General features: G+C 36.4%; 4 protein-coding genes and 2 non-coding genes across 6 annotated transcripts in view; 4 read left to right on the forward strand and 2 right to left on the reverse strand.

Annotated features, from left to right (window-relative positions):
- LOC103705420 (tubulin beta-7 chain) overlaps positions 1–3,866 on the forward strand; it is a 4,557-nt gene extending 691 nt beyond the window's left edge. Inside the window, exons 2-3 of the mRNA XM_008789128.5 lie at positions 2,391–2,660; positions 2,956–3,866. Coding sequence (XP_008787350.1) covers positions 2,391–2,660; positions 2,956–3,629 — 944 coding nt within the window. The 3' untranslated portion in view covers positions 3,630–3,866. The remainder of the gene's footprint in view (positions 1–2,390; positions 2,661–2,955) is intronic.
- Positions 3,867–7,900: 4,034 nt separating this feature from the next.
- TRNAD-GUC (transfer RNA aspartic acid (anticodon GUC)) lies at positions 7,901–7,972 on the forward strand. The gene has a single exon. It is a non-coding gene; the product is annotated as a tRNA-Asp (tRNA).
- A 7,430-nt stretch (positions 7,973–15,402) lies between these two features.
- On the forward strand, positions 15,403–16,937 carry LOC103705422 (uncharacterized). Its single transcript, XM_008789129.6, has one exon. The coding sequence runs from the start codon at positions 15,528–15,530 to the stop codon at positions 16,653–16,655; it is 1,128 nt and encodes a 375-aa protein (XP_008787351.4). The 5' UTR covers positions 15,403–15,527; the 3' UTR covers positions 16,656–16,937.
- Positions 16,938–22,139: 5,202 nt separating this feature from the next.
- On the forward strand, positions 22,140–26,369 carry LOC103705423 (dihydroceramide fatty acyl 2-hydroxylase FAH1-like). Its single transcript, XM_008789130.4, has 7 exons — positions 22,140–22,296; positions 23,441–23,510; positions 24,754–24,846; positions 24,921–25,117; positions 25,232–25,337; positions 25,678–25,824; positions 25,913–26,369. The coding sequence occupies exons 2-7, from the start codon at positions 23,460–23,462 to the stop codon at positions 26,030–26,032; spliced, it is 714 nt and encodes a 237-aa protein (XP_008787352.1). The 5' UTR covers positions 22,140–22,296; positions 23,441–23,459; the 3' UTR covers positions 26,033–26,369.
- Positions 26,370–28,134: 1,765 nt separating this feature from the next.
- Positions 28,135–28,207, reverse strand: TRNAR-CCG (transfer RNA arginine (anticodon CCG)). Its single transcript has one exon. It is a non-coding gene; the product is annotated as a tRNA-Arg (tRNA).
- A 4,220-nt stretch (positions 28,208–32,427) lies between these two features.
- Positions 32,428–56,520, reverse strand: LOC103705425 (thiosulfate/3-mercaptopyruvate sulfurtransferase 2-like). Its single transcript, XM_008789132.5, has 12 exons — positions 56,264–56,520; positions 55,557–55,745; positions 53,257–53,316; positions 48,390–48,452; positions 46,085–46,209; positions 43,210–43,372; positions 42,169–42,228; positions 38,949–39,007; positions 35,538–35,619; positions 33,719–33,782; positions 32,793–32,860; positions 32,428–32,703 (listed from the first exon to the last, which is right to left on the reverse strand). Exons 1-12 carry the CDS (start codon positions 56,366–56,368, stop codon positions 32,608–32,610), a joined length of 1,134 nt encoding a protein of 377 aa, XP_008787354.1. The 5' UTR covers positions 56,369–56,520; the 3' UTR covers positions 32,428–32,607.
- Positions 56,521–60,351: the final 3,831 nt, after the last annotated feature.

Consider the following 60,351-nt stretch of genomic DNA (forward strand, 5'->3'; position numbering starts at 1 on the left):
TAAAATAGAGAATGCTCGCATCATCTTGGACCTTTATACGTTTTCCTTCTTCTTTTTTTTTGTTCGCATTATGTCTGATCTGTGGTTAATTTGGTTTTACGATGTAATTTTCATATTTTAGGTCTATTTGGTGAGGATAAGGTTTAGGATTTTGTGCTATGTATGCTTACTTTATCCTGTTTTAGATCTCATATTTTGTTTTGATATGATATATGGAATCTTATATTGTCCGGTTCTTTTTTTTTTGGAAAAAACATCTCGATGATGTTGTTGTGTCAGGATTACTGGTTTTCAAATCAGGGTTTCCTTTTATATTTAAGATTAATTTATCTTTTTGAGTATCACGATTTGCAAGTTAGGCATTTATATTTTGTCGACATTGTGAGTTTTAAGTTCATTTCTGTAATTCTTTTCCTTTCCTCAATTTCGTTATTTTACTTGTCATCGCTAGTTTAGTGTATGATTGTAGCAGTTTTGCCTCTCCACTTTCTCACAACTAGATATTATTTCTGTCTAATTAAATTGATTGGTTTCTTTTTTCCTTCAATGTTAATTTTTCTTCTTTGTTGAACCTTATATATAACAACATCTTATTTTGAATGTTAAAGTGCCAATATGGATTATCTATACGCGGGCTTGCATTTATTGTGTTATGTTTTACTTTTCCCCCTTTCCGCTCAATGCTTAGCTTGTATATTCTATGGGGTATATGAATTATGTTTTGATATAGTGCTATCTAATCTTTTTTTAAAGCAACACAATGTTATTGCTTAGTTGGCAGAGGGGAAGATCTTTTTGGCTCTGTTTTGTTACCATAGACCTGTGATTGACTTCTGAGTGAAATTTATAGTTTGTGCATGCTTCATGGAGATGGAAGCTCACCAAGTGGGTATAAAGGAGATGGAAATTAAATTTTACATATACATTGTAGAGGTCTTTCTGTTCATTGGTTAGATGGAATGAGATTCTTGAACGAGATTGTTATCCTCCAGATTCTTTACATGACTTGTGATCTGTTGGTTTTGCAATGTGTTGGCATCTTGGTTGGCAAGTTTAAGTGATGAGTATGTAGGTAATCTTATATATAATCTTATTTATACAGTGTTTTGCATGGCTTTATCTTCCAGATGTCTGTCTGTTCCCAGATTTGCTATTTTGATTATTTTTCATGAAACTTAAGGGGTAAAATTTGTTAGTATTCTTGTACTGGTGTTGTCCTTTATGATCTTCTGGTGATATCTTACAGCTGCAAGTATTGGGGTAGAAATTGGTGCTTGATTGAATGTATGTTATTGGATTTGTATGGGTAGCATGATCTCCATGGATGGATACATTTGCAAGTTCCAAAAATATATGACGTCGTGGTGTCTATTTCCTTTGCTCTTTGCTAAGTGATTGTAATACCTGCACATGTCAGTGTCTTCAGATTATTAAAAAATGAGCATTTCAAGATGATGATGATGATGACGATGAAAGTGATGATAATCATATTAATACTTTATATTTATGGTCAAGTATTCAAAAACCTTGATTCCATGTGTTCTTCAATACAAGATGGCATGTACTACAGCATCTTATGGAGACATCTGTTTTTGCTGGTTTTATGTGGACTTTCCGTAGCTGATGTACATGTTCTGTCATCAGACAGTCCTGCAAGTATACAAACCTCTGAGATTCAAGGGAAATCCCCTTTGCTACTGCAGCTAGTCTGGTACTTCTTTGTTGTTCCATGTAGACTTTTGTTTGAGATCCTTGAAAAGGGTGTAACAGCTATAGCTTCAAATTATGATGAATGCCAATGTTTGGTTAGGTGGAAGGTTTTTATCATACGTTTAACCTATGTTTTACTTTGGGCTTGAGCATTTTCAGGAAGTTTGTATGTCCTTGTCAGGAGTTAAGAATTGATGGTAAGAAATCAGCATTGCAAAGTTAAGATAAGTTTAGATGGAATGACCTTCTGAACTATTTTAATGAAACTAAGCTCGTTTCAGCATAGTAAGGGATAATCAGAGAAAGCTTGGTAAGCCATGATTAGATTATATTTGACCAGATATGCATAAAACCTTATGAACTGATGACATATTTTCCTTTTCCCCTTTTTCACATATTCCTGCTTCTGGATGATTGAATTAAACTTTAGGTTGATTAGGTTATCATATTATGGAGGTGTTGCATGCATTCCAACATATATGTATTATTCTTCTTTTCCTCTGGAAAAGCAAGCAAGGCTTTTGACTCTTAGATAAGGAATGTTTTGGGCCTATATGATCTTCTTTTATTACTTCAAATTTTTGTCATACATATATTGCCATGTGTCTGATTGTTTCAAAAATTTAGACTGTTCACATTTTAGATGGTGTTGTTATTTACCTGTTTAATTGCCTTTACAGGATTCCAAGTATGCCATTCTTTGGGAGGAGGCACTGGATCTGGCATGGGCACCCTTCTTATCTCTAAAATCAGAGAGGAGTACCCAGATCGCATGATGTTGACATTCTCTGTTTTTCCGTCACCCAAGGTCTCCGACACAGTTGTGGAGCCATATAATGCTACCCTTTCTGTTCATCAGCTTGTCGAGAATGCTGATGAGTGTATGGTCCTTGACAATGAAGCTCTCTATGATATCTGCTTCCGCACTCTCAAGCTTGCCACTCCTACCTGTAAGTAGTCTTTTTTTTCTTCTTTTTAATGAGTGCACTAGGGTAACTTTGTTCTCGTTGTTTGAGGATTCGGGTTGTTAATTAGAACTGGAGAAAAGATTGCTGAATTAGGATTATGATTTATTTATTCTATGCTGTTCTGGATTGCCCCAGATTTCCTGCACCGGTAGACATTATTACCTTGAGATAGTTGGATGGGGCATACTGCTTACAATATACAATTTATTCTAGTTGTTTTTTGTTATTTGATGGTCTTTATGCCTTAAAATTCTTATTCTTTCACTCTTTGTCTCAGTTGGTGATCTTAATCATCTCATCTCTGCTACCATGAGTGGTGTCACCTGTTGCCTAAGGTTCCCAGGTCAGCTCAACTCTGACCTCCGAAAACTTGCTGTCAACTTGATCCCTTTCCCCCGCCTTCACTTCTTCATGGTGGGTTTTGCACCCTTGACCTCTAGAGGATCCCAACAGTACCGGGCCCTCACTGTTCCTGAGCTGACCCAGCAAATGTGGGACTCTAAGAACATGATGTGCGCTGCTGACCCCCGACATGGCCGCTATCTCACAGCTTCTGCCATGTTCCGTGGGAAGATGAGCACAAAAGAAGTGGATGAACAAATGATCAACGTCCAGAACAAGAATTCATCTTACTTTGTTGAGTGGATTCCAAACAATGTCAAATCCAGTGTTTGTGATATCCCACCAAAGGGGCTGAAGATGGCATCGACATTCATTGGAAACTCTACATCCATTCAGGAGATGTTCCGCCGGGTAAGTGAGCAGTTCACAGCTATGTTCAGGAGGAAAGCTTTCTTGCACTGGTACACTGGTGAGGGAATGGATGAGATGGAGTTCACGGAGGCTGAGAGCAATATGAATGATTTGGTGGCAGAGTACCAGCAGTACCAGGATGCAACAGCTGATGAAGAGTATGAGGAGGAGGAAGAGGAAGAGGAAGAGATGGCCTGAGTTTTATATCACTTGCTTCTGATACCTTTTTCAGCTCAGGTTGCGTTCGGAGGCTTTAATATGTATTGTGTTATGAAAATACTGTTTTCTGTCTGTGTGCATTGTATGTCTCTGCACGAATGTGTTGTTTGTGATTTCTGGGCCTACAGCTTTCCTTATCATTGCTTTCGTTATGTTTCTATTTTGCGAGATATTATGTTTCTGTACAATCTGTGCCATTTCATTTCTGGAGCTGTATCCTGATTTATTTGCGCATGCATGGATTGATGATTCTCTGACAATTACGTATAGAAACTTGTTATCATTTAGGATGATCTTTTAAGTTTTACAAAGTTAGTATATATGTCTGCATCGGATAAGTAGGTACTGGCTGTTACTGCACTAATTTTTGTGATTTTCTTCGTTGCCATCTTAATAGAGTGATTGTTGCATGCCTGGTCTGGAAGCAGCCCAGAAGTGTCCGTCACTGGGGAAATTTCAAATAATGCCATCCTACTTGGCTGCTGCCACGTTTCAATGTGAGCAATTTATGGTCTACTGCATGGAATAGTTTATGTTGTTTTCCATTTTCTTGTGGAAGCTATACTTCAGGCATTGTCAACAGAAAAAAAAAAAAAAAAAACACATTGGTTTTGAAGGTTTGGCCTCATATCAAATGTGGTTCTGAAGGTGGACGGTGCATAGATCAATACTAACACCTTTCTCTTGCCATCCCTTGTAGTCATAGACACAAGAGGTTTTTATTTCTTTCTGTTGTTCCGTAGTTAAGGGGAGGACTTGAGCGTTTTAGATGGTCTTCCCCCTTGTAAGAGATTTTGAAGGCAAGTGGTAGATCCAGCCCACTAAATCTAGCTCAAGTGCGGCTCAGCTTGATTTATAATTGAGCCAAGCTTGACCTGACTCCCTAAATCTCAAGTGCTCGAATTGACTCCCTAAATCTCAAGTGCTCGAGCTGTTGAGAACTAGTCTCAGGTCCCTTGGGGCTTTGTTGCGTGTGCATTGACTAACTTATACAACTACATCTTAATCTTACCAATCAATAGTTTTTTTTCTTTACGTAAACTATTATAGTATTGAATAAATCGGTAAATACTTTTTTATTTAATGATAATTAATATAATATATAACATATACTATGTATTTATTTATTTATATTAGGAAGTTTAGTGGAGTTGAGTTCCAATAAATCATGTCTGGTTCTAGTTTGAACCATTTACAGTTTTAAGTGAGGTAAATTTCAGCCAAATTTTGAGCCAAATATAAGTTGCTTAAAGATTGCTCACATGTTACAGGCCTAGATCTAGGTCCTGCATCAGTCATTATGTGATAGATTGTGCCATATATTGTTAGGGGATCAAGTTCTTCTCTTTTTCTTCAGAAAGGAATGTTCACAAGCTCATATTTTTTGAGTACGGAAGTTTTAAATGCCCTTACATTAGCTATTAACACCTCGAAGCGCCAGAAGAGGCTTCAGATTTGTACCTAGATGGTGGCATTAAAAAATTGTTAGTAAAACAAAATAATTATTTTGTTATTAACTTATTATAGGAGTTTCATTTTAAAAGAAAAAGATATTTACTATCTGGTAACTGTAACAACTTAGCATCTCATCCAAAAAAGCTAGTCAAAAAATATTATTTGGATTTCTTGGCCAAAAGGCTAGCTAATGTGGGATTAAGTACATACCGCATAGGTCTTCGTATAGTCTCCTTGTTTAATTGAGCTTTAGTATGTTCATGAGGCTAAAGATCCAGATTTATTTAAATCCAATCATAGATACCATAAATTCGGTTATAGACATTATGATTAGCTCGTGATCAACCTAAATAGGTTAGTGCTATAGTGTTTCCTAATCTACACAAGTTGTAGGCCAGAGTTAATTTTATATATTTGCAACAATCCAAGATCTCATCCAAAAAAAATTACACAAAAAGTGTTATTTAGGTTACATGGTCTGTATAAATATCCAAGATTTATATTTAGTACAAGGTTGATATGAGACTAAATATACTTCCAAATGTACTTTCATATTGGTTATCACAATAATAAAAAACATGATGAAAAAAAAGCCTAAGGCTAAGGCTACGGTTACACACATTTTTTTGTGGGATATTTGGAGAATAGCAAGGGATATACTTCTTTTTGTGCCTGACATATCTATCAGGAGATAAATAGAGCTATGGATTGGATGGTTTTCTACGTGATAGAGCACTCTAATGAAGTGCTATGGATCGAGTTAATGACAACTTCTATCACCTTTTATAATATTTTATTTCTGGATTTTGTGGGATGTATTTATACTAGATTAGTGTAAGTTATCCATTAAGGAAAAAAAAAGGCCTAAGAATTTTTGGATGTTTGCGTTGAAAACTACAGATATGATGCAAGAGGTAATTGTGTGTTGGAATCTTGGAAGGGTAAGATAACGTTACTTAGATGGAGTATGATGTACGGATATCCTTGAAATTATAAATAAAAAAAATCAACGCCACTGTTTCGCACTTTGGCCGATTGACAACTCTAGCTGGTTACATCCTTGGTTTGAAATTATTTGCATTTCAATATATTGCAATTGCAACCTATCTTTCAACAACTAAACTGGCCATTGGATGAGATCCAATGTTCCTTAAACATTGCACTACATCCAGCTTCCCCCTCAATCTATGAAAACAAATATTGTGAACTAAGCCCACTCACTCTTTAATATGTTTTGAAGCCTCGCATATTCTAAAATTGGTGGATCAACAACTGTTCAATCCCTTGCCCTTCTTCCTTTATTTACTTCACTACATCATCCTCAACCAATTTCCTTCAAGCAGTGATGTGACAATTTTTCATTTACCTCATTTCCAAACTTGTTTGTCTTGTTTCCTCGATTAATTCCTTCCGAGTGACAAGATCAAATGGATAGAGCTTGGTTATTAGGTTCTAAATATATCATTTGCCTAAGATACCTAGATATTACGGGCTATGTGTATTCTCGATTATTGCATCTTGTGATATTATTCTTCACAAGAAAGGAAACAACAAGCAAAGAAATTGGGGAAACGAGATTAAGAAAATATCAGAGAAACCGTTTTTCCATATTTTTGAATTTATAAAAATTATTAGAACTGATAATTTGGGTAAAATGAAAAAGGGAATATCCATGGATCATCATACATTCATACTTCATTAAGATTGCTCACCATATGCTATGCATATCAGAGATCCCATCATAAATATAAAACTAATGCTTGTGTTCCGTGTACATCTTGTTTTTCTCTGTGTAGACAGATAGCGGCCAGTCCCACTTTTTTCATTATTATTATATGCAGGTGAAGAGATATGGCCTTTTAAAGTGATTTTTTTTTTTTGGTAGGTAGAAAGTGATTTTCATAATAGCGTCAAGGATCTTATATAATGATAATGTTCTCCAATGTTTAACCAAAGATTTTAAACAATGCTTTGCATCCAATAAGGCATATTATATAGATAGAATTGTTGGCAAGTAAAAACAACACATAAGAAATGTTAAATTTTTAGTTGAATCAGGTCCACCTCTTCCATGTTCTCCTATGCTTAACCAAAGACTTTAAGCAATGCTTTGCACCCAATATGACATATTACATAGATAGGATTATTGGCAAATAAAAACAACACATAAAAAATATTAAATTTTTAGTTGGATCAGATCCACCATAAACTAGTGAATCGGCTCATCCACAAATCAACATGTACAAATGGGCGCATATTGTGCTCTTTTTCTTTTTTATCCGATATTATGCATATTGCTTCGTGACTGGACTGATTCACCAACTTAGCAGTGGATCTGGTCCAATCAATAATTTGTAATTAGAAATCTAAAACTAGGAGAGGTATATTTTCTTCTCTCTAGCTTCGTACCTATGGTCTTCAGCACATTCGACCTTCATTTCTTCTTATCAAAGCATGTTATATTTCTCCCACTCGGAGAGATATTCCCCATGTTCACGTCTCATCTCTCTCTCCCATCCATCTTTGTCACTTCTATCATTGAAAAGGAGAGGAACCATACATCTTGCATGGAGGAAGTTACTTGAATCAAATCAATCTAAAGACTTTCTTTTTTTTAAAAAAAAACACTTGACCAACCGCTGATTCAGAAATGTACCAAAAAAACTTAGAAAAAATTGATCACTGAAGAAATAGTGAGGAATGCTATGGTGAGGTGATGCAGAGAGGGAACATGTAACCTACTTCTGGTTCTGGTTGCGAATGTGAGGAGAACCGGAGATTACAAAATCAACAATGTCGTTGTAGTATAGTGGTGAGTATTCCCGCCTGTCACGCGGGTGACCCGGGTTCGATCCCCGGCAACGGCGCATTACCCTTTTTTTTACAGCAAAAAAAACCGTCTTGTTTTTACCTCGTTAACCCACTCTCTTTTTTTTCTTTTACTAAATTGCTAATTTTAGAACTACAACCTCCACAACAGTGTTTTTTTTTTTTTGCCCTAAGTTTTAGAACTACGATTGATTTTTTTCTTTCCATGACGTACCTTGGTGTTTTTTACCAAGCTACTACAGTTTAGTTTTTTTCGCTGATTTGATCGAAGTTCAATCCTCTACGTTTGCTGTTTTTCCTTTTTTTATTCTTATTATGTTTTGGAACTACAATTGATTGTTTTACTAAGTACTTAAAGTTTTTCTACTAAGCTGATAATTTTGGAACTACAATTGATTTCTTTTACTAAGTATTTAGGAAACTATAGCTTTTTTTTTTTTTTTATAAGCTACTAATTTGGCTGTGGTTTGATCTCGATCATGATGATTTTTTCTTCTTGTTTTACTAAGTTGTTAATTTTAGAACTATAATTGATTTTTTCTGAAGTACCCGGATTTTTTACTAAGTTACTAATTTTGTAACTATAGTAGATTTCTTTTACTAAGTACTTGGGCAACCACAGCTATTTGCTTTTTAAAAAAGGTACTTAGGTTTATTCCTAGCAACGATGTTTTAACCTAACGGGTTAAGACCTTTTTAAATTGGTCTTCCAACTTTTATCCTTCCTTTAACTTTTGGTCTTATTCTAAAGGATCGTCTTTTCTACATACCGATAGTGGCCGTGACCGTTCTATTCTTGGCTCGATAGCCAAGACGAAGGCTTTTTTTTTTGGGTCAAAACGGCAAATTATATAGCTCTAAAGTGAGTACATCCTGCCAAATCACGAGAAAGTAAAAAGTACAAAGAGAAAGAAATATCTCTCATAGATGTCCAAAGAAACTCTCCGGAGTGCCGGGCGACGAAGGAGGCGACCCAGTTTGCTACCATGTTCGCCTTCCGAAATACGTGTACTGCCTGGAATTCTCCAACTCCTGGGCCAGTCTCCGAGTATCTCTAATAAGAGGATGACCATCACCATATCTATCCACACCTCGAATCCAGTCAATCACCACCGAGGAATCTCCCTCAAGAAGCACCCACTCGGCACCGAGGACTCTCCTCGCAAATGATAACCCCTCCCATGCTGCCCGAAGTTCTGCCCCTATAACCGTAAGTTCTAGCGCGCGCTGACCTCCGGCTGCCACCAGCCTGCCCCAGGAATCTCTGATCACAAATCCAACACCTCCAGTAGTACCATCCACCGACATACTCCCGTCAAAATTCACTTTGAGATAACCAAGGGGTGCCCCCACCCCTTAGATATCTCAAAGATGAAGGCTTCGTAATAGTATCTTTTCCCCTTCTTTCCTTACTAAGTTTCCAAACTACAGTTTTTTTAAATTTTTATAAAGTACCCAGATTCGTTTACTAAGTTGCTAATTTGATCTAGGTTCACTCCTCCGGCATCCTTTACCTTTTTATGCCTTAGTAAGTTCTGGAACTACAATTAATTATTTTACTAAGTCTTTAGGTTTTTTCTACTAAGCTGATAATTTTGGAACTACAAGTAAATTTTTTTACTAAGTATTTAGGAAACTATGATTATTTTTTTAATAAGTTGCTAATCTAGCCAATATTTGATCTCGATAATGATAGTTTTTCCTTTTTTTACTCGGTTGCTAATTTTGGAACTCTAGCTGATTTTTATGAAGTACCCGAATTTTTACTAAGTTGCTAACTTTGTAACTATAGTAGATTTCTTTTACTATAGTAGATTTATTTTACCAAGTACTTGAGGAACTACGGTTCCCTTACTTTTTTTTTGAAAAAAAAAAGTAGTACTTGGGTTTGAACCCAGCAACGACATTTTAACCTAACATGTCTTAATCTAACAGGTTAAGATCCTTTTAAATTGGCCTTTCATCTTTTATCCTCCCTTTAACTCCTGGTCTTATCCTAACGGGTCAACTTTTCTGCAGACTAGTAGCGGCCATGGTTGTTTTGTCCTCAGCTTGATAGCCAAGATGAAGGCTAGACTAACTAATCATTCAACCATGACCTCCTCGGTCAGTATTCCTACCTTATCGAGTCTCCCTGCCAAAGATTTGAAGGCCATGAGGGCAATCTAGAGTGTCATCGACCTTGACCTCGATGACCTAGCCAATCCTCAAAGGATGACTGGGATCCAGAGCATTATCACACCCTATTGAACATCTTTGATCTCCTATTTGGTCAAATCGCAAACTTGACTAACCTAAGGCACCAGTTTTCTTGTTTCACCTGGACCTATCAATTGATGGCCTTAGTCACTGAGGAGGATGAACGAGAGACCTCCTAGAAAGAGAAGTTTGTGTTTGAAGTAGCCATTCTCAAAAATGAACTCAAACTAACTAAGAATACCTATTGGTGCGGACACTAGTACCAGGTCAGCCATCACTCGAGTCTACAGTCACCACAAGATCCAGCCAATTCAAGTCTTATGATGTTATTTTGGATTGATTTTATGTTATTTTGTTTTATTTTATGGGCTTATTTGCATGTTGTTATTTTAGGGCTTTTATGGGATTGTTTTCTTTGTAGGATCTTTTTGTCATTTTGTGATTCTATATATATGGATCCATGCACTTGTTTAGGGTTGATGATTGATTGAATGAAATAGCCTTCGTTCTTTCTGAAGCCCTGGTGTGAAGCCATGGTCAGAGCCATGTGAGAAGCCTGGTTCTTCTTCCTCCCCCTCCTCTTTTCCTCTTTTTCTTCTTCCCCCTCCTCTTCTTCCCTTTTCCCTCTCCTTTCTGTAGTTGTCCTGCATCAGCTTTGGTATCAATTGATTACCTCTTTGAAAATCCATATAACTGAAGTCTATGATAAGTTGAAGACTCGGGAGGTAACTCGAGCTAAACAAGAGAGGAGAAGTTTAAGTCTCAGGATGAAGCCTGGCCTGACTTTGTTACTACACTTTCCGACTTTCTAGGACTTGTTCTGCAAATAAGCAAGCATGACAAGATGGTTAAATAGCTATAACCTAAATAAAAGCAAATTAAGAACATAGCTAGGAATCTATAAGCTTCCCCCATCTTGTAAATTCTAACTTTAATGTTGAATTGTTGTATTGACCTTTTGCTCGAAATCTATATACAGATGAATGAATCTCTTTTAATGGCCAATCATTATTGTTATGTACTTTATTCAATCACTAATACTGCTTACTTTATTCATGACTCTACTTCTGGACCGAACTCGGGTCTCCCATTCCCATCTTTCTATGGATATTTGCTAAACATGAGAATCGATTTCATCTATAGTCAATATGAGGATTCTTGATAATCTACATGACTGAGTTCCGGACCAAACATAACCTTTTCTTAAAAAACACCGCTGCAACATTGCCCTTTGGCATATGAACTTAGCATGCATGATAACTAGAGATAGAATGGTAGCATCCATTGACGTAGTTGCCTCATAGTCTTTGTGATGGAGGTAGATCGTACCACAGAGTGATAACAGTATTGCCCCTATCTGTTACCATTAGGGGTTAACGGGCTTTAACCATAGAATCTTGTGTCAGTGCAATTCCATTGACCTTTCTTCTGAGGACCATCTGCAAATCATGGTGGCTAGAGCCCACTTTGGATTTGATCATCAATTTAATTTCGACCGAGGCATCAATGGTTCCTTGTTTCTTCTGTCATGGTTCTGCATTTACTTGCAAATAATTTCTTCTCAAGTTGGTCTGTGAATCCCGAGCACTCTTTATAATAATCTTCCATTTTGTTCTTCTAGCAAGCCAAAACTCAAAGACCAAGTTTTTTGAGGACCTTTGACATTCTTATATTGTAAAGATTGATAGGCTGATTTGCCCTCTATAGGGGTCTAATAGGCTAAGTTCGTCACAATACACATCGAAGCATGCTGCAGCGAATGATATTGACTCTCGATAACAAAAACAAGCCTATTGACTCACTCTTTTACTAAATTCAAAGATGTCTTGTGCCATTCTACGAGTGGCCTCAATATAATGGCCACTTTGACTGGCGAATGTCTCCAGTAGGTCATGCTAGCTCTCATTCATATAAAGCTTGAACTACTTAACTATATCTTGTAATAGACTAGCAAACAAGTAGATTAATTCCACTTGAAGAATATGGTTGTCGAAGCCAGCTCTCTAGAAGGAGTAGGCTGTTCAGATCAATGAGAACTTTCATTTCTTATGAGGTTGGAGGAGCTCGACCAAACGACCCAGCTTAAGAATTTGGTGTTCCTCGGCATGAAGTGGACTCCCTTGTAGTCTTGACAATTGTGTGTGATTCCTCTTTCATGGTGGCATCTTAATAGATATTAGTACAATCATAACAGACATGCCAGAAAATATGCTTTTGGGGACAGAATGGCACGCGCATCATTAAAAAGTTTGTGCAAGTGTGGGAACATGCCATTGATGTCAAAACTAAAAAGAATAGAGGATAAAGTTCGGTAGCATGGATCCTAATGCTTTGAGCTATAAAGACTTTCACCACCGAAATACAACCTACTCAAAAGAGAATTATGTTGGTTGTCATCGAGCCTACATAGAAGGGTCGAGCAAGGCAAGTAAAACAAGAAAACTAAAAATAAATACAATGATAAATTAAAGATAAAGATGTTTGATTGGCCAATCGTTCTCAGAGTTACATCCACATATTTATATATAACATTATTAAACGGTCTAGAAATCGTCCATCTCTAGTATTGACACTTGTCCATGTCCGGCCTTCACTTTGCTGATAGTTTCAGTGACCGGCGCTAACCACTCAACACGTTCTGATAACTGTCTAGTCGCATACCTTATCCCAATCCCTATGCTAAGCTGATAGGAGAATCTCTTATATTATCATACTTGATCAGCCTCAAACTCATCATAACCGATTTTTATTCCACCTATTCTTGATGGTTGTGCAACTTGTCACGACTCTCCTCATTCAGCTTGTAGAGCATCATATAGGTCCCGTGTCGAGTCATCCTTGAGCTTACTTGATCTTCTTTTAATGAAATCAAAGGGTGTCAAGGCTTCGGTCTCTAAGTTATTGTGTTAGTTTTGTCGATTCCGATTCGAAAGCCCTTCACCATTATCTTGCATGTTCCTTGCCATATAGCTGGGTATGCATATATGCTTGGATGTCAAGAATTGATGTAAACAGTGGGGAAATAAAAGTGCATCAAGTTGGAGGCTGCAAAGCTAGCCAATGGGGACTAACGTCACCTAGCCATTGATCTGACTTGAATATTTCAAACTTAGATGCTGGAAAAAGAGATTGAATGTCTAAACTCTCAATAGTATAAAGAGATTTGTGGCCCATGCCATTTGTAATGCGTGGTTGCATGTAGGCCGCATGCCAAACCAAAAAACTATGAATAGACTCAAACCTAATCAATCATACCAATCGTGCATGCTTACGTAACAGGCAAAATGCGTTCAATAATTCAGATCAAGCCCACAAACAATTCTGTCCACCTTGTGACAACTTAAAACTCATCACCTAGACTATCAACATTTGGGACATAACCCCAAACACCATGGGTCTAAAACTTTCACAAATGAGAGAGAGAGAGAACTTATTGAAGTACCAAGAAAGTATCATATTTGCAAAGGTCATATAACTGCACATTCATTGACAATATCCACTCAACATCTATTGTGGATCCTCTACAATTAGTCGAGTGCATGGCATACTTTCCTTGTGTAACTTGATTCCTATCCCTTAATTAAGTTGATCGTAGGTTTTGAGTAGCAAAAAGAAAAAAAGAAATCAACTAAAATTTTCTTTTTCTAGTTTTGTCAACACAATTTAGGGATGAAGTTGATTATCTTTGGCCATCGATACGACCAGGCCATGTGTTTTATTTTTTTGCTTAAAAACCATGTGTTTTATTTTCATCCTCGTCGTTGGTCCGGCGGCCATGGCCCTTTGTCTTCCATAGCCCAAACCAACCAATGGAAGGAAGTGTGCTTTTTTTTTTTTAGGGCTTTTTATGAATGCCCTAAAAATTCAAATTTAAGTAAATACCTTCATAAAATTTATATTTATTTCTGTACCTTATAAAATATTGTTTTTTACACAAATATATCTAATATAACGGTTCTTTTAACACCAATAATAAAAATGATATTTATTTTAATTAAAAATAAAAAAAATTTTGAAATTATTTTTTTGTCTTCCATCGCGATCGTCTTGTTTTTTTGCATATCTACCCATTAAGAGTATTTTAGTCATTTTAATTTGAAATCGTTAATTTTTTAACGAATTTAGATGATGTGGGTATATATGCAAAAATAAGAAAAAAAATATTAGAATAGTAAAATAAGTGTTTTACTAGGTTTATATATATATATATATATATTTTTATATATATTGTAATATTTGATATGTAGGAGGATATTTATGTAATTTTGTTTTTTAAATTTGCCCCACCTGGAGCGCGTAACACGTGCAAAAGATTCTGCTTCTCTCCACCGTATTCAGCGCCCGCCTATTGACCGGTCAAAGCTGGTGGAGCCCACTAGCTCGACCGAACCATATTTTTTTGAGTATGGATCAATAACTAATATCTCGATGGGTCCCATACCAAAATAAACTGTGGGACCCATTTGACTGGAGTAGCCGTAGATTGCGTTCGACAACCAATTCAGGTGCGTGCAAATTGATCCAAATCTCACCTCACTCTATCTAGAAAACACTGAGGTCAAATTGACCATCATTTACATTTGGTTTTTGTTAATCGCAAATTTTTTCCATGGCTGAGAAAATATAATTATTCTCGTTTCAGTCCTTGTACAAAAATTAAGTAGGCACAAAAATAGACAATAATTGTCCGAGAATATGTTTGGCTAAATTGACTCATGTAACACAATCATACAATAAATTTAATAAGTTGTAACTACATCTTAAAAAAAAAAAAAATACAATGTACCTCAAAATTAACTTATCCTGTATTCAATTTGACTGCAAGACAGATTACAAGAAGAACTTTGATAGCTTCAGCCAAATTGCATGTGCCAAATTATGTCAGATCAAACAATACAACCAAGTCACTTAACAACAATTAGTATCCATCAATTCATCTTGTTGCTGCATGTAATGGAACAGGCTAAAATACTTCGTGAACTTTATAAGATCTAAATGCAAGATGACACTGGAACAAATAACTCCTCTTAAAAGGAATACTTCACTTCAGACAAAGAACCATACGTTAACGCACTTGTACCATCAAATCGATCAGCTATCACAACCGTCCATCTAGTGATGCAACTGATTAATAGAATAGGGGGATTTAAAGGGAACAGCTGGAGCTCCAATGTCCACGCTGCGAGGTCACATCGGTATTTTTCGTTCCCGTCACCACCCTCAAAACACGTGCAAATCCATGCTTAAATCTTACACTAACAAAAAAAACTAACCAACCAAAATTTCCTTTCTATTTTTCTCTGCCGTGGCGTTGGAGCTTCTCCGTCTCCGCTTCCGGCCGGTCCGAACCGCCCCCTCCTCCTCCTTCCATGACCGCAAGACCCGGCCTGGTCCATGCGGAACCCGTGGAAGAGGGCGCGGGCTGGCGGCCTCTCCCGGCTCGTCTCCGACCTCGCCAGGCCGGACCACGGCGCGTCGCTCGTCGTCCAGGCCGGCTTCCCCACCTCCCTCGCCGACCTCGTCGTCAAGAACCGCGACCGCCTCAAGAAGCCCTCCCGCAAGAAGACCCCCTCCTCCTCGTCCACTAGGGTGCCTCCCGTCGCCGCCGGCGAAGATGCCGGCCGTCCTGCGGTTCGCGGCTCCAGCGGTGGCGCCGGTGGAATCTTGGAGGAGTCCCTAGCATACCCGGTTCCCAGTTCCATCGAGATCAAGACAAATGCGAGCGGGTCCGGATTTGGGCTTCTGGTGGTGAATTTGTTGGTTTTAATGGTTCTGGCGATCGAAAGGAGGAAGCTTGTTGCTGGGATCACGGTCTCGGCGTTTGCTCTATTTTTGCTCGATTTTATGGGGTTGCAGGTGTTTGCGTTCTTGAAGCGGTGCTCGAATGCGAGGAGGAGCTTGTATTCGGCGATCGGAGGATTGGATTTGGAGGGGACGGAGCGGGTTTGTCCTATAAGGGAAGTTGGGGTCGAGGGCCAGGTGGATTTGATGCCATCCAACAGGAATTGGGAGGAATCCTCCATCGATTCGGATCAGGGGAGGGAGATTTTGTCCGAAAGGAGGGATCTTGCCGCGGGCCGAAATGTTGGTTCTTCTGGTAATTCAAAAGGAAAGAAGTTTTGGAGGAAGTTTGTCCCGAAGAAGTCTCTTGTGAGTAGAAAAGGTAAAGATGAAAAGGAGCTGGTCTCGAATTCTAGTTCCCATTCGAGCAGAAGAGGAGAATTTGATAGCATTACAGAAGAAGATGCGGATGAAGTGATCAATGGAAAAGGACACAAGAAAGATAGCAATGAAGAAGTTCTGAGCTTCATTGCCTCCACTGAGGTCACAGATTTTGATAAAGAGGAGATTGGGGACGCGAGTCGAGAAATTGTTCTTAAGACTAGATCAGGAGTCCCTCAGCAGTTTGTTTTCTTTGTCATAGTTCTTTTTGGGCTTGCCGGAGGGAAGACCACAGCAGTCATTCTAAGTGTGTCTTGGTGTCTGTTTATCAAATTAACTGAAACCGTGCGTAAGAAATGAAACATGCACGGAGCCGATGTTCAGTTCTTTGATAGGTTGTGCATCAGTGAAAGGCTTTTTTTCTTCGTCTCTGAGGTAGGGGGAAGGCTGTTGTATGTATCATCCATTGTCACAATTGAAAGCTCAGCTCAACCTTGCGATGGCGATAAGAGTAATGAAGTTTGTATAAGGTATCATACACAAAAGGCAAAAGGAAAATTGCAATTGTTTATTTATTCCTCTTGTAGCTTGATCTCTTTTAGTTCTTCATTGGTTTTGCTGATTTTCTAGTATTTTGCAACACCTAATGCTCCTTCTATGCGCTTCTGATGGTGAGTGCAAAGGGTCTAAAACAGGAGTATGAGATAAAGGAACCTTTACCATACCATTAGTGTCACACTGTTATTTAGGTACTTTAAATTTTCAGCTATTGTTGAACCTATGCTCCTTTTTCAGGCTATCTTTTCATTCATCTTTCTCTAACATCACAGTGAAACTTCTCTTTCCATTGCCGCGATGTTCAAGCCAAAACTCTCAGACCATGAGTCTATCTATATTACACTTCCTAATATAACATCTACTCTTAGGAGACTCATATGGTATGATTTAATCAAACAGGCTTCCTTTTGTGATCTGATAGGATTTCTCTGGATCCATCCACCACACGATAAGAGTTCCTCAGAAAAGCATGAAAGCTCTTTACTCTTTCTTAATGTTTCTGTTAGTTTTACTTAAGGCACATGATAAAGAAAAATAATGCAAGTATCTTCTATGAATTTTCGTCGTAGGTTCTCTGTGTTATTGACAGTGTTGTTTGGTCAAATGCTCTTAATTTTTTAATGACTACAGTATCAGTCTAGGGAGATTCCCTGTAATAGCCTCATCTGAGTTCATATAGTTTCTGCTGGATGAGTAGAATGATAGATGCTGATTTTGCCATAAAATGCAGGCTATTGTATATGTGGTGAAGGCTCCATCATTTTTGCACTCCCTTATCTCATGGAAATTGTAGTCATGCTTGCATCTGCTATTCATAGATGAAAAAACTCTAATTCACCATGTCTTTGTACTACCTTGATGGAATCCTTGACCTCCTATCTTATTAGAGACCAGACCTGCATTTATTATGACCTCTGCAATTCCAACTGTATTTCTTGAGGGTGTTACTCCAGAATAGAGGTACAAAAACTACAAAATGGTCCTCACTACCATTAATTTATCCATTGTTTCCATTATTTTCTCATCTCTGCAACATCATCCTGTCAACCATTCGCAGTCATAGGATTCTAATAAAACAACAAGATATGCATGTTCAGGATCCAATTTGTAGGCATAAAATCACCTACTAGAGCAATTTGTACCCATAAAAATAATTTAACTATGCTTATTCAACATATTGGGAGTTATTGTATATTTTCTAACATTTTTTGGTTTAATTTATTTACCTCACTTTAAGACCAACACAATTTAAGAGAATTAAACTTTATTCAGCTTTATGAGGCAAAAACTGCTTTAACAAACTAGACTTGAATGTTGCTATGAACTCAAAACCTGGCATCAGCTATAACGATGCCGGTGTAAAAGTTGTAAACGTTGCATTCTCCCTATATTAATCTGCTTTAAAGTCAATATTCAGTAGCACAGAGAAACTTGATGTGCTAATACATGATTAACTCACAGACATGAGTTCGACAACTTAAGATTTTGGGATACAGCATAATAAAGCAACTGTCATCATGTTGCTCTTGATGATTTGTGATGTTCTTTTCCATGCATCCTGATGAATACTTCTTTCATTTGGTTTCCTTTGTTCAAAGTTGGCAAAATTTAGCAAGATGGAAGTTACAACCATGGCACAAGAGGAAGATCAATACATCTTTAATATCAAATCATAAATTCAGTGCTGTTATCTTAGCTTTTCATTTTCACCTTCTCTGCAGAATCTCCCTACTTATTTCATGTTATGATATGTTGGTTTACTAACCCACTTATCACTGCCACAGAATTTATGTTGACCCAGTTGTTGTAACATCTTTTTCCAGCTTCCACTGCTCATGTCCCTGCTGTTGCAGTTCGGCTTCTGCTGCTTTAATTTCATAATGTAATAACTGAGATTACTGCCAACATTCTTGTGATCTTTATCCCACTAAATCTTTGCCTCGACATAACTAATCTCTGCTTGCTCTCTCATACCCAATTTTAATCGGTTCTCATCTCTGCAAAATCATCGTATCATCTAGCCAGGGCGTAAAGGTTTTGATCAAACTTTATCAGCACCTATCTTTTCTTAAAGGCCAAAAAGCTGAATACTCTTTTAAGATATAGTTCGTCTATCGGTGCAGTTCTAGGTAACTCCTGTGCATCATGCAAAATATCAGCTCTTTTAGTAGGTTAGTACCTCCCGCCTCGCCATCATGGACTGAACCCCCAATCCGCCCTGTCTGAGCGGCCCTTATAATTGTCCAGTCCAAAATACACTATTTTATCTAATAAAAAATATAATGTCATTATTGTTTATTATTAGTTCTTATTTTTATTGTAATATCTTTATATTAACCATTATTTAAGTGATTATTTACATATTAAAATATAGAAATATTTGTAAGATAAGTAATGCTTGTTACAATAGTTACAACGATTATTAATAATTTTGTTGGGGCCCTTATAACGAGATGAAATTTTGGTGGCCATTTCAAAAATGTGGTTGTGGCAAGAACGCTCGTGAGCGACACATTTCATGAACCACATATCATTCATGCTTATATTCGGCACTTACGCCATTTTATCATGATGACTCTACGGCAGCTTTTTCTTTCATGAGCTCTGGAAATGTCACACCATTCCTCTTTATTTTCTGCCCTCTTTGGGTGAGAAAGGCACAGTTACAGGCAGATGTAATGGAGCCGAGCTTCATTAAGCTTCTATCTGATCAAATTTGATTTAAAATTAATTTTAAACTTATTGTTATGATCAAATTTAATTTATCTATCATTATTTGAGCTTTATTCAACCTTTATTTCTAATGGAGATAGATATAAGTCTAATTGATCAGCTTAAGAAATCTAAATGAATAAAGATCAATTCAAGCTTGAACCAAATATAATTCAAGCTTGAATTAAAACTTTATTTCAAGCTTTGTTAAACTTAGTTGAAGGATGAATTAACAATTAATTGAATCAAGAAATGCAAAATATATTAATCAAAGCCTTAATCAGATAATTCATTTTCTATATAACTTAAAGCATATAATATAAATTCATTTCAAGACTTACAAAGCACTAAGTAAAGTTAGTTTTCTTGACGAGCCTGCTTTACTGTTCAAATTTGAATTTTTAGCTTCTAATCTAGCTTTATTCAAGCTTTTTTCGAGCAAAGCTAGCTTGAGCGAAACTTGATCTGCTCAATTCTTTTGATAATCTTTGTTACAACTTACAAAATCTAAGTGACTTGAACTTAAATTCAAAGGAACAAATCTTGTTAACCTTCTTATCAAATTTGAACTTGATGGAGAAAATACTGAACACCCCGACCTTGGGCCCAACCGACCTCCCTGTCCTCGGATGTAAACTAAAATAAACAACTTCCGGCAGTCGCGGAGAACAATTGACATGCATCGATAAGGGATGACAGCCCCAACAACCGAGAACCTTGTCAGTCTATGATCATGGTGGCCTTACATTCCGTATCAGACCTACACCGCATTCTGCCCACACGGACTGACCCCCAAGCCACGACCATACCACCAGTCATTGCATGGCATTATTGTACGTCACGTTGGTCAAGGTAATGACAAGGTTTGCTCCCCTATATAAGAAAAATAATTCGGAGACCTAAGGCATACGATATGTTTTCCTTTCTTACAAAGCGCTCACTCTACTGAAATCTCTCTCTTTCATACTGTTGCCTTGTTGTTCTGACTTAATCATCAAAGCATTCCCTACCAAAAATTCTCTGGTAAGTAGACTTCTTGCAGGCCATCCAATGGAGGAGTTCAGTGCCCAACGCCTCAAACAACCTGCTTAGCCTGTCTCCACCTGATCTCAGGGTTGTTCTAGTGGCGTCCTACTTTGGTTCGGATACAGCACAGAACCTAAACAGAGCCATCGCAAAAATTGGTTTCAAAACAATTGCATATGTAAACAAAAAAAAATTATAGAAATCTCAACTTAGCCATGTTCGAGTACAATAGGTATTATGTAAATAGGAATTATTTGTGTACAATCATGCCAACTTTGACATGTTCAACTTTCGCTCTTCCCATTCAGGTTCCAAAAGTTTTTGGCCTTACAATTGTATAATCTATAATAAGTCACAACTATATTATATGGTTGGTTATTACTCTGCAAAGTCATAACTATATTACTCAAACCCCCCTCAATTTCTTGGATTTATCTTAACCAAAATGACCTTGGAGCAGCACATACTCATTTTTCATTATTTGTGTCTGCGTATGTATGTTTGAAAAATAAAATTGTGTCGGTATTTTTAGGAGTCAAATGTTTTACAGTCCACAATTACAAGCTTAGATGCAATGGAGATCATATCAACGTGCAACACCAAAACAATATGGAATGTTACGGGGCCCAAATTAGACATTAAGAAAGGGTTTGTCAAAACTAGAATGCCATGTGGTGCGTTTCGAATGAAAATTACCAATCTCCTCATGACACGTTATCCTACGGCTTCCTTGGTATCAGATTTGCGCTTTAAAGCGCTTTCCTTGTCCTAACCTCATCTTCAGCAGGGCACCGACATTTTTTTTTTTTTAATAACGGATGCAAATATATGGTGGGTACCTATATATTCAAAAAAAATTAAAAATATCAAATTCTGGAATATATCAAATAGTTCTCTCCTCTTCAACTACAGGATCTTTTTAGCATGCATAGCCACATAAAAGGTTATTCAATCTACTGCTCTATTGGCCTTTCGATATACATACTTTATTTATAAAATTATTTTTTTCACTATTTTCTAAATATTTTTTAAAAATAAATGATAGTTATTAATAATAGTAGCCGAGTCCTTCTCACTTTGTAAGGCGTTGACCTGCGACGCTTCCCAAGCATATCTTAGGTCGGTTCCAACTTCTAGGCTTTCCCTCCCTGTACGTGGGCTGAATCAAACCAATAACGGCCGCTGGTTTTTGTGGGCTCCATTTATCCAGCGCATATCTCCGTACCACCGCAGAACTCAGCGACCGTGACGACTATAAATAATAATTTTTTGAAACCCATTTAATCAATTTTTTTATAAAAAGATTAGATTTATTAAGTTTATAAACTATCTTAAAAAAACTTTATGAATTAATACTGAGATTTTATGACAATATCTTACATAAAGATATTAGTAGATTAACTTACAGCCGCTGACGGCATTAGAGCCTGAATGGCTAGCTGGCGCTCGCGAAATTTGACGGGTGCCGAGCTGGCACCGAATATTCCGTCTAAATTTGACGGCAAGGAATCGTTCCCAGAAATGGCAGCACCCGAGGCAGCGAAATTTTCGGAAACTATTAGGCTAAGGAAAGAAAAAAACACGCCCTTCTCACTTGCCCTCTCTTCTTCCTCTTCTTCTCCGAGCGCGCTGTGCACCCGGAGAAGAAGAGCGGCGGTCGGCGGAGGCGGCTTCTAGGGTTTCCAGACCGTGCGGAATTCCTCAGGTTCGTTCCGTGTCGTCTCTTTGGTTTGTAGATGAAACTTTTGTAGATGAAACTGGGGTTTGGATTCGTAGATCTGTCGTCTTTCGCGGTTTTTCTCGTGGAGTTTGTGCAGATCTTTTGTGTGTTGATTTGGTTTTGGAAAGGGCTTCAATGGACGCGTTGTTGGGTTTTTGGAAGATAGATGCGCTTGGCCTAAAAAGGATCGAATCCGTCCATTGTTCATCTTATTATGAGTTCTTTTGAACAAAAAATTGGACCCGGTTTTTGCTTCCTTAACTGAAGATTTATTTTGGCCTTTTTTTTTTGGTGTTAAGGAATTTTTGGTTTGTGATTTCGATGTGAACTACTAGTGCCATTGAGCAAAAATTAGAATTTTGTGTGATTGGTACATCAAAATTCATTTCCCCCCCTTTTGCTACAAAGTAGGAGTCTATTTTCGTGTATGAAAAATGGATATGAATTGAATGAAGGTCTGCCTTACGTAGTGTTGAACATGTGTTTTAACATGTATCACACTTAAAGGGGCAGTTTTGATGATCTGAAAATGTAAGATGTCTTCATTAGTTTGAAGTCTACGATTTTCAGAAGTGATTAGATTGAAATTTTGCTTTTTTCAAATGTTTGGATGGTTTGCTCGCTTCATTTTAGGTTCATTTTTTGATTTTTTGTATTGACCTGGCACTGCTGAAAGGCCCACAGCAGCAAACTGCCTTTTCCAGGCTTCCCTTTTTCATGTCTAAGTGGTTGGTTTCTAAAGTGTGTTTCATATTCAAGTTCTTTCAGAAGAAAAATGCTGGATTTGTGGGTTATCTATCATTGGGGTTAGTGATTGATGGCCTTAACAAAAGCTTTGAGCTATATGCTTTTATTCAAAAAGTGATCAGTTGTACTATCCCTTAGTAATGATGTCTTATTTTTGAACTGCCTGGCATTATAAGGATATCTGGGAGATGTGGCTGAAGTTATACATGATAGTTCACACTTTTCTCACTTGTTGCTTCATGCTCCTTGCTTGTCTTTATTTTATTTTTCGTGACTCGTTGTTTCATGCTTCTTGTTTTCTCTCGTTTGATTTTCTTCATAGCAGTGAGTTTCTTCATGCTGTTTATCTCATCATACATATATATGTATTCTACGATTGCAGTGTATTTAAAGTGCCCAAAATGGTTGCACAGGAATTCACAGTGGACTTGAGTAAGCCTCTCGTCTTTCAGGTAAATAAAACTTGTAATCATATTTTTCTTTCACCTTAAATGGCATTTCCGTGACAATAACTTCAACTGTTTTTCTTTGGAATATTATTATAATATTAAGACAAAGATAAAGATAAAAGCTTGCTGTAGCATGTTCTTGCTTTTCAGCTATTGTTGAACTGATGATTTAAGAATTATGGTCCCATCTTCCCTGCTACGGTGTTTTGACTACAAATGGGTTTGGTTGGATCAGAGATTTGCTAGATTCAATCCAGCCTCATTTAAATTTAGGTTTAATATCTAGACCTAACCCAAGCAGCTTATATATTGGATTGCTTCAACTTCATTGTTCAGTTTTAAAAATCTAATTGGGATAATATGTTGGGTCAGGTCAGTCTAGATCCAGCCCAGCCCCATATTTTTGGAGCTTGGTTGAGATTGTTTTAGAATTTTTAGTTTGTTGGCAAAATAACTTATAGTTGGCAACAATTATTAATGAGATTCTATTACAAATCTCCTGTAGGTATAAGAAAAATAATTTATGTGCAGTACAACTATGTAGTTTGCATAACCCATCAGAGCATTTTGCATTGTAAATGAATACTGATATGTTTTGAAATTAATAAAGCAATCTGCTATATAATTTATTAGCAATATTGCTGATCTAACTTTATTCTGCTGAGGAATAATAATCAGGTCAGTCTCTCAATGATAATAGTACTAGTTAAATTTAGTTCTATGATAAGTGTCAACCTCATTTTAGCATAACACACTGCTTTCCTTAATTGAAATTGACTGTGTATTTAATTATACAGATATTTGAATATATGGCTTGATGGTAGGGTTATAATTGGGTTGTATAGGGTTTCTAACCTAACTAAACTAATTGGATCTGTTTATCATGCAGGGTAGAATGGATTCTGGGTTGGGTCAGAGAAAAGAAAGATCCAAATCTGACCCCAAACTGGATTTAGAGTCAATCCAACCCATGATTTTATGTTTTGGGTTGGGCTGGCTTTATCAGTTTTGGGACACCTATTCCTTTTGCAGCCTTAGGCACGAACAACTACAAACTATGAGAAATGCATAAAAATATAGCAATCATTCTTCTATTTTTATTTTACAGTTGTATTTTCTTTACTCAGAAATTCTACTCCTGTTCATGTGTACCATCCTATAATCCAAGCGTTATTTCTTACTATAGCTCTTCAGTTAAAACTGTTTATTAATTAATTAGAAGCTTGTTTTCTTGCAAACTTTAAAGGTCGGTCATCTTGGGGAAGCTTACCAGGAATGGATTCACCAGCCCATTGTTAGCAAGGAAGGTCCACGATTTTTTGCAAATGACTTCTTGGAGGTATTATTGCATTTTCTTAAATGAGTGAGGTGCATTTGGTACTGGCTTCTAACCCCTGTATTTCCAACAATTAGTTCCTAACATGCACTGTATGGTGGGCGGTCCCAGCCATATGGCTGCCTGTTGTCTGCTGGTTTGTGACCATGTCTATAAGAATGGGCCATACAATCCCTGAAGTAGCTCTGATGGTTGGGACTGGAGTCTTTCTGTGGACACTGATTGAATATACTCTCCATCGCTTCCTTTTCCACATGAAAACAAAAACTTACTGGTAGGTTTCATTTTGACGACAATTTTTAATTAATAGCCCCAATTTGATCTCTTTTGCCCTACTACAAATGAATTAAAGATATATGTTAAGAAGATTTTGAAATTTTTTCTACAGGGCAAATACAGCACATTATCTTCTACATGGATGCCATCATAAGCACCCAATGGATGGACTCCGCCTTGTTTTTCCTCCTGCTGCTGCAGCTATTCTATGTGTGCTGGTAAGTTAATACATTCCAATCTCTTTACCTGGCTTGTAAGAATTAGAAACTCTTCTTTTCATGAGTTTATAAGCATGTCCGTTGTCACTGATGCACATAATCATGACTGCTTCGTATTAGATTTTCTAAATTTGTAATTGTGATCATATTTCTTATCAAATGTTTGAAGCGGATGCTTAAAACAGACTGATTAGAATCCCAGGAACGAACTAACCAGGGAATTCTTTTTTGCAGCAATGTGAAACATGACTTTTAAAAAAAAAAATCAACACCATTACCTGAAATATGGGAGTTTAACTAGTAACTAAAAGCTACTGACTTTACATGGATTTTCTTTCAGTTCTGGAATCTGGTTAAACTTTTTGCAACCCCATCCACTGCCCCTGCCTTATTTGGAGGTGGTCTTTTGGGTTATGTTATGTATGATTGCACTCACTATTATCTTCACCATGGACAGCCGTCCAAAAATCCAGTTAGAAATCTCAAGGTGAGAAGATTTATGAGCTGTCATTTAGAATCTCACTAACAGTTTCCGATCTTTGTGGTATTCTAATAATAAATTGCTTGTCTACCAGCTGGATCATATGAACCACCACTTCAGAGTTCAGAACAAGGGTTTTGGGATAACTTCTAAACTATGGGACATCGTGTTTGGGACATTGCCTCCGTCACAAATCTCTGGGAAGACCAGTTGATTTTTTTTGCTCAATAGCTCAAGGTCTTGTAATTTATCAAGGGGAGGCTCACCGTTGCATATCTGAAATGATTTTGGTTTTATGATTGTACTATTGTTAGTTATGGTGCCAGCTTTGCCAGTTTTTTGTATCCCTATTTTTCTTTTATGTGCAATTCTTTCTTGCAGATCGCCTGCAAGATTTGGCTGGCCATTTTTATGGATTCTATGAAATGAGTTCAGTATAGATACTCCTATTCCCATGTTTGGGATCCTTGACTGTCTGTACCCAAGCATTACTTGTTAAGACTTTCTTTTGTGATGCGCACTCCATGGTATAACAGATTACCTTTGTGATATGGATCTGATTGGAAGGTAATAGCTGGTATGTCATGAATTGGTTATGTTATTTATCTGAGGCTAGTTTCATCTGTACAAAGACAAGCAGGTTCTCATGTGAAGTGGAACTCTACTATTCTGGAGTTGGGTTGTAGACCATATTTTGCAGAGGGAACTCGGATTTGGTGGGCGATCTTTCGTGATGTGGATTTTGTAATGTCAGTGAAAATAAATTTCGATGAGAGCTTATATTGACCCTTTAATTTTTTGTTCTGTATGATTGGGAAGTTTGTTCTGTTGATAGTTAGAAATAGCTAAAATCATTTGCAAACTGATTGGGTGAAACATCGAACTAAATGTTACAACCCGGAATGTGGAAGTAGCGTCCATGATAAATGCATGGCAGTTTTTCTGTGCTAATCATGATATGCTTCAGCAGCCATTTGACATTCCTTGTGATTGGAGGTTTTTGAGCATGATTTATCAAGATGCAATTTTTTTGGGCCACTCATGAAAGAAGTTTGCAGCATCTTTTCTACTTCATAGAACCATCCATATGGATGTCTTTTTGCAGCCACATTGTAATTTTTTCTGAAGCTTTTGTAGACGGGGATTGTGCGATCTGGGGATAAAGCTAGATGCTTAAAAGAGGCCACTAGCTGCTGTGTTCTCACCTAATGTCATTGTTATTTATTTATTTTTGTTTTAGGGAGAAGGTTAAGTAGCCCTTGCAGTCAAAATTATCCAAGCACTAGTTCTCTTTTTGAAACGTGGTACGCAAGTGATGAGTTCGATTTGTTGCCATATAACTCGCTAATGGAGGAGGGGAAAAAAATCAATGAGTTATCACCTTTCATGTACTAAAGTCTATATTATGCGTCTTTTGGATGTTGGAATGAGCTATTTGCTGACATCTTATGCTTAAAAGGAGGAAAGAGAACACCAGAGGTAAAGGAATGTCATTCTTCAACTGGCCATTCTATTTTTTTTTATTCTTGCTATTGACTCAGTCTTCTAAAACTCTTGTAATTATTTCAAACTAGATTTTGTTTTTCTTTGCATTCATGTACATTTATCGCCTTTATTGATGCTTGTTCACATTGATTCTGGACATCAAACGATCCTCTTACACGGCGACTCTGTCATTCTACACCTCCAACATGCACTCTCTAACAAAGATTAATATATATATATTAATATATATTAATAGAAGATATATTTATTAAATATCTTACATAAAATCTTGATTGATGGAATCATGACCTTCTAGGAAGTTCTCCTATTGTAGTTATAAGCTTAAAGTGTTTTTCCGTCCAATTCTTCTTTTCTATTCTCTTTTACCTTTGTTAACCAATCATACTATTTTAACATGACCAAACCCATTTTGCCTATGAGACTTCAGTAAGTAGAGTACACTAATCGAACAAATAATTTTATCAAGCCTGGAGATTAAGTTAATCATCACTTGAGTTGGAAGGAGGGATCATTCATTCACTTAAAAAATTCAGATTTACCAAAAGAAAAGCAAATTAAAAAAAAAAAGAATATAAACGATCGCAATGGGACTCAAACTCATATGTTAACCAATCATACTATTTTAGCATGACCAAACCCATTTTGCCTGTGAGACATCAGTAAGTAGAGTACACTAATCGAACAAATAATTTTATCAAGCTTGGAGTTTCAGTTAATCATCACTTGAGTCGGAAGGAGGGATCATTCATTCGCTTAAAAATTTCAGATTTACCAAAAGAAAAACATATTAAAAAAAAAAAGAATATATAACGATCGCGATGGGACTCGAACCCACAATCTCCCGCTCCGGAGGCGAGCGCCTTATCCATTAGGCCACGCGATCTGAATGATGTGAAAATCCAATATAAATTATAGATATTAACAATCAATAATTTTGATGCCATCTTTCCCTTTAGTCTCTGAAACGCTCGTAGGTTCCTGATCGAGTTTATTTTGAGAACGCTGGCTGCATGTTTAGTTGTTGTCATTTGGTGCCAATTGATCTCTGTTTTGATGCTCCATTTTAGTAATCTTGAAGTCTTTTCCCATCAATGTGCATTAATATGTGAGAACTGCCGCAATTGACTCTCAGCCTAACAAATGGCATGATGGGAATCGGTGGTGAACTTGACTAGGAGAAAGAAGATTCTTGTTTAATATACTTTTCACAGATTTTTGCAGCAGATATCTACTACTGCAAGTGAGTTGGGTCAGGCACAGACACAGCTTGATTTAGATTGTTGACCCAAAATTTACCAAGTTGAGTGTTTTTGTTTATTTTTTAGCTATGGAGGTTACCAAGCTCCAACTTTATCAAGGAAATGAATCTCTGATTACATTGTTGCTCAGAAAAGTCCTTTTGAAGCTTTTAAAGTAAAAGATAATTTCTAGGAAAAAAAGGTGTCCATGTGCTTGAAGTGCTTCTGATGCTTCATGGGCTTGTGTTTTAAAGGCTAGATATTTCCCAACCTCAACCTTTTGGGAAGCAAACTAGATGACAAGGAGGTTCTTGGTCATCGGAATTCTATCATACATCTGAGAACTTTTTTTCTATCCGAACTGTGAAGGTTTATGGGTACAAGTCGATCTAAATGGAAGGTCAGTAAGCCTACTAATGTCCCTCTAAATGTGACTAAAGTTTCAGATATTTTTGTAGGCAGCCCAATAACAAGAAATACAAATATTCTCGAGGAAATTTTTGATACTAATGTGGGTACCTACTAATCCATCCTCCTGTGCCAGAGATCATTTAATTTGGGCTCCTTCCTTTCACAGACATCTCACAACAAAGTCAGCATGCAAGCTTCTTGTCAGCGATTTCTATCAAGCTGCTTCTTCTAGCAAGCAACATTTGCGAAACTATCGGAGCACTTTCGAGCGAAGCAAGAATTGCGTAAGAGAGTGCTCTCTTTGACCCTTTAGGTCCTTCCCGGGGTGCAATATCTATTTATTAGCTACACCTTCTCAAGACTGATTTGGTTTGTGACTCCATTGGCGCTTGTGGTTGCTGATTCTGTACCATCCTTTATTAGTTGATTATGTAATCTAAAGAACAGTTTCATGGATTATAGGACTCTCCCTTTATGCATGACGACCTTTCTTGTGGTTTTATGGAAGGCTGGAAACAATTTAATTCCAGATCATTGGATCCAAATGCTTTACCTATTCCTAACAATGAGTTTGCCATGCACTTTGAAAGATGGATGGAAGAAAAAAGTGCCCAAAAGCTTGCCTTAGAAGCTTCTCAAACGGTGTTAATTTGCAAATCTTTTTGGGTAATGCTAATATATGTTGTTGGTTGTTGGGGCATGGTTAGTAAATAAGGGAGGCAGAACTGGCGCCTACGTACATAAAACTGTGAAAAGATTTATTTCATGTCATGCGATAAAAGTATCTTATGACGATGTTATTGCAGAAGAGGCACTTGCATTATCTATTAGAGCCGCACATAGGTCGGATCGGTTTTTGGATTAGAGACTAACTTGAAACTAATCCAATTCTAATTGATTCTTAATTTTTGGAACTAAAACCAAAACAACCAATTCTGGAACCAATATGAAGATCGGTTCGTTCAATTAGGTTCTCAAATTGTCCAAAATCTTTTTTTCAAAATAAACTATTGATTTCATTCAACAAAATAAATTAACATTAGAAGTTGGATGGCAAAACACAACACATAATATATTAAAAGGCATCTTACAACAATAATATTTAAAATAATTATAAATCTAGAATATAATGTGAATTCTCATGTTAGTTTTCTGCATGGTTGTTTTCCTGTGTTGTTGGTGTGTATTTTTTTTTTGTTATTTTTGTAATTTTTTTTTTTGCACGAATACCTCTTGTGGATCAATGGAAAATGTTTTCACTAATTTCCAAGGTTATCACAATATATTTCAATCTTTCCTCTGAAGTAAAAAAGGAATTTTTGCATACTTTTGTCATGCATTTACTTATAATTCGGCTAGACAGTTGATACAGTTATGGTGCATGATGGTGTTTGAGATCGGCAAATATTAAAATAACAAATACTTTTTGACCGAACTTCTACTCTAAGTGATAGGACTGAATTTCTTTTTTTTTTAAGCACAAGCCTTAATGACGGTATATAAATTTTATTTTTTAAAAAATATATAAATTTTAATGATGATGAAAAAAAACTGATAAAGTTTGTCATATAACTAATCATAAACATAAAAAGGTCGGTTACCAATTTTTGCAAATCTTAAAACTTTATCTCCAAATGCAAATATGAAAACTAAGGTACCTTTTTTCGGCCAAAAGAAAGGGCTCTTTCCTTCCCTTTTTTTTCTTTTTTTTTTCCTGCTAAAAGGATAACGGCTATTTCTTTGTTGAGCCATTACCTTGTCACTAGAATGTAGGACGTTGGTCCCATCAATTCTGCAGAACCTACCTCTTTTGTTTGTATTGAACTTGTCTTTCTCGGTAGATTAGTAGAGATCATGGTCGGTAGAACCATTCCAAACCATTTGATTTGGGGCGTACTGAGCCGTACCGGCAGCTGACCGACAACCAAAACAAAAACCGATGTCGGAGGAAAAGAAGAGGAAAACAGAGAAAAAGAGAGAAAGAACAGAAAAGAGAGGAAGAGGGAGAGAAAGGAAGAGACAGAAAGATGGAAGCTGGCCAGCAGAAGGTCGAGGAGTCGCCGCATAGAGAAGGCAGAGGCTAAGGAGCCGCTGCGCGGAGGAGGAAGAGGCTAGAGAGCCACCACGTAGAGTAGGCGGAGGACGGGCCCTCTTCGGAACCTTATTTCGAACGAAATAGGGAACCAAAAGCAGAGCTCCTCCTCCGCCTCCTCCATGTAGCTCGCCAACCCTCAACCTTTTCCTGCGGCGGCTCCCCTTTTTCTTTTTTCTTCTCTCCCGTTCTCCTCTCCTCCGCTTCTTTTACTATGTCAATACGACCCAGCACGGAACAATACAGAGCCGTTACAACTCGTGGTATCGAGCAACCGATCCAAGGACTGATATCGACACAGCAATCCTTGGTAGAGACATTAGTACTGGTACCCAAAAAAGAAAATCAAGGCATCAGTAGATAGTAAATGGGCTAGATGATGTCCTTCTATACTAGAAATAATGTTGATTGTCTTTCTATTTATATCTAGTAAAATAATAAAAAAAATTTATTCACATTGCCGAGCAAGCTAAAGAGTAATTTTTTATTCAATAGAGTGTCATATTCTTGCTATTATTCATTAATTTTTATTATTAACAAATAATTAATAATAGTCACTATAACAGCCATCTAGGGTAAAACAAATAATTGTTATTATTTTCATTATAAGAATAAGCAACAATTTAGAGAGACCTCCAATTTGAGACATTGGTGTTATGAATCCATTCAGGCGATAAAAGCGCATAATTGTTGGGAGGGTATACCATTCATTCAAGCTAACATCTCTAAAGTAAATTTATTCCACGATCATAGATCACATTATCAACCAGTTAAGAACTTGAGATTAGATATTTAGAATAAGATTTATATAATTTCACAAATATTCTTCTACCTCCCAATGGTTCTCTTTGCCTTTCTAGCTCTAATACATTGTGCAGATAAAAATACAAAACTACTCTATGGCATGGAATGCTATAGTCCCGTCTCGATGCATAGGAACCAAGATATCAAAATCTCAGCCAATACATAGAAATCAAGTTATCATGATTTCAACTGTATAGTATAACCAAGATTAGCGACAATTATATATTGCTTTTAGGATTCATTTATTTAAAAATTATTTAAGTAATAAAATACTGATTGAAAATCACAACTGATATATTGATATTATTTCAGTTGACATCTCATGGTATATCAGTTTATATTGGCTGAGATTTTGTACATATCATAACCCCCGCCCCCCCCCCCCCCCCCCCTCTCCTCATCAACGGAACTGGAAGTATTTTGCCAGTTTCAAAAGAACAACCAATATTCAAAGAAAAAAAAAACATAAAAATGTAAAAGGGTAGGCCATTGCCTCCTTCGGTTAGTTCCACCTATGCCCACATCAGTTCTATCACCATTCTCTAGTGAACTACGGTATTACCTTCCGAAATCTAATTTTTGATTCGATGGCTTTGAATAAATCACTTTGTCTAAAATAAATCATGTACAATGTGACATAAGAAGCCTCTGTTCGGCGCAAGTATATCCATCTTGCTCATGTTCTCTTGGTTTGAACTACAAAAAATGAGAAGAAAAACATGAGGCACAACAAACTATTCAAGCAGTGGTAACGGGCGTGTCAGATTGGGATCCCCATTCAGTCCAAGATCCATCATAGATTGGAACATCAGTCTTTCCCATCCGATAAAGACCCTGAAATAAAATGAACGAGTTATTTCATTCCTTGTAGAAAGCACCAAAACTAAGACTACCGTGAAAATTAAAAAGAAAAAAAATCTTACCAAGGCAAGTATGCAAGCAGTTACACCAGTACCACAAGAAGTGACCACGGGGCGATCTAAAGAGATACCTACAACAAGGTTGGGTTTTGGTAGCAATTGTTAAAAAAAAAAAGTACCGTATTACCCAAGGATATGGAATTTCTTTAAGTACAAATATTGCCATTGGTTAAGAGATGCACTAGACAATATTTATGAGCAAAAGATGCACACACTTATGCTTGAATAGAATGTCCAAAAAGTTTCAGGCCATCAAATTACAGGCGCTTATCTGAGTAGAGTTAGTGGGTCACTCATTTATTGGTTGCCATTCACAAATTTAATAAAGGCTATGAAGAACATCTTGGTATAATGTAGTTAATAACTCTGCCTTGATATTTCGAGTGAGAATGACAAAAAGGAGGACGGTTAAGTGATATTTCTAATTTTGTTCAATTAATACAGTTGTGATAAGATAGGTTGAAACTATAGTGATTAAAAAGATAACTACATAACTAGCTTTGGCAGAGAAGTTTCTAGTGCTGTAAATAGAAGGGTCCATCTCATGTCTCTGGTGCAATCACCAGGAGACTTTACCCAGGATAGATCGAACCATCATGCTGTCTAACTTAAAAGAGAGGAAATTCAATAGATCTGCAATCAAGACTTTAACAAACTAATTGTGAGTCCTTTCCACAGTCCATTAGTATTTAAAATTAGATGGATCTAAAAAATTTATGTAGCTGCAGCCTGCACAGAATGAGTAATCTCCAGATTTTTAATGACAGTACAATCACAAAAAATATTTTCTCATGTGGAAAATGTGTCTGGTGCACATATATCATGTCATGCAAGATGCTTTTTTTCGTTAAGTCAATATGTAAAAAGGCATAGACTTGGATAACCATCTATAGAAAATTATGTTTAGATATGAAGAGATTAGCTCTAACCTGCTTGCTCAAATCTTTTAGTAAGTTCACCTGCAGGCAAGAGCATCTGCGAATTATCCAGCATCTGCAATAAGGTAAAAGAAAGCATGATTATGAACTGGAAGCTATTGAATTTGCAAATAGTAGAAAGCCAGGAGAAGACCTCATTTTATGGATTATAGTCCAAAATGCCCCAATTAGCTGTCGTGGCCACCATGGAGGTAATCCAAGTTCATTTAGACACAACAAGTTCTTAATCGCTAGGGGAGAGCAGCAACGAGTGTCTAAATATCTCCACATATCACTAACTAAAACACAGCTTCTCAGAGAGAAGAGAGAGATACGCTCCTTTTTCTCACAAAAAAGAAAAATTATTCAAGATTCAGGCCTAGTAATTCTTCATTCTTTGAGCCTCTACTACATTAGGCTGCATGTCACTTTACCAATTGAGTGTCCAAATTTTTATTTATTAGAATCTATCTCTAAACATTGTAGAGATCATCTTTCTTCTTAATCGGATCGGAGCATAGATTGTAAGAGTTTTTCTGATTTCTTTCAGAAATTCCTAAATATAAAAGATGTAAAGCTTGAGATATGCCTGAACTATAAAATGGATGAATGGAGAATAAAAAGCATACAAACAATAAGACGTTTTGACTTTATGAACTCCAATAACAGACTTGCCAGTTTTATTATTTGAAATTTATCAATGATAAGTAATTAAAAAACCACAGAAATTATATAAAGTGGACCTATACATAATTTAATATGTAAATAACATAATCAAATTGGATATTATGATCCAAAGAATGTATAGTCCATCATATGGATCTACATGTTGTGATGCCAAATTGATCCTGGTCCAAGGATGGGATACAGATCTTAGGGCTATCTTGAACCGGATCATCAGATCTCGATCATAAATCATAAGGTTTTAACAACAATGGCATGTTTCACTTATATTCAAAACTAATTTCTCTCTCTCTCTCTGTCAAATCCCATAATTTTCAATTGACTTGTGCATAGTTTCCATTATAAAAGAATCTTTAGCATCTACTAGCTAAACAATCTCACCATTATATATAATTAAATATCCCTTTTAACTATGCCATGTTGCCAACAAGAGTAGAGCCTCAAGAGGGTGGTATACCAGTACTAATATAGGTTCTACTCACACAACTCTTAATATCTTCTGTCATTCATGATCAGCAATAACAGAATTTCTTCACAAGGTTAAATAGGAAATTGTAATACCTGTCAAACGCACAATGAAATTTGTGTAGGCCCCAACAGGAATGAATCAAGATGTATATTTACATGTGCAGGACAAAGCAGGTTAAGTTTACAAAGTTGTTGATTTAATTTAAATTTAGGTTCCATCCACATTAATTACAGGCATCAGCACAAAATACACTACTTTCATGTGTTCAACTTGAAACTTAAAATTGGTATGTGAATAGTTAGCTTAATCAAACCATTTATTGACATATCTCTATGTTGCAGCTGTTCCAAGCACATGCATCACGAGCATCCCAAACCTTACGCATATGTAGCTAACATTTAGAAAGTTTTCATGAGTAAATCAAAGCAGTCCATCTATTTGCTATCTGCATGAGGCCCACAATAATCAGATGTCTCACAACCGACACCCTTACCTATCAGAATCATCCCCCACAGGTCTTTTCTTATTTGCTTTAATTATTCAAACTTTAAAGGATAATTGTCAAAGCAATTTCTGACACTCCCCAAGAGGTCATGTCCAGATGCATGAAACAAGAATCGGTTCCTTCCAAAGATGGGCATGTAAATAGTTACTTAGGAAATCGATGCAGTTTCCTACCTGACCAAAAGGAATGCATTTGCTGCCAGGCACATGACCACTTCTAATTCCCTTCCGTGGCTCCAGAGCTATGCCATCAAACCTGAGATACAACCAGGCATCTTTATAAAACCAACAAGGTTTGAAATATGCAGGACATGAAAAATGGAAATAAAAGAATGCACCACCAGTACAAGAACTGAAATGTGTGAAGACCAAAACATTGCCTGGCATGAAGAGACATGCATGGTATTTTGGGTCAAATTCAAGTTTCTTTTTTTGTCTTTTATGCCAAAGTTTAAAAACATCGGCAGATACATCAAGACCTAAAGATGCAACATTGACAACTGAAAATGATACAGATTGCTATTTCCTCGTTGAGACTAAAGCATCTTGCTTTCCTCTTAAACGACTTGTGCCTAATCTATGAAATTTCTTCTGCTAGCTACCCACAGCTGCTCCACATAACTGGAAGACATGCATAAGGCTTTCTTCACTCATATGTTAACAAAACCAATCATCATCATTTTTTAATTAGAAAAAAAATGAAAAAAAGTTCATAGAATATATTGATAAATCAAATTTACAACCCATCAATGCATGTTCTTCGAACCTCGATGTTAAAATTGATATTAAAGTGAAAGCAAATCCAAGGGGTGTTACACATTGATGGCAATCAATTTTGCAAAGCAAATAGGCTCCCAGTTAGTGTTCAAGTGTCACATGCCCTCCAAATATCAAATGTAAAGAAAAATGCAACGTGTAATAACTCTCCTGGAACAAGTGATAATGAGATTCAATGAATAAGAAGAAGACGATGGTTTTCTAGGTTGCTTCATTCTGCTGAAAATGAGAGAAGAAGAAATCTCTATGCTAAGTTAGCAGTTGGCATCCATCTCTCCCGTGTCCTATTCTCTTATGCCCTAATTGAGAGAAGAGAAAAGAGAGACAGAGTCAAGGTGGGAGGGAAATGGAGGTTATGGAGAAGCACTAATAACAAGACATGAGGAGCAGAACACTAGCAGCAACACACTTGTGGAATAGCAGAAGCATCCAGTGTCAATATGTCGGTGTTTTAACCCCCTATTTTTCCTTCTTCATTTGTTGATCATTTGTGCTTTTTCCCTTTATTCATCTCTAGCATGACTAGAGACCGTCTTTCTATTTGGATGTCGGAATTTCTCACCCATGTGTATCAGATGATGGGTAGGGTTAAATCCTCCTTAAGTTCTTTTTTCCCTGGAGTGGGTTTTCTACACATGTTTTCCTTGTTGTGGTGCATTTTTCAATATTGCTACATTCATTTTTTTCATGTTGTTCCATTTACTTTCTTGAATAATAGAATTTTTAATCCATTGCTGGCTTGCTGCATTTATATGTCCAGGATAATATGAATTTGCTGCATTTATCTCTAGTAATTTTTATATATTTTTCTGATTTACTATATTTATCTCCAGCAAAATAATGAATTCTCTCCAATTTTTTTAGTATTACAACAATTCTGAGCTGATTCCACATGAAGATTAGGGTATTGCAACCAATATTTAACAATTTCTTGGTGTTGCAAAGAATTTTGAGTTGATTACATGTAGAGACTAACGGTCTTATATCTGACAAGGCCAAAGCTTTATCTCATATGCATAGTGAAATAATTTTTAATTACCTTCATACATTACTTAATTCAGTCTAGCTACTTCATGAGTTTTATTCAACTTGGAAAAAATGATGGCTCTATCTTATGTCCTAAGCATATCTTTGTTGGTGGAAGGCTCCCCCCGTTTGTAGGGTATACCAGATTTTATCCATCAAGTATGCATATATTATGTAATTGCCAACACGGCACCCTAGAAGCACACAAACTGATAAAAAAAATATGGTGCTGTTTTGGCTTGTTCTTATTTTTAGGTACAAAGAGTCCTTCCAACCTCTGAATTGGATACGGACTTTCATAGAATCTATCATTCTATACCACTGCTTTGCATATACATACGAACGTTCCTCTTTCAAAACTCAGGTGACACTGTGTCAAATAAACTGAACATACTTTCTTAAGGAGACAGTTATGAATATGAATAATTTTTGTAGAATGATGATTGCTCAAGTATGGCCGAGAAGGAACTAAGAGACACGCAAACTTAAACATCATTTGCTAGGACAGTATATAAAAGGAAAGTTTCAGCAAAAAGGTTTCCAAAAAGTAGTGAGAAGGTGGTAAGTGGCACCCCAAACTCTAGAGGAGTTGAACGCTTGACCTTCAATAAGAACCCTTGAAGAAAGAGAATCCATAAAGCCAAGCATAAACATACGAGAGACTGTTCTTCATGTTTACAGTTACTAGTAACATCAACTTACCATAAGCATGACCAACAAGTCTTACCTAACTTATTTGGGTCCGCTTCATGAATCCTTGATTTCTTCATTTGAAGGATATAATTCTTGTGCTTAAAAATTTTATGCCTTTAAAAATTTTCAGTTTCTTTTATACCTTTAAAAATTTTCTTGGATTTTCCTTTCTTCTTTTCCATAATCATTCCATACAAATTTGAGCCCCTCTCCTTATCATGATGCTCTTTGGTGCGCCAACAACTATATCACCTCAATTGTTTCCATCACTGTCCTGTACTGTCAGCTTCTAATTTGCTTTGATTCATGGTTCTATGTTTCAATGTTAACCTTTAAAGATTGCACTAAGAGGATCTAGTTTTGAAGGTTATGGATGACACCTTCAATTCGATGGATAAAAGAAGATACATCAAGAGATGACAATAACAGAGGTCAAGCACTCATAGGGACCCAGTTCTCCCTAACTTGTGTTATAGACAACTTAACTTTCTTGGTCCGAGGATGTATCTATGCCACCTTGCCACATCTTATCTCCACAACTTATTTAAAAATCACTACTTGCGTAGCTTCAATGAGGTCAGAGGTCCTTTCATTATTCGAAAAGCAGACATGAACTAATTGCTAAAATCATTTGATCTAGCCAATATCAAGTTTGCTTTTGCAAAGAGGATTTATGTACATTCAGATGGAAAAGACAAATTCAATTAATTATATGTCTTTATTTGCTTCTAGGATGAAAAGAACTATGGTTTTATTTTTCATTCTTTCTTTTGGATAAGTAAAGCATTTCAATCAAGAAAAGTTATGAGTAGTTAGTATATACATTACAGACTTCATATTCTTTATAAAATTACATATATATATCATGGAAGAATAAGATTATAATTGGTATCAATATATAACCATAGGTATAGAGAATATTTTGCCATTAATTTATACTTCATATATTTTTAATGAAGTGGAAAAACTTGAGCGAGATCAACTATAACCATACAGAACAACTTAGATGCATATATGAAAAAAGTTTATATCTTTCAACTATGGAGGAGCATAAAATATAGAACAATAGATATGATATCATTCACTTACCTAGGCTTTGATCGAGCATCTATATGTTGATGTGTTTGAGCATCAATGTTTTGTTTAATCTGAAACAGACAAGTCATTTGATTTATTCATTTAAAAAAAAAAGACCATGAGAAAAATTAAGTTACAAAACCAATTACCATGAACCCAGAATTCATCAAAACTAAATAAATAAATAAATAAAACCTCATATAGTTCTCTTTTCATAGTCATGTATAAATTTGGAATTCAAAATTCAAGCAGTCAAAGCATCAGTGCCTCACAAATATCTATTAGCAACAAAACTGATATACCCCGGGCGCACACACATATGTAGTAATACAAGCAATCAAATCAGAGTACCGCAAACATTTCATGCAGAAAATTAGAAACCTCTTATAACATTAATAAATATTATTTCATTATATTATAGTTATATATAATATTTGTTATATATAAGTTATACTATTATATTATAATAATAATAATATGAATCTCTATAATATAAATAAGTACAATTATCATAAAGTAATGATATTATTATATGATTATTACAATATTATCCTAATAATTATTATAGTAATTGCATTAATCGAAAATTAGTTGAAACAATGATAGTTATACTATTATTAGAATAATAGATATGTTTGTAGCATGAGTTATTATGATAATTACATAATATTATTATGATACAAATTATTTGATATAATGATTAGATATATTATGATGATAAGAACACACATATATTTTATAACTCATATGATAATAATTAACAATTATTATAGCATAGTTACTATAATATAATTATGATTACTATGATAATATTATATATAGAATATAATATGAGTCATGGTGATATAATAATAGCATTATTAGTATACTCTAATCCTAACAATAATAGTTATATTGTTAAACGATTATTATATTAACTATTACAATAACATACTGTTATAAATTATTTATATTATAAATGATATGCATTACTATAATTATAATTTATATTTTATAGCAGATATTATTAAAATAAATAACTGATATTTAGTATATTAATATTATATAATATGGAAATGTAATCTAATCTAGGCTGTTAAGAGGGTGCGAGGATGCAAGATGGACGGGATAGGATTTGCAACTTAAGATGCCATTGGTACCAAGGCGTTTTTAACCAATACATGATGCAACTTGGAGGCTTTTTATGCAATGAAAATTGCAAGTAGCAATTGAATTGCAAGCAACCAAACAAATATATTCGCTGCAGGTAAACAAGCAGTTCCTTAAACCAATGCCGTGGTCAAATGGGCAAAATGGTAAAACCCAAATAATGGCAATAAATATATTACAATCTAAGCTGATCTTCATCAAAGAAAAAGAGGCTTAAAAAGGGCGAAAGGAAATAACGACACTAGATAAAGAAGAGATAAAACAAAAAGTACAGCTTGATCATACTTAAGTTCAGCATTCACATAATGCATGCCTGAAGTCCTAGGAAACAACTTGAACACTATCGGTCTCTTAGTTTAACCCAATAAAAAAATAACTTAATACAATAAAAGGAAATTCCTAAATTAGCCTTCGTAAGTAAACCTACCGCATCACACAATTTTGATGCTTAAACTCTACGGAACCTAGAGCTGGATAATTTCTTTTTCAGAGAGAATGAAAAAGAAATGAAGATTATCTATTTCTAACCTTGCTTTGTTCAAGAAAACTGATATACATTTTAGTATGACAAAAAAGAGATTGGTAACTAGGCAGATAGGCACACAACCAATCTAGCTCTAACAATTTTCGACCCTTGTCATTTTTTAGTCAGAGTATTTGGAAGCAACTCAGTAAGGAATAAGGATTGATGATAATAACAAAGCATCAAAATGGTCAAGTAGAAATATAAACAGCTTATCTCATGCCAACCTCTTTAGCATGACTAATTCATCCCTGAAGACCCATGCTGCCACTTCTTTGTATGCTTATGTCTAAATTCTGCCATAACGTTACTGAAAGCCTCACACCTAATAGTCCACTGGATGCCCTCAGATCCATTTCATGGAAAATCATTCATATCTAGATAATACAAAGAGATGGTGCCACAATGAGCATAAATGAATTATTCTCAAACTAACCATAATTCAGCTCAAAAGTACAGCTGAAGCAAAAAAGTAAGAAGTGCTCAGTTTAGCTTCACAAAATATTGAGAATGTTCTTTACTTAAAAAACAGAAGAATGATGCCAATTGCAAGATAATTTCCTTTTGATCTTCTCAATTAAATAGCCACCAGCTTGTCCTTATCTCAAAGAAAACTATGCACCTTCTCCTCCATAAGTTCCACATCAACACCCCAGAAACAAGTTTTGACAAGAATCATTGCAAAGCTATACAATAAGGCATTGCATGCCCAACAATGTCAGAGGGAAAAGGAAAAAGAAATAGATCGAACATATCCCGCCACCTATGAATAAGTGACAACTTATGTCTTCACCACGCAAACATATGGCACAAAAGTGGCACAAAAATCCATATCATATTGCATTTCTGCAAATACTCACAGCTCAAAATTATTAGATACTGAGAAATAAAATAAACTTTAACTGGTGCCTCATCACTACAGACATCAGCATTGAGATAATCTAGAAAAGAATAATGCAAATCCCATATTACCAACTCTTGTCTTCTTTCTTTCTCTAGACTCTTTCCAAATCTAGGGGAATAAAAAGTTGCTTATTATTTCAGATGCTGAAAACTTAATAATGTACCCTACTTTTGGCTCAAGTTGCCTTAACAAGGTATCTCTGCACCAATTCATAGACAAAGAGGGTTCACGTTAAATTGAAGGATGGCTGTAGAAAATTCTAATATTTTATTTAACCACAATTTGATCGGTGAAGTAAATCGTATATAGATGGACCAAGGCTCTTCATTGTAAGTTAATATTTTGAGAAGAAGAAATTTATCGAAGTTGCATCACTTCAAAATGCAACCTGATAAAATTGTCCACTAGCAAATTCAGGAAGAATGTCATATCGAGAGAGAATTAAGTAGATCTATCTATAGAAACCCAAAGCCAAAGTGTAATATCTCTACCCAAATATAAGTTATTTTATTATCTGTATCAGTTTCAAAGAAATTAATTTCACCTTTTCATTAATTGAATACTTTCACTTATAGCAAGCACCTATCGTCAACAAAGAGATGAGCCACTAATGATATCTACTTCAGAAGCAGGTAAGCAATATACACTATCCTAACCTGTTCAAGCATCCACACAAGATGAGGCTGGAACTTTGCTTCAAATGTAGCAGGGCCAACCTGCAAAAAAGAGTACTTCCTGAGCAGATATATATTCTACTGGTTCTGTAAGAAAATGACCCAGATATATACAGAGAGCTGATATCAATTATTTCAGCAAGTCAGAAGCTTATGGTGGCAATGAATGTCGTGATATCTAACCATAGCTATGGGTCAGTGGTAGTTCCAAATATTGAACTGTTTGAATAAGTACACCTGCATTGACAATTAGCAATAGTCCAATAGCTTACTAAATACCAAATTGACATTTTTAAAAGGTTAAGAAAGTTAAATTTCCATTGCTTCTGTTTCTAATTTAATCAAGTTTGCACATTCTCTGTCCAATCCATTATTCATCCACACACAGATGACTTGAGAAGCTGACAAAACTCTGTTAGTTAAGTAATTTCATATACGAAGTGTAAAAGATAAAACATATAGTAAACAGATGTCTATCACCTCACCTCCGCAAGCCACTTTCCACGTGTCTCCATCCTTTAAACAAAGGGAAATGTGTAGGAAGTTTTTCCAGTTAAATACAAACTAGAAAAGATAGGTTAATTAATCAACGATCATTCTAGTATATAATTGGTCATGTCAGAAGTCAAGGAGCAAAGGAATGTGAATGCCAAACCCACAAGTCCTCATGTAATAGCATACAAAAGGTCGCAATTTTAGGGAAAAGATAGGTGCATGTTCGATAGAGGGTGAGCATTGGCACAATGGTAAGATTGCTACATTGTGACCTGGAGGTCATAAGTTTGAAACATCGAAACAATCTCTTCGCACCTGAAGGTAAGGCTCCAAAAATTAGACCCTCCTTACACCCGCAATGGCGGGAGACTCATGCATTGGGCCACCCTTTTTATTGGTGCATGTTCAATAATGCAAACCTATCATTACAATACATAATTGCATTTGGAACCAAATAAAGTGATCCACACCAACAAAATTAATTTCATCATAATACTCCATTAATATATTATAGAGAAGTACACATACCAGCTGTCCATGATAAACCTTTTCAACTGCTTCCCTAGCTGCACTTGCTTTCAATATGGCATCTCCAGATGCACTAGATTCAACGTCAAATCCAGAAGCACGCCACTCTGGTAAGCCACCATCCAACACCCAAACCTTATCATGTCCAAAGACTCGGAACATCCTATTTGGCAATCATAAGAAATGAACTTGTTAGGGGAAAAAGCCTACTTCCAATAAATTGAAATAATGCATTAAAATTGTGTCCATGTGAGAGACAAAGCAATCAGAGGGTTTTTTTTGATAGAGAGGGAGGAGAAGCACGGTTAAGAAAGATGAGACAAAAGATTACAATGTCCATACAAAATGAGCGTCTCACACCTAGAACCCGAGTAACAAATGATCAAATCAATTTTGGAGAAGCTCCAAACGTCTCCACAGGATTATTCAGAATATGTCCGTTGTCTATCTAAATAGTATTGTACAACATTGGTGAGACATTCTAAGAAGTTTGCCGAATTTGTGAAGCAACAAAACAACCTGTCGACAGCTGTAAAATAATGCATGTCACTAAGATCAACCTTAAAAATACCCCTTGATAATTACATCATCATAACTAGTAATATCTATCTCTAGAATCAAGCCCTTAATCCGATTCGGCGTCCAACTACCTGTACATCAAGCTTTATAGGACTCCATTTTGTAATGTGAGACTATTGAATCAGAAAAGCATTTTAAAAATCAGCTTACTGGCATTCTCTTCTACTATTGAACACAGAACAATGAAGGGTCATCAGAGTTTTATTATAGCAACAAATTGATAATCAGACCCCAACAATCTTCCAAAGAATCATGGTCATATAGTCCTTTTCTGCACTGGAGATATATCTCTCCCCATTCTACTATAAGCACAGGTCATTACCCATGATGATGATGGTGTCGCATAATGTACTGAAGCCATCAAAGTCTTACCAGAATTATAGGAAACTCATGTAATTCCCTTGGCAGTTGATCATAGCAGTGCTCATTTGCAATCCTATTCACTTGCATTTCCCTTTACATCATCATTTTCGGAAGCAATGTCCTTGCCAATTGAACAAGGACTTCTCAGTCGGGCTACGTGTAAAGTAGATATAAATAAAAAATAAGAGGGAATATGCAGAAAAGATTCCTTCTATCAAAATTTATTCCCATGTTGCCCTTATAACAAAGTTTACAAGTCCAAAAAAAAAAATCATAAGTCATAAGCTTAACTGAAAGTCAATATTCTCAACAAAGATTGCAATAGAGAGAATAAAAATATTGCGAACAAACAGAGAACTTAGAATAAAAAATTAGAAAAAGACAAAAGAATGGAAAGAAAATGAAAAGGACAAGAAACAAGGAAGACGGATAGGAAGGAAAAAAAATGGAAGGATTTGTTAAATGACAAGAAAGGAGAGGATGTAGAAGAAGAAGGAAAAAATAAAAAAGGATTTCAAATGCTGAGAGAAGAAAAAGAGGAAGAAAAAGGAGATGAAAAGCAAGAAGTGGATGCCTTAGGAAAAAACAAAAAAAACAAAAAGATCATTGGGCCTTTGGACAGTTGGATGGTTTCCTATAGGCTATCGAAGGGTCACTGATAGTCGAACAGCTGTTGGAAGGTAGGTGCACAGTTGGATGGATGGGCAGCCAGCTGTGGATGGTTGCTCCTTCTAGCTTAATGGGGAGGGAGGCATCTCTAGGGTTGAGTGGGGAGATAGATGAAATAAGGAAAATGATAGCAAAACTATGAGGGCTATAGGTGCATTGTTGGATGGATGGGCAGCCAGCTATGGAGGATTGCTCCTGCTAGCTTACGGGGAGAGAGGCATCTCTAGGGTTGAGTGGGGAGGTAGATAATATAAGGAAAACAATAACACAACTATATTAGCTTCATTCTCAATTTTTTTTAAATCAGTTTATTTGTCTCACAAGAGTGAACATAATATAAAACAAGAATGTAGAATTTTTTTTAAAAAAAGAACGTAACTATCAATGTATATTTTAATGAACTAATGTCTACATGGTCTAGCCCCTCTAAGTGCTTACGTGGACCATATAGGCACTAGGCACCAGTTTTGACAACAATGCATAACACAGATACATTGATATATTAATAGATCGACATGAATCCAAATATTTATTTTATTTTTTTATTTTCCTAATGAAGGTATTATATCCACGTTAAAATGTTAAGTTAAAAATAGGCAAAAAATGCAGTCATTATCATGTTCAAGAAATCTTCATCAACTAAAGTTAGCCATTAGCCTCATCCTCTTTTATTGTTAGTAAGAGACAGCTTTGTTAGTTTCTAGTAAATAGTGAAAAATTGTGGGTGTTTTTTGGCTCTTCGCTGCATATTACTGAGTGACTGAGTCCCCAATTTGGTCATAAATTTCGCATATGCTTTTGCACATATTCTTTTCTTCATTGTTCTAAACTCCGAACATTTTCTCAACATTCTTTCAAAGTTAGGCATATTCAAATGTTTTTTTTCTCATCATCACAAAACCTAGCGATATGGCTATCCTACGAGTAGTGTATCAATTAAATTATCCTAATGGAAAGACTGAGAGTATTGGTAATTAGATAGAATGTCTGAAAGCACCAAGAAGCTGAGAAGGAAAAACTTTAGTATTAAACCAATTTCCTATATTTCTTCATATATTAGGTGTAAAAAGATTGTCCTAAGTTTGCTTTAAGGACTTTCTCAAGTTTATGCAGATATTATAAAGCTGTACTCTAGATAAAATTTCTGAAATACATCAATGATGGATTTTTTAGCAGCATTGGCATCATCAAGTTATCAGATATAAACAAAGTTCCTTAACTAAAATAAAGACATAGTAATTACTACATCAAGCAAATAGCTTACCACCATACACGAGCTGCACTGAATATACCCTTTCCGTCATAAACAATTACCCCATCTTTGTTATAGATTCCAAGAGCAGAAACAGCAGCAGCAAAAGCTTCTTCTGACGGCAACATGTGCGGCAACTGATTCAAATTGCTTGCATTAATTGTTGGTCATGTTCAAAAGTCAAAATTCAAGAAAAGGAAGATATAAATGATAAATCAAACTAATGAATATTCACTGAAAAACAATTCTAGCAAAACATACCAAAAATAGATAAGCATGATTCCATCTTTGGCATGATTATAATATACATTGCAAGTGTTTGACATGATACTAGAGGCTCCACTACATGAATCTTTTTTTCTTGAGAACTCACTACATGAATCTTATTCACATGTAACCTTCTTATTTGCTCCTGCTAATTATGATTTTTGCACCCATCTTTTATAGTATGATGGATTGTCCCCAGCAACCAATTACTGTACCCTCTCATTAATCAAACTGTAGATCCTTAAAATTAAACTGTTCAATAATGAGGTTGAGCAAATTGGGGACCAACAAAGAAATATATACTGTGGCATGCAGAACTTTTTGTCTCATTCAAATGTTGCTGGGAACAATTATAGATCTTGATGCCAGCAGGAAGTAATATGTTTAACTCAAGACAAAAACCCATAAAACAAAACGAGCTATGAATGATGATGGCAAAGTCAATATCTAGAATGAGGAGAAAAAATCCGGCTTAGAAGAAACATGTAACTAAGAGACCCATGAATTATCCCAACAGTTTAACTGGCACAATCAACATGATTGCTTGGATCTTGTATTAAAAATGAGTACATTAATAAATAATATGGTTGATTCATTGTTCATATGCAATAAATTTAAATTCTTATAGCCTGATAAAGATAACAAGGTAGGATGTTTGAGGGCTCTACACTGGTGTGATATAGCGCTAAATAAACACTGGAAATAGGATATAGCTGTCCTTTATTTCCAAATAGTGCCAATGTTCAAGGTCTCTATTTTTTTAAAAAAAATAAACCACATGTTTCTCTTTAAATTATTTATAGCATACATTTCAAATCATCAGCAGGATTATAAACAAATATTTTTGATATTTAGATTGCCCATTCTGCAAGTTATTCTAGAGGATATAATGTTAACAAATGAAGCTAAATAAGGTGTCCACCTAGATCAGATTTATGAAGCAGGGCCTTAAGCATAGATGCTTTACATTTACATCATTATGTGTAAGAAACATATTATATGATGAGTCCTTGACCATTATAGTTAAAATGAGCGGAATTGGGCATTTGATTTGAAATGAAGTATGTGAGATTCTCCAAAGTCCAAACATTGTTCTTTATCACCTTGGCTTTATAGAAATACATAGAGAGATAGTTCATGTAGATGAACCTCTTAAGCATTACATGATTGAGGAAAATATTTTGAGATGGATATGAGACAGCTAGACTGTATTTAATCAAAATGTTGGGCAATGGCAAGGGAACATAAGCATAAGATGAGTACAGCAAAGACAAGGGAGTTAGGTGGACCTATGTTAGAACCAAGGATGCTAAAAATGGAAATCAGTACCTCATTAAAAGCATAGGAGCGAGTTACTGGGATTTGATAAGACTGCAAAGTAAAACATCTAGAACTTCTTTCATGGTTAAAATATGTATTATGTATTTTTAATATATTATTTGTTCAATCCTACTTCATCGCCCTAATAGAGGCTAAAATAAGGTACATCTGAGATGACAGCCTGCACAATGCAAGGTAAAAACAACAGAGTAGGCCCAACTTAAGTGTCCTTGAAGAAGGAGGATCTAAGGGAGAAGGTTGTCAACAGATTTGAACTTTGAAGATGCTCTTCAAATTTAGCCTACTGCAGATAAATGACTTCAGGCTTCTTGCTCGTGATTCCATTCATGTTACTAGACCTTAACACAGAAAGATAAATTAAAAAGAACTCAAAAAAGAATTACTAGATTTAGTTAGTAGTGCGTCATTTTATCTTTTTCTAGTTTCAAGTTTGCATTAGTTACTGAAAATTCTATAGATGATGTAACAAGAGCTTGGTGCATCTATATAAACAAGGAAGTTGAAGAAAATAAGAGCAAATTCTGCAAGATGCAAATTCAATAAGAGAAAAGATTTAGAATATCAAGGTAACTGTCAATAAATTGTAAACAATTGTTAAGAGAAAAACTCCCAAAACTTGATGCTCCTTGTTTGATCAAACTATAATATCGCATATCAATTGCGTTCCAAGATATTAAGGATAAAAACAAGACAAGTAAGTTCATCCCACCTTAGACGTTCGATCTGATATTCCATCAACATCAAAGAATAAGGCACCAGGAATGTGAGCCACCTGAATTACAAGAAAAAAAGAGAGCATTATTACTACAAAACAAGCAAGAAAAGAAACAAATTTGATAAAGGAATTTGCTCAAAACATGGTCTATCGTACCAGTCCGTACCGGTCCGGCCTGGGACCGGTACCGGATCAGCGTGGAATCCGGTATCGGTAGTTTATTGTTGGAGAACCGGTACGGAACCGGTTCAAACCGGTACGGACCGATTCGGACTGGTACGGGACCGATATGTACCGGTCCGGGCTGCCACCAGTACGCCGACCGGTACCGGTACGGCGGACCTTGGCTCAAAATGTATTCTTCTACACAGAAAGCTGATCATGGAAAATAATTCTAAATTGAATGAAATGCGTACAACTTAAATCCTCACAGTGCCTCAAGTTAGGGCTCCCACATGCTCATGTAGTGAATAGTGCTGTGCTCAGATGTTTATTTAAGACCAAGTAAGGTTTGTTAAACAACCATCCAATAAAGTGTTGAGTGATGGTTTGTGTGCTTGAACTCTAAGCCTCCTTCCTACTGTATATAATGAGCAAGCTGAGATATAATAACAATACAGGCTAGGACCAGCGCATTATCTAAGTTCCACACGGCCACCATCGTATTGTGGACCAGAAAAAGTAATAGATTGTTAAATGCCTTCCACCATCAGATACTGTTATTCATTTTAACACTTCACATATTTGGTTAGTCCCGTCTTTATCTCTAGTCATTCCTACTATAAAACAATCTTTGCTATTTAAATTTTCTCATATCATGTCCATGTCTCTTTAGTGAACAAGATAAAATAAATTGCAGTAATCTGATGACACTCCATCAAATTGGCAAGCCTAGAATCACTTGACATCACCTAAATGGGTTGAAGGTAGGTAAAAGCTACAATGATGGATTATTTAGGTGAGTGATAAGCAAATTTGGCATTTGGTTATGAACTTCACCATTCAAATATGAGCTTTAATCTAGCTGGTACCTTTAAAATGATTAAAGAAATGAATCTATCAACTGGAGATGATGAACATTTGATTGATGCCTTTATTCAGCATATGAACAAGATATAAGAAAAATTCTTGGATAGAGCAGAAATCCCATTATTATTATTGACTTATTTGAGAGCTGAACTAATAAACAGGAAAGTCGTTTAGTGCCTTGCTACATAGAAAGACCTCAAAGACTCAACATGGTTCTGTCATAGAACGGTATGGACAATAGGACTGTAGATATTACTTAAATGGTTAGTTTAATAGCATGTTGTCAAGCTGTGAGAACAATAAACTGCATTTTTTATCATGCATCAGCCCATAAAAGAGTCATACTATAGGATTCTTTTGTTTGACTGCATCAACTATGTGCACCACCCCTCAATTTAGCTCCTGAGAACTTGTCAGATTTCTCCTCTCACTTAGTTGAGCAGCCGACAAAATGGCTGCAACTAATGATCCAATCAAGAAATCCTTCCAAGCCCATGCTACTGTGGAATTCTGCCATTTTAAACTTCAAGCCACTTTCAGCCTCCCAAAGATTTGTTGCATGCAAGCCAATGGACTTCCAATAGTGGAGAGTCTCCACAATGCCTGAAAAACTGCCTAACTGCCCCTTGCATGCAATACTGAATTCAGTTGGGCTTGGAAGTTGCTCTGTGGCTCACCTTCATATTGCTTGACACACTTCTTGCTGTCCTCAGGCTTCAGAAACAGCATGCAAAAAGACTCTTACTTTTTCCAAAAGGAATGAAATCTTTTAGTTACTACTGATAATTCTGTGAAAAAACAGGATTTTAAATACCAATACCGAACTCCAAACTGTTTTTCCAATAGAACAGTATGATACCAGTCGGTACTAGTTCGAAATACCAACTTTATGTACCGAAACTAATAGCATTAAAAAGAATGAAAAACCATTAATAACAGCCAATATGACCGGCATGGTACCGTTGGAATGCATTGGTCCAGATTGGTACAGCCGATGTGTACCGAGACAGATGGTTTCAATGTCTCGATACCATCACCGGTGTCAATTCCAAGTAAAAATGTCAAGATACTGATGGTACTATCCCGTTCCAGTGTTTTATGAATCCATGGCGAAAAGCACAACATTGACTTCCAAACAGGAAACCAAGAAATGGTTGTCCGAGGTTAACAGGTTGCTTATCATTGCAAAATAAAAGTTAATTTTGAAATTGGCTAACTCGTATTGGCTTAACATCAATGTTTAAATAGTTTGAGCCTGAGTCTAATTCATAATTGTTCGGCAATAAGCTCGAGTCCCATTTGTACTTGCATCAAGTTAGGTCATGTTTATTAGACCCACTTCATGTTCAATGGCCTAATATCAAGACTGGTTCAACATTAAGTTGGAGTCATTTTTTGAGACATCAAACATGGTTTGAGTTTTGATAGACTTGCACTTGGTTGAATAGCTAACATTCGCCAAGCGTCCTTACAGGTTTACCTTCTGAAAATTTCACAAGATTTCATGATAGCATCACAAGATAAGAAGACAAGATGGACTTAAATTATAAAAGAGATGATGTCCAGGGAAAGGATATGCCCGCCTAAGAAGATATCAATTTAAATTAAAAGATGTCAAAATGGCTTATATGACAACATGGAGGAAAAGGATAGGAGTAGCCAAGCATATCCTTTCCCTAAATGTCATCTATTTCATAACTTAAGTCCATCTAGTCTTCTCCATCTTAGGATGCCACCATGCAATCAAGTCGAACTTTCAAAAGCTAAACCTATTAGGACTATTAGAGTTGGTGAATGTTAGCTATGGACACAAGTCCAAGCCTATCAAGACTCAAACCAAATTTAATGTCTCAAACATAGCTTGAACTGAGTCTTAGATCAATCTTAATATCGGGCCATTGAACATGAACTTGGCCCAATAAACATGAACGAGCTCGATATAGGTATAAGCTGGAATCTAGCTCATTGCCAAACATGAACTGGACTCGAGCTTAGACCGTTTAAACATTGATGTTGAGCCAATATGGGTTAGCAAAATTTAAAATGTGTTTATTCCGCAACATTTATCCCACCATCTGGATGTGCCAGTCTATGTGTTTTAGGTGACTTGTATGGATAATTATCTGTCATGTCATGAAGATGGAAGCTAACCAACCTTAGCTCAATTAGTTGGCAGCCTTCTCCACTTAAGATAGGTCAAGGGTCTGAAACCTGGGGGTGGTATCCCCAGAGCATTTCTCCAAAAAAAAAAGAAAGAAAAGAAAAGAAAAAGACAAGAAGATTGTAGATTTCATTTGCATCATCTAATATTGATGATGGATTTGAGAATGGATTTAAATCTCATCAAAAATTTTGCAACATTTCTAATACCTGCATCTCTAGGTAGCCATGCTACTGTTTCACACTTTCAAATTAATGTAGTGCCCTGGAGCCAGTTCTCGCATTCATAGATTTTCATCATCTTGATTAGGAGTTGATGAAAGAGTTTCCATTATAGGATCAATAGCGCTAATACCAACTAATGCAATCTCAGGAGATGTAAGGACTGCTTTCAAGGGTTTTTTCCCTAAATAAAAAGTTGAACCTGGTATAATCTGGAGAATTGATCATAGGAAAACTTCACCAGAAAGAGAACGTTTTCAAGGTAGTAATGAGAAGAGGAAGATGGAAGTAGAAAAGAGAAGAGAGCATCAAAGAGCCTCCAAGAGGAGAAGAATGTACACCAAATATCTCCAAATATCTTCTTGTCAGAACATCATGTCATTACATCTTAACAAACGATCAACATAACTAGACCCTAATCAGACAAAATTAAACCATCATATCTACATAATAAATTGGCAGCCTCTATGGTTTGCGGGAAAGAGATGAGGTAGGCAAAAGGGGTACACAAGTGCCCAAGTAAGAAGAGGCATTTATTCCTTTCTCTCTCTTCCATTTTCCCTTTAGCCAGCATCCCTAGAGGGACCAGATCTTATTGATTTGATGGCATGGCATTTTATTACTTAAGTTGCTGCATCCTCCGTCTGATCTAAGCTCCCCCAAACTAAAGATTAGATCATCCAATATACACTGTTCAAATAACAAGAGCAGTATAATTGAAAATGAAAGCCTAAATAACTGAAACAAGAGCTAAATTCAATCATCTAGGACTGCAGGTTTCAGCATTCATGAAATTTAATGAAGTTGTCTGCTGGATATCATATTGCTTCATCTTGAACCTAAATTAATATGTGATTGGGATCTATGATTTCCATGATTCAAACTAATATTTGACCCCAATGGATCCAGAATTAGCATTTGGTTGGGTTTCAATTAGCAAAGACTAGACTTCACTTAACCAACTTCAGGTGCTAACAATCACCTTCATATCCTTGAACCAAACCTTTAACTGAACTAGTAACGTTCTTTTGTTCTGCATCAATCACTACATCTCAAGCTTGTTAGACCTATTAACAATAATTAAAGCAAGTTGTATCTGAAAACAATTTTTAGTTGATTTTTCAATACTCGGTCATGCTTAGCCGTGAATATAAAAAGCTATCCAAATAAACAGTTATACTTAATTTGGAAGTCATATGGGATGTATATCTGGGAATATATATATATATATATATATATATATATATATATATATATATATATATATATATATATCTTAGAATTTGCTTATCATGCAAATGATGACCATAAACGTTACCAACATGCATCATGTCATCTACCAAGGGTTAAAATCTTATTTAACAAGCTTTACTTTATAGAATATGCAACAAAACTTCATAGACCACTAAAAATCATCTGAAGATATACAAATAACATACTGCAAAAAGACCTGATATTCTTGGAATGGATTTCTTTGCTCATCTGGCATGTACCATGAAGCATCTACAACCTGGCAAAAGGAAACAGTAAAAAAGATGTGAGGATCACAGAGGAAAAAGAATAAAAAAAAATAGTATTTATGTCAACATGAACTCTAAAGTCAACTACGAAAGGTCAGTGAAAATAATGAGCCAAAGTACAACTAGCTACACAATTGGCCACATTAGAACCACAGGAACCAGCAAACTTTCAATACTTCCATGACATAATATATGATAGTTCAAAAGGACAAATGCATATAATACTTTACCAATAATTTGAACTCTCACTGTTTTAGAAATATTGCCTAGGCAATGCATTGCATTTATCTATCTGAAATTGATATGTAAGTGCATGCAAACAAATTCACCCTTTAAAGTGCTTAAATACATACAGAAACCAAAAAAAAAAAAAGAATCCTAGAGGACAGTCCAATGATTTCATGGTTTGTCAGAATATTAATAACCGAGATATGTCTTGCAAAAAAAAGCAAGTGAACAACAAAAAAGTACATCTCATAGTAGAGTTAGAATGACAGAATAATAGGATATGCAATCTCCTTTTCTGATTAGATTATTATATCCAGAAAGAGAGAGATTGTTCTTTCTGCCAGTAATTAACATTTGCACATGTACCCTCTTTAACAGGTACACCAATGCAACAATCCCAATAGAGAACAGAACTACTGAAGATGATTGTTGCTGCAACTAACACTTGTCTGATTCCAGTGACATAAAATAAAAGGAATATGAATTCATTGAGTGGTCATTAGTGCTCTAAAATGGTTGGAGGGGGGTTAACGCATGTCTTATTAGATGGACTACAATGGGTTAAGATAAAGACTTCCAAGAAACAGTCACAATAAAAATGAGTACAATCTCGAATAATCAAAGTTTTTGTCAAAGCTTTTCTAGGAAACCGAACCAATAATATGTTTACTAGCCTATGATGTATCTGCACCAAATTGTAATCCCTTCATGATAGTCAGAAACCAAGTAAATTCAGAAAACAAATAATAAAGGATGCTTTAGAAGGAATTCCAAAAAGTTTAAAAGCTTCTAAAAGCATTAAGCGAGATGCGTAAAGGATTATGCAAAACATGAATTAACGGCAAGGATAAAATTAAAGTTAAGAAAACATCACATTGTTTTGGGTAACTTATGAACTATCCAAAAGATGCCAGCAGTATAGAAAATGCTTCTCACATAATAATGATTAATTGATTATTTAAACCATTAATTAGAAGATCAAATAGTAACTAGAAATTTTCCAAACTTCAAACTCATCCATGTCAGTTAATTAACAGAAAAAAACTACATTTTGAACATTAAATATTTATAGGCAACTGGCTGAACAGTGATTATCTATATATAGTAGTAACAAAAAATTGTGTCACTAAGGGTCTGTTTGCATTGAACTCGGCAGGATCAGTTTCTAATGGATTGTGATCCCATTGTATTGTCATCCCCAGCATCTTTTGTCCACTGTTTACCAGAAGAATATCCCACATGAAAACTAGAGTCCTGTGGAGAAGTGCTCCAATCACATTTCTTTCAACATGGGTGTCAAAAACATTTCATGCAAGCCCCTCTACCTCTCCGTAGCATAGCTTCGTTTGATTGTGATCTTGAAGGTATACTATTTTATACAATAGATTTAATCTAAAAGTTGTACGAAATTTTGTCTAAAATTTGCAGTTTTGTTAAAACTTTAGTCGTGCTCTCCATGACCATTTGGTTTGTTTAAGTAAAGTTTAATACTATTGCTATCTTTGTATCCATTTGATCAACTACAATAGTCACAACTCAAGATTTGATTAAGACCATGTCTCGCATCATGGCACAATGCCATCTCTCGAATAAATCCAAGCATTGTCATACCTTCTCTCTTTAAGAACAAAGGCTGTTGATACTATTAGATGGGCATCACAAGGATAAGCTACCCGAAATTTGAATCCCCCTAATAATTTTTGGGGTATATGAAATCCATTCCACCATTCTTAATTCCTTTATCTCTTTAAAACAGTGTGATGATCATGTAATATGATCAAAGCTTCATTCAATCATTCACAGATCACGTAAAGTTTAAAAAATTACAACACTACATATTACAAATTCAAAGATTAATATACAATAAAAATGCAGTGAAACAATCTCCACCCTAGGAAGACGGCGTACCTTCAAAAATAGATTTAATAAGAACTCATTGGTGATTACTTAGCATCAAGAGAGCTTCTAACTTATAAACAAACCAGTGGAAAGTACAACGCACCTTAACATCAGGCTCTCTAAGATTAGCATGAAGCCATTCAGCAGAAACAACAGGTTCATTATGAGCTTTAGAATGAATTGCGGATGTGATGATTCTTGCACTTGGTGAAGTAGTTGCATCACAGCGAATAAATCCAAAATTTGGGGCAGCAAAAGAAGGCAAATTTGTACCACCATAAGATGCTCTCCTCTGCAGAATATTTAAATAAAAAAAATCGAAAAGCAAAATCTGTCAGCTAGAAAGATAGCAAGAAAGCCAAAACTTTTCCTGAAGAGGATCACATGATTACTAAAACTCATCTCTCCATCTAAACCCTCATTAAAAAAATTACAAAAGCCAAAAATCCAAAAGAAAACAATTTGCAATCAGAAACGGCACTATAGCATTTGTAGCATTTGTCTTACAACAGATGCACGTAAATTACCAATATACGAATTAAGGGTATCCAATAATAGAAAACTAGCCACAGAAGTGGAACAAAAGAATTTAAATCCAAAATCATCAAAGTTCCAAGAAATATCACTGATCTATCGTAAGAACGCCCAAAAATCTAAACACTATCATGCATTTATTAGAAGGTAGAGAACCCAATATCAAGAAACGAGATCAGATACCGCCAAAAATCAATTAAATCCGGAAACCCCACAAAAAAGATATGAAAAAGATCGGATTTTTCGCATTAAGTGAAGCAAAAGAAGCAATCCTTCCTTGGTAAACGAATTGTAGATCCGTCTTGAATCCTGGGTAACGAAAGCCGCAGAACGGATCGATCGAAGCCCGGCGAAGGCTCTCGGCAAGAGGGTCGACCCCATCGTTGGAGAGAAGAATAAGGGAAGAGTGGTTTGAGGTTTGGATTTAGTAGAGACAGAAAGCTTCGGCCATTGCCGCCGGGATCGAATAGCAGCGATGGGTTTTTCGTTTGGAGGGACGTGCGAGAGAAAGTCTTCCGAAAACCCCACTTGGTTGATATATGCTTTATTTATAGCCCTTTGTTCCAAATACGTATTAACCTTTTTAACCTGGACTCTTGCTTATATTAAATTAAATCTTCTCTAGCCTAGTCCTTAATGGGCCCGAGTGGCCCACCGACGGCTGGGTAAGTTTTTTTTTTTTTTTTTTTTTTTTCTTTGGTACAACAGCGACTCGTACTATCACGCACAATAAATGTGGATGCAGCCCATAAAATCAAAGAGGATCAATCTCGAGCTTTCAAGCCTAGTATTAGAACTTTAATAGGTCAAGCTTAGGCCATCATATTGTTAATGTAGCACAAACTTATAAAGCTAAGTAAATTACGGGTGGCAATCGAGTCGGGTTGAACCCGTTATGGATTAAGTCGGATATAGAACAAGTCAAAAATCTATCAATCCGAAACCAATCTATTTATTAAGTGGGTCAAAAATTCAAATCCTAGCCTAACCATTTTTTAACCAAGTAACCTAATGCAACCTTCAGTGGATTGAATCAAGTTAAACGAGTTATATAGGTTATGTATTGCCACCCCTACATTAAATGCCGACAACAGCATGGCTACCTATGCACGTAGGATCCTTAGTTCCAATTTTACGTGCATCTCATTTACCTTCTATGTATTGAAAAAGAAAATGTTTGAGTTCACCGCACCATATGAACACCAAGTCCGCGATCCTATCCAAAAGTCCATGATTAAATAGTACTGGGAATATATGTCTAAGATAAATGCTACTGGTTCTAGAAAGAAAATTAGTATGAAATATGATACCAAGTCATCAATTGGTTAGCTAACTTAATATAGCCACTATAACTTGCAAGTGAAAGAGGTTTAAATTATTACCAATAATCACCGTAATTTATTAAAAGTGGTGTACATTGTTGACCTACTTTTAAATTTTCGGGATCCATTTGTCAGTTAATATAGTATTAGAATTCAAATTGCTAGAGATCATGAGTTTAAATCCCTCTGAGCCAATTATTATGCCACTCAAACTTGAATCTAAAATCTCTCATTTGGAAAATAAAAATGCCAGTCAGCGGAGCTAGTAACTATTTGAGAAAAAGTAATACATTGAGGTCAGTAAATCTGCACCTTTCTCTCTCTCTCAACTTTGAAATCTACTGCAAACATGCATCTCACGATGGCATATATTCTTGTATTTTAATTTTTTTGCAAAACAAGGAAGCATATTTTTCACCAAACATTTTTTTCAAATTTTATTGCAAAACAAGGGACCATAAGAAAGCCAAAATTTTATTGCCCTTTTCAACATATCAGTTTTTCTTAGAAATTTCAGCCTTCCATCATTCCTACCTATTGAACTAATCAAGCAAAGCTTGCATGATAGGTAGCGTCCATGTAGTGATGATAATACTTGATGCCGATTGCAACGTCATAGTTATTTACTGGAAACCATGCTATTAACATTAAATTATTATTTTACAAAGATGATATCTAGTGATGGCCATGATACCCATGATTCCACACTGTAAGGGTCAGGCTAAAAGATCTTAGTTAGTCCTTTGTGATTTAATTGTTGGGATCAATGCGCAGAAAAGAATCTCTTTCTCAGGAGATAAAAATGTAAAGGCATATCGATTTAACAGAGTGTGGACTTGTTCAAGCTTATCCAAAACTGAAACAAGCTTGAGACAAATACTTGTTTGCAGCTACTTCAAGCCTAGGTTTGTAAGAATCCACTCACCAGTAGACAAATAACAGCTCCAGCTGCTATGTTAATTAGGCCATCAATAAAGGACAGTTCCTCTAACTTTTGCAATGGCCATCAAAATTGGAACCAAGTAGCTTCCATTATCGCCGTATCTAGACCAAGGTTGGAGTGCAACTCGAATGGCCTTGAAGTTAACTGAAGGTGAACTGAGCAAGCCGATAGACACCGACACAGGTCTCCTCCGGAGATAGCCTGCAAGAAGTCTCCTCGTCGAACAGTTTCCGGCAGAGAACTTTCCGATACCTAAGTCAGAATAGAAAGGCAACAAAATGAAAAGGAGAGAATTTCAGCAGAGAGTAGTTTTGGTATTACATAGTGCGTGCTATCGCATGTGATTATGTACTTGAGGTCCTCCGAGCTGCCATTTTATATAGGAAAACCAGATTTGTCGTTATCTAGGTCGGCGTGATGCACTCCAAGTGTCAGACAATGGCCACTAGTATGGCCTTTTGGCGTAGGTGGTGTATGGTACTGACCGCACATCGGATACAAAGATGTTGTAACGGCCAATCGCTGTCCTTGTCGGCACGTGTTGATTGGTTTGTCGTTTGGAGGCGAAATCATTCACCTTGGTCGACTGGCTCCTGGATGAGACCGAAGTCATTTGAGGTCAACTTATGCTAAGATCGATGTGAGGCCAATCTTATCCAATATCGAGTATCCAATATTTCCTCCATCACTTGCCCCCCACTTCCGAGACCGAACTGCTTTCTGGTTCAGGTGATGGAAGTCGAACTGTGCACTCGACTGAGGGCAGAGCCGTCATCATGCGGCAATAGATGTGTTGATTGGTCTCCTCGAAGCATTACTGGATATGGTGCCATTAATGCGGGGCTGTCTCGAGGCGTCATAAATGCGAGACCATTCTGAAAGGAGCCCTGGAGAACGCAAATGACGCCTTTAGAAAGGGCTTCGAGGAATGCCGAGCTCGAGCTAGCGGCTCTTTCCGATGATGGACTTCTCTGGATTTGATGGCAACAGTGAAAGCAGCAACGTCGAAGGCAACAGTGACAGAGGCAACGACCCCGACGTCGGCGAAGACGGCGAGGTCAACAGCGATGGCAAGGTCGGCGGCGGCGGCAAAGGCACTAAGGTGGGCCAAAGGGATTGATACTAGGAGATGCCCTCCTTGTCCTGCATCTTCGCCTTGACGTTGCAGACCATGTATGAGGACTCAACCTCCAAGGTGATAGTTTTGCTAGCGAGGATCTCCACGAAGATCTGCATCTTGCAAGGCCGTGTCAAAAACTCTTTTTTTAACTGAAGAAAAACTAGGTATCTTGGCAGCAATGATGGTGAAGGCGAGGAGCGAAGTCCTGCCTCCCTATATATATTTTTTTAGCAAAAGGCAAGTTAATTAGGATTTATTTTTGTTATGAGTATATTATGCATCTCAGTAATGGACAACTGGTAGCATCTGACAACCAATAAATGCCCAATATCACAGATGAAGGTTCAAAGCTGCTAGGAATGTAAGAATATAGACGTGTGAGTACACTAAAAACATTGGGAATAAAGTGAGAATTTCATTTCATTGTTAATGTGGCTTATGTGAGGCCCAATAGTCCCACATCGGAAAGACTCGTAGGTATCATCCATTCAAGACCTTGCCAAATTTTAGAGCCTGAGCATATGAGGTGGATATCTCCTAATCCTGCAGACGCGTTTTGGGTGGAAAACAAAACCAGGGAGGAATGAAGGACGCTTGCGTGAAGCTTCGGAACCGGACAATATCTGGCAGGAGAGCCCCGTGTTTCCCCCTCATGTGGGCACTAGGTGCCTCACGTGCTCCGCGCAGGCGGGGGCGTGACATTTGATATCAGAGCCGAGGACGGCTCTTGTCCGATGATGGGAAGGATGTGAGGCCCAATAGTCCCACATCGGAAAGACTCGTTCCAGAGCCTGGGCATATGAGGCGGATGTCTCCTAATCCTGCAAACGCGTTTTGGGTGGAAAACAAATCGGAGAAGGATGAAGGATGCTTGCGTGAAGCCCCGAAACCGAACAATATCTGGTAGAAGAGCCCCGTGTTCCCCTCTCATGTGGCCCCCACGTGGGCACTGGGTGCCTCACGTGCCTCGCGGAGACGG

The sequence above is a fragment of the Phoenix dactylifera genome, chromosome 9, assembly GCF_051530095.1.
Source record: "Phoenix dactylifera cultivar Ajwa chromosome 9, Ajwa_hap1_PhDact_Kaust_v1.1, whole genome shotgun sequence".
Taxonomy (NCBI): domain Eukaryota; kingdom Viridiplantae; phylum Streptophyta; class Magnoliopsida; order Arecales; family Arecaceae; genus Phoenix; species Phoenix dactylifera.

Coding starts and splice junctions, on each gene's coding strand:
- LOC103705422 (XM_008789129.6), top strand. CDS start 15,528: ATGCGGAACCCGTGGAAGAGGGCGCGGGCTGGCGGCCTCTCCCGGCTC.
- LOC103705423 (XM_008789130.4), top strand. CDS start 23,460: ATGGTTGCACAGGAATTCACAGTGGACTTGAGTAAGCCTCTCGTCTTT. Junction 23,511..24,753: donor GTAAGCCTCTCGTCTTTCAG/GTAAATAAAACT, acceptor CAAACTTTAAAG/GTCGGTCATCTTGGGGAAGC. Junction 25,825..25,912: donor ATCCAGTTAGAAATCTCAAG/GTGAGAAGATTT, acceptor CTTGTCTACCAG/CTGGATCATATGAACCACCA.
- LOC103705425 (XM_008789132.5), bottom strand. CDS start 56,368: ATGGGGTCGACCCTCTTGCCGAGAGCCTTCGCCGGGCTTCGATCGATC. Junction 42,229..43,209: donor AGGTTTATCATGGACAGCTG/GTATGTGTACTT, acceptor TCTTTTTTGCAG/GTTGGCCCTGCTACATTTGA. Junction 32,861..33,718: donor TAAAAGATTTGAGCAAGCAG/GTTAGAGCTAAT, acceptor ACCTTGTTGTAG/GTATCTCTTTAGATCGCCCC.